We start from the raw sequence: 61,845 nt of genomic DNA, 5'->3' as shown, positions 1-61,845 counted from the left end.
AACACAGGTGGCAGAGCACCACTTTATCAAGCTGAAGTCAATGCCTGGAATTGGATTACCAGTAGTAGCAGTAGAATCAGCTGTTTGGTAGAGTTCAAGCAGCTTTTAGATAGCCACATGAATATAAAGGGAATGGAGCGATATGGATCTTAAAGAGAGGAGCATCAAGATTAACAAAACATCGTGTCAGTGTTGTTACTGTTCTCTGTTCTATGACCTTCTTATTACTCCTACGAGTCATCAAAGAGGAGTTATGAAACTTAGTCATCGTGTACATATGGCCATCAGCTTTCAGCAAGGCTGGCTTCTCCAGGAACTACATTAGGTTTCAGTTCCTTAATGTCCAGCTGGTCTTTAGCCACTGGCAACTGCGACATTTCAAGCAGATGATTTTTCTCAGCAGGCCTCATGATGTCTGCAAGCTGTGGCAGTCCAGCAGTTATTCCTTCTTTGTCAAGAATCCATTGATCCCAGACTCGCTGCAAAGAAATTGAATAACCTTACAGACGTGGCTGACTGCTAAAGTTCAAAATGCAAACCCGTCTGGTCCAGAGCAAAACGACAGCTCATTGCTTGAGGCAGAAGTGTGTTGCAGTGGAGATGTTCTGTCTTCTCCACACTATTGTCCACCAAAGAGGACAACTACTGCAGGATTCAGGCGGTGATGTGGAGGAAATTGTTAATCCAGTATGTGTAGCAGTATCCAAAAGGGATAGAACATCTATCTGCAACTGGACAGAGAGCAAGAACACTTTGTCCTTTCAGTTACTGCATTTCTCCTGCCCTCATTGCCATCTCAAGCCTAATATCAGTGCACGTTATCCATGTTAATCCAACCCTTCTTCAACAAAAAACATGAGCATCTACTGGACAATAATTCATTTACATTTCACAGTTTTAACAGAATCATAATTTTAAAAATCATCAAATATAATGGAGTTGCCGTCTAATTGTTTTAAAATGGTTAAATAAATATTATGAATTCAGATGATATTCCATAGTTTTGATTTATTAGTAGTGGAGAATGAGCGTTTACTACAACCACTACAACTATCTCCCCAAACACATTTTGCTTCAAATCAGTGAGGGTGTGGAAAAAGAAGCAAGTGTCGCTGTCAAGGTCAAGGTCAAGTTATGGCCTGAGTAGCTGCATAATAGAACATTCTGAAATTGTCAGGTTGTTTCCAGGAATGGTAACTGAAATATTAACTGCTGCTGGAAGATGAATTCATTGAAAGGTGCACTTTGGTCTGCCCAATACTTGTTGGTCTGCAGTGTAAGGAGATGTCCACAAATAAATACTGTTAACTGACACTTTCTAGGGTACAGGGGTGCATACTGAGAAGTGCACTTAAGTTAGGTGCATGATTGTAAAAGTTTTGTGGGGGAGGACCAGAGTCTAGGTTGAATCATTTCATAAACTTCTATCAGTTCTCTTCTCAGCTTATGATGACCCAGAGAAAATAAATCAGGCTTGTCCAACCTATCCTTATTGTTCATATCCTCTCATCCAGGAAGCATCTTGGTAAACTTTTACTGCACCCTTTCCAAAGCCTCTATGTACTTCCTGTAATGCGGTGACCAGATATGCACAAAAAAACTCCAAGCACAGCCTAACCAAAATTTTATGCAACAACATCATGATTTAGAGTCATAGTACAGTACAGAAACAGGCCCTTTGGCCCATCTAGTCCATGCCAAACTATTACTCTGCCGAGTCCCAAAGATTTCGGCCATCGCCCTCCGTAACTTTCCTGTCCATGTACTTATCCAAGCTTCTCTTAATTGATGAAATCCAACCAGTATCCACCACACTCACCACCCTCTGAGTGAAGAAGTTCCTCCTCATGTTCCCCTTAAATATTTTACCTTTCGTCCTTAACCCATGACTTCTAGTTCTAGTTTCACCGACTTCAGTGGGAAAAGCCTGCTTGCTCTTACCCTGTCTACTGTATAGCCCTCATAGGTATAGCCCTCATAGTTTTGTATACTTTTATCAAAACTCCCCGTATTCTCTTACATTCCCTCCAGGGAGTAAAGTCCTAACCGATTCAACCTCTCCCTATAATTCAGGTCCTCAAGTCCGGGCAACATCATTGTAAGCTTTCTCTGCACTCTTTCGTTCTTTTTGATATCTTTCCTGTACATAGGTGACCAGAACTGCACACAATACTCCAAATTAGGCTTCACCAAGAGGTAGGTATACAACTTCAACACAGCATCCCAACTTCTGTACTCAATACTTTGATTTACAAAGGTCAATTTCTCAAAAACTCTCTTACAAATTATCTACCTGTGATGCCATTGTCTGTGATTTCCTGACTCTTATAATTTGTGCCCCTAGTGTTGAAGCATGTCATATGCCTTTTTTACCACTCTCTCTACTTTCAGGCTGGAAAGGACTTCAACTCCCTCTGTACTTCAATGCTGTTAGTCTTTCTGCAATGGACTGTATACTTTCCCCTTAAATTTGATATCTCAAAGTGCAACATCTCATACTTGCCAGAATGAACAGATGACCTTGCAAAAGGAGGGCTAGGTCAAGATCAGCAAGTAATGGGCAATGTGGCATGATAGCAGCAGGACAGAAATATATGAGGTTTTACGCGTTGCTTCTTTGTGTAGAAAAAAATTAGGTTAAAATGAACCCCTGCCCCAATCACCTGCAAAATCGAATCAAATGATCCAAATGGCTCAATTTAATATCAGAGAATGAACATAGCATACAACCTGAAATTCTTACTTTTCACAGACATCCTCCCCCAACGCACAAGCAGCAGCAGAAGCTTCGAACTCCCTCCCCCAAGTTGCACCAGCAAAAGCATCAACCAACACCCCCCCCCCCGATCGACCATACAAGCAACAGCAGAAGCCCCCAAAGAGACCTTGATCCAGAGTCCACCAAAAACTACAATCCATAACTCAGCAGTCTGATACCTCAGACAGGCTCATTCTTACCAGTGAGGGAGAGAGAGATCACTCCGTGCAACTATGAGAGTGGGAGACTGGCAGCTCGCTGTTCCAATGTTACAACCTTCTGCATCGCTCTCCGAGCCCCACAGTTCAACAACCGATAGGCTCTCACTCACCATCAAAAGAGAGAGAGAGAGAGAGAGGGAGAGAGGGAGAGATCGCTCGGGTACAGGAGCTTTCTTCTGACAGCAGCACGCGCTGCTTGCTGTCCCAATGTTTCACTCTCCCACGACACTTCAGTCAGCAGTGCCGGTGAGGAACCAGGTCGTCTACAGCAGCGGTCCCCAACCACCAGGCCGCAAAGCATGTGCTACCGGGCCGCAAGGAAACGATATGATTTGGCTATGTGAAACGATATGAGTCAGCTGCATCTTTCCTCATTCCCTGTCACGCACTGTTGAACTTGAACACCCCCCCGCCACCCCGTTGGCCGGTGTGCAAGAGTATTGTCAATATTAAGCTGGTCCATGGTGCAAAAAAGGTTGGGGACCGCTGGTCTATGGGGCCACACCCCAAAGGTGCAAGTCTTCCAGCTGCTTCTGGCGATATTGAAATACCAGGCCACACGGCCGGTGCAAATACCTACTGCTTGCAGAGAACTGTATTTTATACTGCAGCTGTAGATCACGAACTCCAACAGAACCCCGGCCACCTTGAAAAGAAAGACATGAGAAAGGAAGAATAAGCTGTTGTGTGGATAAATGGGAAGAAGTCACCTGGGTCTATAAAAACCTCTGGTGCCACTTTTTCTAACTCATCCCACAAAAGAATGTTTCATATGTTGCTTCCCCTTGATGATTTTCATCTCTTTCCCAACACAGCCATCCAAGGCTTGCATGGGGCCTGACCCATTCTCTGTTTCTGGGAGTTGCCCTTGTCTGAAAATCAGCTTGCCTTTCTATACTAAAACAGTATATCACTGCTCCACAGAATAATCAGTTACATGCTAATTGATTAATGTAAAATCAATGTATTAAAATCACTACAGCACAATTTACAAATTCTAAGATTAGAGCCATTTCATTACCTGCTAAATTAACAAATAATATCATAATTGGAGTATTGGCATTGCCAACTTTGCCCAGGACAATACAGGCAGAATTGTACCTTACACAAACAGGAGAAAATCTGCCGATGCTGGAAATCCAAGCTACACAGACACAATGCTGGAGGAACCCAGCAGGCCAAGCAGTATCTATGGAAAAGAGTACAGTAGACAATATGGGCCAAGACACTTCAGCAGGACCGGAGAAAAAAAGATGAGAGATAGAGTTAAAAAGGTGGGAGGAAGAGAGGAGAGGGAGAAAGACAAGGTAATAGGTGAAAGTGGGAGGGAGAAGGGTGAAATAAAGAGCTGGGAAGTTGATTGGTGAAAGAGGGATTACTGGGAAACGTGGAGTCTGATAAAAGAGGGCTGAAGGCCATAGAACAAATAAAAGGAGGGAGGAGCACCAGAGGGAGGCAATGGGCAGGAAAGGAGATAAGGTGAGAGAGGGGAAAAGGATAAGGGAATGGTGAAGGGGAGGGGATTCATTTACCAGAAGTTCTAGAAATTGATGTTCATGTGGTCAGGTTGGAGGCTACCCAAATGGAATATAAAGTGTTGTTATAAAGTCCAGCCTGAGTATGGCCTCATCACAACAGTGGAGGAGGCCATGGATAGACATATCAGAATGGGAATGAGAAGTGGAATTGAAGTGGAATTAAAGTGGGTGGCCATTGGGAGATCCCACTTGGTCTGGTAGACGGAGCTTAGCAAAGCAGTCTCCCAATCTACGTCGGGTCTCACCAATATACAGGAGGCCACACCAGGAGCACCAGACACAGTATATAACCCCAAAAGACACTAAGGTGATGTGTCACCTCACCTGGAAGGACTGTTTGGGGCCATGAATGGTAGTGAGGGAGGAGGTGTAGGGGCAGGTGAAGTACTCGTTGCGCTTGCAAGGATAAGTGCCAGGAGGGAGATTAGTGGCGAGGGACGAATGAACAATTATGGCATGTAGAGAGCGATCCCTGCATAAAGCAGAAAGTGGGGGGGAGGGAATGATGTGCTTTGTGGTGGGATCCCGATGGAGATGGAGGAAGTTCCAGAGAATTATGTGCTGGACATTATGAAGCTGGTTGGGTGTTAGGTGGTGAAAAGAGGAACCTTATCCCTGATAGAGAGGGTGGGGTTCAGTTGTACCTTAGTTATTTTGAACTTTGGTTTCAGGTACAGATCTCATAAATGTGACTACATTCAAAGTATAGGCAAATTATGCCTGCAGGCATGATTCCATGCCTCCAATGTAACAGTTGTAATTTAATGAACAACTCTTCTACTACCTATAGAACAAAACAACATGTCGTATTTATATACCATCTTCAACATGAAAAGATATTTCAATATATCTCAGACCAAGGATGGAAATAAAAACCAAAAATACTGCAAATGCTGAAAATCTGAAACAAAAATAGCTGAGAACTCCTAGCAGGACAGGCAGCATCTGTGGAAAGAGGAAAAGCGTTGACAAGAAAAACCTCTTTGTCAGAAAGAGAAATAATTAATTAGCTTTCAGTTGCAGAGAAGTTGTGGGAGAGTTTGGTAGAACAAAATGGAATATCTCTTATGACAAGGCCAAATGGATTACTTTGGCAGTTAGATGGAGATTATGCTACTTTGTCATTTTCCTGTGTTGCTAGGAATGTGGTTGTGGAACCTGAGAAACTCCATTTTTAATGTGGTCACACTGCAGTCTTCCAGGCTTAACATAAGATTCTCTAACTACCAGTAACCTGTTCTTTCTTTCTGTCCATAGAAATACCTATCTGTCCATTTCCTGTTTTGATTTTGGCTCGGATTTTCCTCTCATGTTTTACAGTCCTGCCATTGGAAACACAACACAAACATAAAAGGAACAAATGCAATCAAATAGATGGATTTTAAACTCAAGGTGTTGTGAGATTGAAAACTAATTTAGGCCAATGAGCATGTGGGGTATAAATTACTTGAGACATTCTAAAGGAAGAGATAAAATTAGAAGAGCTTTGAAAATCCTGAGTCAGAACTATAGGTGAGAAACTAGCAGATTAGGATTTTGTAAACAGATAGGGTGGAGCAAGGGTGATATTGCTGAGTTTTAAAATTGAGAATGAAGAATAAATTCTGAAGGACTCTGACATCAGTTGAGGGGAGGAAGGAGGAGAGTTGTTATTTCTGGAGTTTCTCTGGACACAATTGAAGAGGCAAGATCCGAATTGACATATAGGGTATGCTGCTAGTGTTGGATATTGTGCAATGAAGTTGAGAACAATGAGGTAGGGTAGTGCATGATGGTCAAAGTTCCAGAGGATTCATGGATTTAGTTAGAGATGTTTCGATATTATGCTTGAGGCAAAATCCTAATTTGAGGGGTTAAACAAAAATCTACGGGAAAAGTTTGACCTTGGAAAAAAGTTTGAAGATGACCTTACAGGAGATAGTAACACACAAAAAATGCCGGAGGAACTCAGCAGGTTAAGCAGTATGTATGGAAGGGCATAAATAGTCAACATTTCAAGATGACACCCTTCATCAGGAGATGAGTATGTTTTTTCAGATGATATACGATGGCAACAATTCTTACAGAATGGGAAGAAAAGAGTTGAAGGTATTCATCTGCATTCCCAAATATTACAATCAGGAAGGAAGTTATATAACCAGCTATTACAATCAGAAACAATTGTAACATGCTCTTGATCCCGAGTTAAACTGCTTCAAAGTGCTTGCCATTGGCTAGAAGGGTTTTCCATAGAAAAAGTCAATCCGGATGTTCCCTAACCAAAAACTATGGATGAACTGAGAAATCCAATCGTTACTGACCTAGGACTGAAATGTTTAAATCATGTGATCCTGATTTTTACAAGAAATCGAGATATGACCTGTGTAAAGTTATTAGAGGTGCCAAGAGACAATACCAGCCCAAAATCAAGCACCAGATCAGCTGTCGGTAGTGGCAGAGCTTACATGCAGTAATGGGTGAGGAACAAAGTAGGGTAGCATCCTCAACCGCAGCACATCCAGCCCCAATAAGTTTAATGCATTCTGTGCATGTTTTGAACAGAAGGGATTGGTATGTCACCACCTACACCAACAACCTCCAGTGCACACGAACCCAAGGTCACCGTTGGAGGCATATGATCAATATTTTGGACCGTGTACCTGTGAAAAACATCTGACCCAGACAGTATCCCTCGCTGTGTGTTTAGACCCTGTGCAGATCAGCTGGTGGGGACGGTTGCACACGTTAACCTCTCCCCTTCCCAGTACCTAAGAAAAAAGGTAACATGACTACCACCCAGTGGCCGCGATATCTACCATCACGAAGTACTTTGAGAGATCAGTCATGGTGGCATTAACTTGAGCCTCCCAGACAAACTTACCCACTGCACTTTGCTTGTGGCCAAAACAGGTCTACAGTGGATGCCTTCACCCTGGCCCTACACTCACCTCTGGTGCATCTGGAGTGTAACCTAAGTCCAGCTATAAGTTTGCAGATGATACCACTGTTCTAGGCCGTATCTCAAATAATGATGAGTCAGAGTACAGGAAAGAGATAGAGAGCTCATAAACAACAGTCTATCCCTCAATGTCATCAAAACAAAAGAACTAGTCATTGACTTCCGGAAGAGTGGCAGTACACATGCTCCTGCCTACATCAATGGCGTTGAGGTTGAGAGGGTTGAGAGCTTCAAGTTCTTAGGAATGAAAAGAAATATAGATTATAAAAGTAAAGTTGCAGAAAATATAAATACAGATAGTAAAAGTTTTTATAATTAGATAAAATGGAAACGGGTAGGTAAAATGAACATAGGTCCTTTAGAAGTTGAGAAGGAGGAATTAATATTGGGTAATGTGGATGTGGATATGGCCAAGGCCATGAATGACAATGTTCACTGTGGAGAACACATCTAACATGCCAAGGAGAGATATAATGAATGCAATGGGCAGGGAGGACTCCAATACAATTGTTGTCACTAAAAAGGTAGTGATTAGCAAACTAGTGCAGCTAAAGATAGACAAGTCCCCTGGTTGTGTTGGGATGCATCACAGGGTACTGAAAGAAATGACAGAAGCTATAACAGACATGCTTGTGATAAGTTACCAAAATTATCTGAGCTCTGGGCAGGTTCTGGCAGATTGGAGTCAGTGAATGCCATGCTAGTGCTTAAAAAAAATGAAGGCAAAAGGGAGTAACAATAAGCCAATTAGCTTAATGTCTGTAGTTAGGAAAATGCTTGAAGCTATCGTTAAGGAAGAAATAGCAGTACAATGTTGGTAAATGTAAGGTCATCTACTTTGGAAGAAATAATAGATAAGATTATTATTTCATTGTGAAATGTAGCAGCATGCTGTTGAGCAGAGAACAGGAGTGTTTGTGAATGAATTACAAAAGGTTGGTTTGTTGGACATGTTATCAAGAAGGCAAATGGAGTATTGGCCTTCATTGCTAAAGGGATTGAATTTACGAGGGAGGTTATGCAACAACTGTACAAGGTACCGAGGAGGCTGCACCTAGAGTACTGTGTGCAGTACAAGGTACCGAGGAGGCTGCACCTAGAGTACTGTGTGCAGTACAAGGTACCGAGGAGGCTGTACCGGGAGCATTGCATGTAGTTCAGGTCTCCTTACTGGAATAAAGATATACTGGCTTTCGAGATGATGTATAGGAGATTAACCAGGCTGATGAGAGGGATAGCCAATATGCCTGGGACTATACTCACTGGAACTCAGAAGAGTAAGAGGGGATATTACAGAAACAAATAAAATTATGAAAGGGAAGATATGATAGACACAGGAAAATTATTTTCATTGGTAAGTGGGACTAGCACAAATGGACATAGCCTCAAGATTTAAAGGAGTACATTTAGGAGAGAGATGACAAGCAACTGCTTTTCCTAGAGCATAATGTATCTGTGGAATTCTCTGCCCAGGGAAGCAGTGAAGGCTGCCTCACTAAATATAATTAAGACACAGTTAAATAGATTTTGCTTAGCAGGTGTGTTAAGGATTGTGGTGAAAAAGCAGGTCAGAGGAGCCGAGTCCCTGGCCAGATCAGCCATGATCTGATTGAATGGCGGACCAGGTTCGGTGCCCTAGATGGCCTGTGCCTGCTCCTATGTGTTCTTATGTTCTTACAGCATCAAAAATAGTCTGTCCCAGTCCAACCACATAGATACAATGGCCAAAAATACTCATCGGGTCTCAACTTCTTCCAGAGACTAAAGGAATTTAGCACGTCCCCATCAACCTTTATACTTTATACTTTATTGTCGCCAAACAATTGGTACTAGAACATACAATCATCACAGCGATATTTGATTCTGTGCTTCCCACTCCCTGGATTACAAATATTAAATAGTAAAAATATGAAAAAGAGGAAAATTAGAAATATTAAAAATTTAAATTATAAATCATAAATAGAAAATAGAAAAATGGGAAGTAAGGTAGTGTAAACAAAACCGAGAGGCAGGTCCGGATATTTGGAGGGTACAGCCCAGATCCGGGTCAGGATCCGTTCAGTAGTCTTATCACAGTTGGAAAGAAGCTGTTCCCAAATCTGGCCGTACGAGTCTTCAAGCTCCTGAACCTTCTCCCGGAGGGAAGAGGGACGAAAAGTGTGTTGGCTGGGTGGGTCATGTCCTTGATTATCCTGGCAGGACTGCTCCGACAGTGTGCTGTGTAAAGTGAGTCCAAGGATGGAAGATTGGTTTGTGTGATGTGCTGCGTCGTGTTCACGATCTTCTGCAGCTTCTTTCGGTCTTGGACAGGACAACTTTCATACCAGGTTGTGATGCACCCTAGAAGGATGCTTTCTATGGTGCATCTATAAAAATTAATGAGGGTTTTAGGGGACAGGCCAAATTTGTTTAGTTTTCTCAGGAAGTAAAGGCGCTGTTGGGCCTTCTTGGCAGTGAACTCTGTTTGGTTGGACCAAGTCAGGTCATTTGTGATATTGACCCCGAGGAACTTAAAGCTTTTGACCTGTTCCACTTGCGCACCACCGATGTAAATTGGGTCCTGCGGTCCGTTACTCCTTCTGAAGTCAGCAACCAATTCCTTCGTCTTGCTGACGTTGAGGGATAGGTTATTGTCTTCGCACCATGCCACCAGGTTCTTAATTTCCTCTCTGTACTCAAACTCATCATTACCCGAGATACGGTCTACAATTGTGGTGTCATCAGCAAACTTATATATTGAGTTTAATGGAAACTTGGCTACACAATCATGGGTGTACAGTGAGTACAGCAGGGGGCTGAGTACACAGCCTTGTGGGGCACTGGTGCTCAGAGTGATTGTAGAGGAGAGCTTGTCTCCTATTTTTACAGCCTGGGTCCTGTCTGTGAGGAAGTTGAAGATCCAGTTGCAGATCTGAGTGCTAAGGCCCAGGTTCTGGAGCTTAGGAATCAGTTTATTTGGAGTGATGGTATTAAAGGCAGAGCTGTAGTCAATGAAAAGGAGACTTACGTATGCGTCTTTATTCTCCAGGTGTTCTAAGGAGGAACGTAGGGCCAGAGAGATGGCATCTGCTGTTGACCTGTTGCTTCAGCAGGTGAATTGCAAAGCGTCGAGGTTACCAGTAGGCTGTGGTTGATGTCTGCCAAAACCAATCTCTCGAAGCACTTCATAGCAATTGATGTCAGAGCCACAGGGCAATGGTCATTCAGGCATGCCAGCTTGCTCTTCTTTGGCACCGGGATTATCGTTGCCTCCTTAAAACACGGGGGGATCTTAGACTGAAGCAAGGAGCAATTGAAGATATCAACAAACACTCCAGCTAGCTCGCTTGCACAGGCCTGGAGAACCCGTCCTGGGACGCCATCTGGGCACTTCGCTTTCCTTGGATTTATCTTCAGGAAGGCCCTTCTAATGTCCTCCTTGGTGACGATGAATCTCGATGCCACCAGGTCCGGTTCATCCAGAGGGAGTGGGACACTCCTCTTCTGTTCGAATCTTGCATAGAATACGTTAAGTTCATCAGGAAAAGAAGCACCACAGTTATTGATATTCCCAGCCTTTTCTTTGCGCCCAGTGATCTCATTTAGACCCTGCCATAGTCTACTGGCATCCCTCTGATTAGCCTAGGCTTCCAACTTGGCTCGATATTGCCTCTTGGCGCCCTTAATTGCTTTCCTTAAGTTCACGCCTGGATTCCGTGTAGCGACTGGTGTCCCCAGACCTAAAAGCCGCAGCTCTAGCCTTTAAAAGGGACTTGACCTCATAATTCATCCAAGGTTTCCGGTTAGAGAATACCCGGATCGTCTTGCGAGACACTCAGTCCTCCGTGCATTTCCAAATAAAGTCCATGACAGATGAGGCATACTCATCGAGGTTAGCTGCCAAGTCCTTGAATACTAACCAGTCCACCGATTCAAAGCAGTCACAGAGGACCTCATCCATTTCCTCCATCCAACGCGACACTACTTTTGACACTGTGACCTCCCGCTTCAGTTTCTGTTTGTAAGCCGGGAGGAAGAATACGGCCTGATGGTCCGATTTTCCGAAGTGAGGTCGTGGGACAGAACGGTAGGCATCCTTGACTGCTGTGTAGCAATGGTCAAGTATATTTGGGCCTCTAGTGGGGCAGGAGACATGTTGGTCTAACTTTGGCAGCACCTTTCTGAGGTTGGCCTGGATAAAGTCCCCGGCTGTAAAGAGCAAAGCCTCCGGATACCTGGTCTCAAGTTCACTGATGTTGAAGATGGCGCGGGTAACTGATTTTTTATTGATGCACCATAGAAAGCATCCTATCCTAGCAATTGCTCTGTCCATGACTGCAAGAAGCTGCATAGAATTGTGGAACAGCTCAACACATCATGGAAAGTAGCCTCCCCTCCACAGACCTTGTCTACATTTCTCATAGCCATGGTAAAGCAACCAACATAATCAATGATCCCACCCTCCCCAGACATTTTCTCTTCTCTCCTCTCCCATCAGGCAGAAAATACAAAGGCCTGAAAACACAGTCCATTAGGCTAAAGGACAGTTTCTACTGTTACGTACCCCGTAACTGGGTTGCCAAACCAGCAGAAATGGACCACTTAGTTGGAGTCTGGTTTAACAGAAGCTAATAAAGTTTTGTTAAAGAAATAAGTAACACAGTACTCTAATCATAAGGATATAAATGCAACAGGTTAGCAATGATAAAACACACATGTACACAGAACTAGGGTAATAGGAATCAACCAAGCTCTATCGCAGTCTAGGGGTAAAATGATCAGTCTCAAGTGACGCAGAGTTCAGTTCAGTTTAGTACAGTTTGCAGTAATCGCTGTTGTGCCGTTGAAGAGAGAGAGAGGGAGAGATAAAGATATGCAAATCTGATTCAGCAGACCTTTGATGTTCTTCGCAGTTAGCTCTCGGGCGGACCCTTTGTTATGTCTTCTGTGGTCACTGACTGTGACCCCTCCGTTCCGGATATGACCATTCTTCCGCGGTGAACCCGGCACCCAGGCAAGGGCGGACACACACACCAGGTTCCCGCCGATCGTACCCTTTCACCCTGTGCGTCTATGGTCAGTTCCCGCGACCAGACTTCCAAACCCCCACCAACTTGTGGGGGCAAACCACTCTTCCAGGGTCTCGTTATCTCGTGATCTCGTGGTGTGTGTCGTGCCTTAGCGAACCTGTTTTTTTTATCCCCCTGCTGGGGTATCGCCTGTCCATCAAACTTCAAATCGTTCAGGTTCAAAGCAGTCGGTCTGTCAATATCTGAAATGTGTTTCTTTCTCGTTAATCTCTCTTCTCTCTTATTAGCGTTTTGAATGTTTCTCCATTGTCTCCCTTATCTCTCTCATCAGCATCAATCTTCTGATAACTTGGTTTTTCATCACACTACCCACCTGTCATGAGACTACTGAATGTTTCCCTAGAACCTGAGATGGACTCTTGACTCACAATCCACCTCATTATGATCTTGCACTTTATAATCTACCTGCACTGCACTTTCTCTGAAGCTGTTGCACTTTATTCCACATTCTGCTTTTGTTTTACCTTGCACTACCCCAATGCACTGTGTAATGAATGATTTGATCTGCGTGAAAGCTTAGATAAGTTTCTCACTGTCCTTGGTGTATGTTAAACCAATTTCAATTCCAATAGCAGATTGCTGAAGCAATCTCTCTTTTTAAATCAGATGAATTATACCCAGTGTTTAAGAAATTCAGTAACCTTTTATAACTTTGTGCTTAAAAGAAGACTGAGAACAGAATATCAAGAACATACCAGCTAAGAAAGAACGTCCTGCATTTTTATCCACATATATTGTTACAGATATTGTGATAACCTCAGCACTGCAGAAGTGGGCTCCGCTTGTCTTTAGTGCAGTATTTTGTCTGTAAGTAGATTATTAAAACATACTTTATTTGTAATTTTACTTTATTTAGAGATACAGCACAGAATAGCCCTTTCCGGCCCTTTGAGCTGCACTGCCCACCATCCCCCAGTCAACCCAATTTAACCCTAACCTAATCACAGGACAATTTACAATGACAATTTAACCTACCTGCCACGTCTTTGGACCGTGGAAGGAAACAGTAAGACCCAGAGAAAACCCATGCATTCCACGGGGAGGACAGACAGAAGCTCCTCACAGAGGATGCTGGGAGTGAACTCCAAACTCTGACGCCCCAAGCTGTAATAGTGTTACAGCTCACTGCTACACTACCGTGGCGCCCATATTGTGGTCATATGTATACCATATTGTGCTTATATGTATACCATATTGTGGTCATATGTATACCATATTGTGCTATTGTACTGGTGATGACCTAGAGCAGAGCTAAAACTTAATCTCAGACTCAGGCTCAGCAGCGATGATTATTATGCTTCATCAGAAGTGTCATTACCACCCGTATGGTATCAAATGGAAATGAATTTCACAGATGAACTTATATCAATGTCTGCTATTCTCCAAAAGCAATTATGATACTTGGTCACAAGGTACAACAGTCATGGAAGACTTCATCAAAACATGTTTTTGTTAGCCTGTGGCATTACTTGTTTGGTGCCTACAAAAGCAAGATCTGATACCCATAGAAAATTTTATTTCACAAGTGAATCATTGTGTTGCATCCTAACCAGAGGGTTCGGATTACCTCGATTGTGAAAGCACTGAAGTTGATGGCATACTCTAAAAAAAGTAACACCTGATTGTTTCCTTATAAGAAACAATTCGTTCTAAATTTGGAGAAGAGCAGTAGTCAACACATTTTTTATAGTATATTGGATCCGTTTGGCAAATAGAACAGGTTAATCTTTTGTTTTTGAAACTGATTAGATAAGAAACAATTGCCAAGGGGATCATATATCCAATAATGACTAGCAGATTTTCTTTCCAAGTTCAAAGAAAGTAAACCAAGCCTATCACAGTGAAATGAGTCAAGGTTGCATTTCCTTTACTAGAACTTATGACTTGATTTAATTTTGTTTCTGTTAGCACTATGGGTTGGACAACATTGGAGACCAATGCGGACATACTTAAAGCAAGAAGGACAGTAGCCATTTTGTGCCCAGCGATCTCCAACAAACGTGATTGAAGTAGGAATAATTAAGGTGGAGGTAGATAAACCTCTGAAATATCAGGGAGCTTAGGACTCCAGGGAAATGACACAGAGCAAGAGTTGAAGCCAATGTAGATCAGCCATGATCACATTGCATTGAGGGGCATGCCTGAAGGTCTAGGTGGTCTACTCCTGTTCTTATTTTCCTGTTTTCTTATGTGTGAAATGATCAGGCAAATCTTCCAACTGAGTGAGGGATAATGACTGTCAGGACTGAAGTTCTTTGCAATTCCTTTTACACCTTCTGGTAGAGTTGCATGAGAGAAAAAAAACAATGTGTGTATTTGAATTTTTGAAAAGCTTTTTGAAAAGTCCTATTTAGCAGGTTGGCGAACATGCTGATGCACACAGAAAAATGGGTTAAGTACTTTCTAGATCAAGAGGTGATAAACAGACATAAGATAGAGTAGGAATAAATATGATTTTCTCAGGATAGCTATTAGAGTATTGAACAATAAAATTTTAAAAATTTCTTAGAGAATTTGGTAGGGTGGATGGAGAGAGAATGCATCCCTTAGCCAAGAAATTTAAATCCAGATGCCACGATTTCTCCTCCTTTCAGTTCTAATTGCTCTGAACCTCAAAATAAGGGATTGAACACTTAGAACTGAAATGAAGAAAAATTTCTTTACTCAGTTGAGGAAAATCTTTGGAATTCTCTATCTTAGAATATTCCCATGAGAACAGGCCCAGAGACATCAAATGTTCCTCACATGTTAACCCTTTCATTCCTAGGATCACTCTCACAAACCTCCTCTGTACCTTCGCCAATGCCAGCACATCCTTTCTTAGATAAAGGCCCCAAAACTTCTTAGATAAAGGTCACAATACTCCATGTGCAGCCTGGCTTACACCTTATAAAGCTTCAACATTACATCCTTGCTTTTATATTCTAGACCTCTTGAAATGAATACTAACATTGCATTTGCATTCCTTATTACTGACAAAGGTTCATGCGTACCTCCTCCAACCTGGTCTGTTACATTCAGTGTTCATGATGTGGCCTCCTTTACATCGGTGAGGTAAAGCGTAGACTGGGCAAACATTTTGCAAAGCACCCGTTCTCTGTTCATAGTAGCCATCTTGAGCTTCCGCTTGCAAAGCATGTTATGTCCCCTTCCCATATCTACACTGGCCTGTTTGCCCTCTGCATTCTCGACTGTCAAAGTGTGGCCAAAGGCAAAGTAGAAGAACAGCACAAACACGAGGAAATCTGCAGTTGCTGGAATTTCAAGCAACACACATAAAAATCGCTGGTGAACGCAGCAGGCCAAGCAGCATCTATTGGAAGAGGTACAGTTGACGTTTCGGGCTGAGACCCTTCGTCAGGACTAACAGCATCTCATATTCCACCTAGGTAGCCTATAACTCAATGGTATAAACACTGAACTTTCCAATAAAGCAAACTTCACTCCTAACTGTATTTCTTTCCAATTTCCACCCATCCACCAGGGTCTCTCGCCCTTTGTTCACCTTTTCCATCCCTCCCGCCCTTGTTAACTAGACTCATTACCTTCCCCAACCTGGTTCAATAATCACTCACATATCTATCTATCTACCTGGATTTCTTCTCCCTTGGCTCACCTTTCCTATCCCCTCCAGCCCTTTGTTCCTACAGCCTATCATTCTGCCCTTTGTTGGTTCTACCAGTCACATACCAGCCTCTCCCTCTACCCTCCTCCATATCCTCCATCCCTAATTTTTGTCGTATGTTCCCACCTATTACCTACCAGCCTCTGTCTCAACACAAATGAAATGCAATTCCTCAGGCCAACATGTATTTAACAGAAACTTTGCTGAGAGTGAAATGTCAATGTGACTTCTCCCAATTAGTAAACAGAGCCTGAATATGTCCTTGTACGAAGTATTATAACAGTGATTTTAAAAAATCATCATTAGTTTCAAACCATCTTACTGACTTCTTTGTTTATGTAAATATTAATTATCTATATTCGGAAAAAAAACATTGAGTGTTATCTTACAGGATGAAACCTGGAACCTGAAAGACAAAATAAATGGATTTGGAGGACTGATTAGACTAGATTAGATTAGATTCAACTTTATTGTCATTGTGCCAAGTACAGATACAAAGCCAATTAAATGCAGTTAGCATCTGACCAGAAATGCAAAGAATAGTGTTATTTACAAAATAACTACGAATAAAAAGTGCTACAGCACACATATTTAAAAGTACTGAGACAGTACAATATGGGTGCAATACTGCTTAGCACTGTGATGTGAGGTTCAGCGGGGTCACAGCCTCAGGGAAGAAGCTCTTCCTGTGCCTGCTGGTGCAGGAGTGGTGGCTCCTGTAACACCTGCTGGATGGGAGGAGAGTAAAAAAGTCCATGGTTAGGGTGAGATGCATCCCTGATAATGCTTTTCATCCTGCCCAGGCAGCGTTTATGGTAGATGTTCTCAATGGTGGGCAATTGGGTGCCAATAATCTGTTGGGCAATTTTCACCACCCGCTGGAGTGCTTTGCGGTCCAATACGGGACAATTGCCATACCACACTGAAACGCAGTTGGTGAGTATGCTCTCAATGGTACAGCGGTAAAAGTCCGTCAGTATCCTGGGACAGAGGTGAGCTTTTTTGATGTTCTGCAGGAAATAAAGGCGCTGTTGCACCTTTTTGATCAGGATGGAGGAGTTCAGGGATCAGGTGAGATCCTCGGAATGTGGACACCAAGGAATTGGAAGCTTGATACACACTCCACTATAGCTCCATTGATGTAGATAGGGACGTGAGTGTGGCTCCTAGCATGCCTGAGGGCCAGGATGTTGTCAGCACACCACGCGGCCACGTGCTGGACCTCGTCCCTGTAGGCCGTCTCTTCATCCCCTCTGATGAGGCCAACCACCGTGGTGTTGTCTGTGAACTTGATTATGGAGTTATAACCATGTACAGGAACGCAGTCATAGGTGAAAAGGGAGTACAGAAGAGGGCTCAGCACACAGCCTCGAGGCACGCCGGTGTTCAGGGTGAGAGTGGAGGAGGAGAGGTTGTCTAATTTAACGGAATTGGGTCTGTTAGTCAGAAAGTCCAAGGTCCAATTGCAGAGGGATGAGCTGATACCAAGCTGGCAAAGTTTGGAGATCAGATTGGAGGGGATCACAGTATTGAATGTCAAACTAAAGTCAATGAAAAGCATTCTGACGTAAGAGTTGGGGCTGTCCAGGTGGGTCAGGGCAGAGTGAAGTGCCGTGGAGATGGCATCCTCTGTTGACCTGTTGGTGCGATAGGCAAATTGATGGGGGTGCAGGGTAGTGGACAGACAGGATTTCAAATGTGATAGAACCATCGCTCAAAGCACTTTGCAATGATGGGGGTGAGTGCAACTGGAAGGAAATCATTCAGGCCCGTGGCAGTGGAATGCTTCGGCACTGGCACTGATGGAGAGACTTTGGGCCTGCAATACTCCTCGGGCTCCACTCTTTAATCACTTCATATAGGATTAAGCACTACAGGTAAGTAAGGCATTGAAGTAAAATGAACTGCCTTGTTTGAACTTCCTGAATCCCACAATTGTAATTATACATGAGAAAATGGCATTCCAGCAGTTTCCAAAGTCTACCTTTGGGTATATTGCAAGGTCTTAGCTTGTCATTTTACAACACAGATGGAGAAGTATTGGTAACAGTGCAGATTTATAAGGATATAAACATGTTTCAACGGAAACTGTCATTAAAAAAACTTGAGCTGTAAAAGCATTTCCTCTGGGAAAAAATGACAAAAAATTAATATGTTCTTAAACTTAATTGTTTCGAGGCCAAGGCCCCACTATCTCCAGTTTCCATCGCAGCCACAGCAACCTGCAGGCCATAACCTCTCACACGACTGCTGAGTCCTTCTAACCTTCTTTCTTTCATCATTGCTCCCCACTCACCCCTCTCTCGCATGCCTTCCCCTATCCCTCATCTCCCTTCCCTCCTCTGAGGCCTTCTTTTGTTCCTACCCCACTTTGCCTGACCCCCTCTAACACGTAACCCTCATCTGACCGCAGCTTCAACTCCTCCTGTGTCTTTACTAATCTCTGACTTCCCCTCTCTAAGGCAAAATTTTCTATCCTCAGCTGAGACCTTACCTCCACGCCAACCTGCCCACAATTCAATTAATTCCATGCCCGCCATGATGCCAAGCTCTTCTTCCATGTCTTCTTTGGGCAAAGATTCCTCACCTTCTCCCTCCCACTCACCAATGAGCCCACCTTCTCCCTAAGCCTTCCTCCTCCTCTTGGACACCCCATTCTGCCTGCTCTGGATATTTTCACCTCTAACTACTGAGGGAACATTAACCATATTGACTTCATCACTCTTCTCACCCATCTGGACGCACTGGCCTCCACTCTGTCTACACCAATCTTAAGTTCATCATCAAACATTCGGACAAGGGCGGTGCTGTTGTAATCTAGTGGACTGACCTTGATCTTGCAGAGGCCTGAGGACAGCTGTCAGACACATTCTTTTACTGACCTGAACCAAGGGGTCACTGAGAAGCATCAGGTCACTGTCTCCTGCAACATCACCTCAACAACTTCCAGTTCCCTGACCCCTTCTGCCTCATTTTCACCATCCAGCCCCTGTACATAACTATTCCCCATCAGGGAAGCCTCAGGGCTCTTTGTTGTTTTTTTGGACAACGGATTCAGCCAGTTCCCCTTCACCATGTCCTCTGTCTGGCTGAACTGTTCCTCACCTTCAACAACTTCTCTTTCAGCTCCTCAAGATCAAAAGTGCAACCACAGGCATTTGAATGGGCCCTCTTACACCTACCCATACACCTTCTCTCTCTCATCACCATTCATGGCACTAAACACTCCTTCCAAAGGAGGCAATCCTTCTCACATGAATCCATCAATGTCACTTTGTGCTCATGGTGCAGCCTCCTCGACTGATGCAGATTGGAAATCACTTCATTTAGCATCTTTCCTCCATCCACCTAACAGCTGAAATTTTCCAGTGGCCAGCCATTGTACTTCCACTTCTCATTCCACACTGACATGTCTGCCCACGGCTTCCTCTACTGCAAGTTGAGGATAGCTACAGATTAAAGGATTAGCATCTCATATTCTGTCCTGATAGTCTGACAGCAGGAACATTGATAACCTGACAGCATAAACACTGATTTCTCTAACTCCTGATAATCACCTGCCTCTGCCCCCTTTTTGTTTTCTCTTATTTCTCTGGACCCATCACCCTCTTGCTTTCCCCTCCCATGCCCTCTTGATCTCCCATCACTGATACATTCATCCCTTTGGTTTTCCTCATCACCTCCTTTCCTTTATTCCATAGACCACTGACCTCATCCATCAGATTCTATCTTCTTCAGCCCTCTGCCACTTTTTTCCTCTCACTTCCCACTCTCTCTCTCCCCCACTTGCCTGCCTTCCACTCTCACTGGATTGACCAATTACTTGCTAGCTCTTGCTACACTGCTTTCCTTCTTCTTCTTCTTAAGCCCATCACCCATACTGGGACATAGGCTGCTGAGAGCAGATCACCAGAGTCTTCTGTCCTGAGCTGACAGAAGATCGAATAGCTCTGTGGCTTCCACTTTGACAACGTGAGTTCTGTTGCTATTTCTGTATCAACATGTTTCACAGGGTGGGACTGTGAGCCGATTCCCTCCTACTTTCACAGCTGATCTTGGCACCATCCACAGTGGAGTACGGTCTTCTCCCCCACCCTTTTATACAGGCTCCTCCCCTCTTTCTTTCCAGTTTTGAAGCAGAGTCTCAACCTAAAATGTCAATTGTCCATTTCCTCCATTGGTGCTGCCCTGGTTTCCTGTAGTATTTTGTGTGTCAACTCTTTAAACTTATGAAAGAGTGAATATAAAAGTTGTTAAATATTGGTCAGACAATGAAATTAAATCTTACAAAACCACATTACCCACAACCTAAACAGGCTGTGGATAGTTAGCTAATCCTATTCAATTTACCATAAGGAAAATGAAATTATGCTGCATATCCTTTTAATTTACAAAGTTCACATGAGGATTGCAGCAAATGGAAGGAAAGGTCAAGGGGTTACATAGCAAGTAGTTTAACGTATGAAGTAAGACTGCCATGCAAACAGCCTCAGTAAAGTTTTAGTGCAAAATATTACCATAACTAACAAAGTTGTTTTTGTTTTATTGAGTGGTGTTTTAAAACATTAGAGGATTTTACCTTAAAGCCATCACTTATAATGTTTTTGGTATGTCAGCGACAGAATTTTCAATATAGTAGTAATTCATTTTCTAGCTCAGGTTCCCTGGAACTGTGAGCATTTTATGGCCGTCCTCTTCCTTGTTACCATAGCAGTGGTATTTTGGCACCTCATCCTGCAAGAGAGAGAGGAGGATGTCCATGAGTGCATTGGGATGTGTCTGTATGCAATTGCTGTAAGGCTGTGTGCAGAGGTGCATAATATTTAAGATATACACATGAGTATGTGTGTGTGCTGAGATATTTGAATGTTAGGTGTGTTCATTTCTAGGTTGCTGTTAGGTGATTGCGAGTGATTAAATATAAAGAACAGCAAGCAGCTGTAGTTTTTCTTTATTTAAACAGACCTCAATTTTACATAAAACTAATAAAGATACCGGCACTGTTTTGTGTGTTTATCTGCTTAGCCACTCTCTCCTTCACCTTTTCAGTTTTGTGCTGGATTGGAATCTGGGATCAAAGGTGCAAATGACCTCTCCTTCTGGTGTCCAATTCCGAATCAGAATCAGGTTTATTATCACCGGCATGTGGTGTGAAATTTGTTAACTTTGCAGCAGCAGTTCAATGCAATACATAATCTAGCAGACAGAGAGCAAAAATAGTAATAATAATAATAAATAAAATAAAATATAATAATAAATAAACAAGTAAATCAGTTATGTGTATTGAATAGATTTTTTAAAATGTGCAAAAAACAGAAATACTGTATATTTAAAAAAAAGTGAGGTAGTGTCCAAAGCTTCAATGTCCATTTAGGACTTGGATGGCAGAGGGGAAGAAGCTGTTCCTGAATTGCTGAATGTGTGTCTTCAGGCTTCTGTACCTCCTACCTGATTGTAACAGTGAGAAAAGGGCATGCCCTGGGTGCTGGACATTCTTAATAATGGGCACTGCCTTTCTGAGACACCGCTCCTTAAAGATGTCCTGGGTACTTTGTAGGCTAGTGCCCAAGATGGAGCTGTCTAGATTTACAACCTTCTACAGCTTCTTTCGGTCCTGTGCAGTAGCCCCTCCATACCAGACAGTGATGCAGCCCGTCAGAATGCTGTCCACAGTACAACTATAGAAGTTTTTGAGTGTATTTGTTGACATGCCAAATCTCCTCAAACTCCTAATAAAGCATAGCTGCTGTCAAGCCTTCTTTATGACTACATCGATATGTTGGGACTAGGTTAGATCCTCAGAGATCTTGACAGCGAGGAGCTTGAAGCTGCTCACTCTCTCCACTTCTGATCCCTCTATGAGGATTGGTATGTGTTCCTTTGTCCTACCCTTCCTGAAGTCCACAATCAATTCTTTCATCATACTGATATTGAGTGCCAGGTTGTTGCTGTGGCACCATTCCACTAGTTGGCATATCTCACTCCTGTACACCCTCTCATCACCACCTGAAATTCTACAAACAATGGTTGTATCATCAACAAATTTGTAGATGGTATTTGAGCTATGCCTAGCCACACAGTCATGTGTAAACAGAGAGTAGAGCAGTGGGCTAAGCACCCACCCCTATGGTGCGCCAGTGTTGATCGTTAGCGAAGAGGATATGTTATCACCAATTCACACAGACTGTGTTCTTCCAGTTAGGAAATTGACAATCCAATTGCAGAGGGAGGTACAGAGGCCCAGGTTCTGCGACTTCTCAATCAGGATTGTGGGAAGGATGGTATTAAATGCTGAGCTATAGTCGATGAACAGTATCCTGACGTAGGTGTTTGTGTTGTCTAGGTGGTCTAAAGCCGTGTGGAGAGCCATTGAGATTCCGTCTGCCGTTGACCTATTGTGGCAATAGGCAAATTGCAATGGGTCCAGGTCCTTGCTGAGGCAGGAGTTCAGTCTAGTCATGACCAACCTCTCAAAGCATTTCATCACTGTCGATGTGAGTGCTACCAGGTGATAGTCATTAAGGCAGCCCACATTGTTCTACTTAGGCACTGGTATAACTGTTGCCTTTTTGAAGCAAGTGGAAACTTCTGCCCGTAGCAGTGAGAGATTGAAAACGTCCTTGAATACTCTCGCTAGTTGATTGGCACAGGTTTTCAGAGCCTTACCAGCTACTCCATCGGGACCTTCTGCCTTACGAGGGTTCACACCTATGTTAGAGAAACAAGTTATTTCAGTGTTGACATTATATTGCAATAATGAAACCAGATTTATATTGTTTTCAGTGCTGGTATAGTAAACGTAAAGATTGTACCACATCACTCACCATAGTCCATGTAGAACACACATATTGCATCTGCTATTAGCACATGGCCTGTCATCTGCAAAAGAAATTCTGTAAGCCATAGATACGTGTCTTCAACTGTTATTCAGAGCCAGAACAGTCAGGACAACATGACAGAACATTAAGGTCTGGTGAGTAAGATTTCATCTCACATGAACAATGTTAAAATGAATTTGTCTTTTAAAACCAATAATCAGAAAAGTTTGAAATAAACTGATACTTAACAGTTTTCTTTAAGGCATTGAGTAAGGAAGAGAATGTCAGTGGAGAAAGTATTGGATCTTTTCAACAGTTGGGAAATAAGTGAAACAAATGATCCTGACAAGACATTGGAAAAATCCTGCACAAACCTCAAACAAAAATCATTGCACACCCAGACATGAGTAGGGAAGTCTGAAGCTAGAAACAGGGAATTTGCAGGGATGTTTCCTTCATTTTGTGGTTTACTGAGATCATTAGTAGTTTTCCTCACTTCTCTGAACCAGGATAACAGGTCCTTCCATACCTGTGGCATTGAACATGAAGTTAACTTCATTTTCTTTCGGTGCCCCTCTAAATTTGGTCAAACCAAGTTGTTGATTTTTTTTTACTACACTGTATGACTTCAGCATGACCCTACTTTTTTGAGGTCATTTTCCTTTGGATTCCCATTTTCTTTCAGTCTTTCACGGAAGGCCCCTTGATAGAATGTGGATGATATTATATTATTTTTCTCACCTACATTCAATTTAAGCTTGAGATTGATGGCTATGTTTCTTTTTCTACTTAGGTGGTGGAATGGATTTCATTTCTCCAGGAACTGCTACATCCAATCACTCAGTGCGGATTTCTAATAAGTAGCATGTTCTCAAACTAGCAATTTCTATGTTTAGGCTCAGAAGAGTACCATCAAATGGCTGGTAAATCGGATTAGGATGGATTGATGCTCCATAGCTGATGTGAGTATTGTGCATCATCTGGCCCATTTCTGTGCTGCAAGACTCCATTTTAGTTTGGAAAAAATAGCTAAAAATCAGTCAGTTTCACCCTAAGTCATGTACAAGAACTTAAATTGTGCACTTCTTGGTACAGATGCCTTCAGAGCTCATAGCTGCCAGTGCATTGCCACACTGGCAAATAGGAACAAAGTCAGGCCAAGAGCATGCTTTCTGCTGTGGACACACCACAGCAGTGTACAAAGCTACCTTGGACAAGAGAGAAATTGAAAGGGTCAATGTGGGTTGAGCTAAGTGAGGATTTGGTTCACTCCAGTTTATCTGACATGCTACCATGTGAGTAGATGGGATAGGAATGCTGGATCCGGAGGTGATAAGAGAGCTTAAGGTTAAGGAACCTTTAGGGAACAGTGATCACAATATGATCGAGTTCACTTTGAAATGTGAGAGGGAAAAAAATAAAATCTAACGTGTCGGAATTTCAGTGGAATAAAGGAAATTACAGCGGCATGAGAGGGGAATTGGCTAAAGTTGATGCGAAAAATGAGGAAAGTGCAAGACAGCTATATTCCAAGTAAGAGGAAGTTTTCAAAGGGAAGAAGGACCATGGCTGACAAGTGAAGTCAGAGTCAAAGTAATAGCGAAAGAGAGGGCATACAAGGAAGCCAGAGCCAGTGGGAAGATAGAGGATTGGAAAGCTTTTAAAAACTTGCAGAAAGAAACTAAGAAGGTCATTTGGAAGGAAAAGATGAATTATAAGAGGGAGCTAGCGACTAATAGCAAAGAAGGTACTAAAAGCTTTTATAAGTATATAAAGGGTAAAAGAGAGTCGATGGTAGATATAGGACCAAAACTAAATGACGCTGGAGGTATTATAATGAAAGATGCAGAGATGGCAGAGGAACTGACTGCATATTTTGCATCAGTCTTCACAGTGGAAGGCATCTGCAGTATACCAAACATTCAAGAGTGTCAGGGAAGTGAGGTTTGTGCATTGAAAATTACGACTGAGAAGGCGCTCAGGAAGCTTAATGGTTTGAGGTTGAATAAATCTCCTGGACCTGATGGAATGCACCCTCAGGTTATGAGGGAAGTAGCTGGAGAGATTGCGGAGGCATTAACGATGATCTTTCATGAATTGATAGATTCTGGCATTGTACCGGATGACTGGAAAATTGCAAATGTTACTCTGCTATTTAAGAAGGGTGGGAGGCAGCAGAAAGGAAACTATAGACCTGTTAGCCTGACATCAGTGGTTGGGAAGTTGGTGGAATTGATTGTTAAGGATGAGATTATGGAATACCTGGAGGCACATGACAAGATAGGCCAAAGCCAGCATGGTTTCCTGAAAGGAATATCCTGCCTGTCAAACCTACTGCAATTCTTTGAGGAAGTTACAAGCAGAGAAAAAAAAGGAGATGTAGTGGACATGGTGTACTTGGATTTTCAGAAGGCCTTTGACAAGGTGCTGCACATGAGGCTGCTTAGCAAGTTAAGAGTCCATGGAATTACAGGGAAGTTACTAGCATGAGTGGAGCATTGGCTAGTCGGCAGAAAACAGAGAGTGAGAATAAAGGGATCCTATTCTGTCTGGCTGCCAGTTACCAGTGGAGTTCCATAGGGGTCGGTGTTGGGACCGTTACTTTTTACGATGTATGTCAATGATTTGGCCTATGGTATTAAGGAATTTGTGGCTAAATTTGCTGATGGTACATAGATAGATGGAGGAGCGGATAGTGTTGAGGAAACGGAGAGCCTGGAGACGGACTTAGATAGTTTAGGGGAATGGGCAAAGAAGTGGCAAATGAAATACAATGTTGGAAAGTGCAGGGTCATGCACTTTGTTGGAAGAAATAAACAGGCAGACTATTATTTAGGTAGGGAGAGAATTCAAAATGCAGAGATGCAAAGAGACTTGGGAGTCCTTGTGCAAGACACCCTAAAGGTTAATCTGCAGGTTGAGTCAGTTTTGAAGAAGGTGAATGCAATATTGGCATTCATTTCTAGATGTATAGAATACAAGAGCAGGGATGTGATGTTGAGGCTCTATAAGGCACTTGAGAGACCACACTTGAAATACTGTGTGCAGTTTTGGGCTCCTTATTTTAGAAAGGATATACTGACATTGGAGAGGGTTCAGAGAAGATTCACGAGAATGATTCCAGGAATCAGAGGGTTATCGTATGAGGAACGTCTGGCACCTCTTAGGCTGTATTCCCTGGAGTTCAGGAGAATGAAGGGGGATCTTATAGAAACATTGCAAATGTTAAAAGGCCTGAACAGATTAGATATGGCAAAGTTATTTCCAATGGTAGGGGAGTCTAGGATGAGAGGGCACAACTTTAGGATTAAAGGACGTCCATTTAGAATAGAGATGCGGAGAAATTACTTTAGTCAGAGGAGGTAAATCTGTGGAACTTGTTGCCATGAGTGGCTGTGGAGGCCAAGTCATTGGGTGTATTTAAGGCAGAGAGAGATAGGTTCTTGATTAGCCAGGCATCAAATGGTATGGGGAGAAGGCAGGGGAGTGGGGATGTCTAGCAGAATAGATCAGCCCATGATTGAATGGCAGAGCAGACTCGATGGGCTGAATGGCCTACTTCTGCTCCTATATCTTATGGTCTTATGGTCTGAGATCAGAAGACAACTTTTTGAGGGGAGGAGTAAGATGCTTAGAGGGGCTCTAAGAAAGAATTCTGCCATACAGACTGGAGACAATGAAACTGGAATACACTGCCTGAGAAGATAATGGAGACAGATACACTTCCAACAATGAAAAAGTATATGGATGAGAACGTAAGTTACAAGGCGTAGTGAGGCTGTGTCTAAGTGCTGGTAAATGGCATTAGCACAGAGTAGTTTTTGGTAGTCATTATAGACGTGGTAGGATAAGGGGCTTAGTTACATGCTGTGTGACTTAAATAACTACATCTGGCACCAACAATCACTGCACAGTCAAAGTCACGTAGATCATATTTCTTTCCCAGTCTGATGTTTGGTGTGAATAATGACTGAACCTCTTGACCATGTCTGCATGCTTTTATGCATTGAGTTGCTGCCACATGATTGGCCGATTAGACATTTGCGTTAAAGTGCAGGTGTACCTAATAAAGTGGCCACTGAGTGCATATTTCCCACTTTTTGCTCCCTGCCAGTCAGCCAATCTTCTATCCATGCTAGTATTTTTCCTGTAATAACATGGGCTCTTATCCCATTTAGCATGTGTGGCACCTTTCAACAGCCTTCTGAAACTCCAAGCAAACAACATCCTTGGTTTATCCTGCCAGGATATTTCCTCAAAGAATTACAACTGATTTGTCAGGCAAGATTTCCCCTCAAGGAAACTATGATTGGTTTATTCATGTAAGTCCAAGCACCATGAAACCTCATCCTTAATAATGGACTCCAACATTTTCCCAACCACTGAAGTCAGGCCAAAAGGCATAAACTTTCCAATCCTCTGTAACAATGCCAGAATCTAGTTACTCTTGAAAGATCACTACTAATGTTTCCACAATCTCTTCTGCCACCTCTTTCCAAGCCCTGTGGAGGAGTCCATCTGGTCCAGCTGACCTATCTACCTTCAGAGCCTTCAGCTTCCCAAGCACCTTCTTAGTAAAAGTGACTACACTCACTTCGCCCCCTGACACTCCCGCATTTCTGGCATACTGCTAGTGTATTCCATGGTGAAGAACCACACAAAATACCTACTGAGTGTGTCCACCATTCCTTTGTCTCTTATTACTACCTCTCCAGAGTAAATTTTCCACCAGTCTGATAACCACACTTGCCTCTCTTGTGAGGGCCCTATATTGGTCAAGGGTGGCCATGGATGTTGTGCCCATACATCTATGTGATGTGCAAGCCAGGGTAGTACAATATGAAGAGCAAGCTGTTGCCAATATGGCAGGCTCCCCTCTCCACGCAGATAATGAGTCCAAAGGGACGGCAAAGACTGATACAGTTTGGCATCAGCGGCACTGCAAGTGTTGCCAGTCAGTGTTGCCCTCAATTTGGGAATGCCTTCGAAACTCCAGCTCCAGATTTTTCCTCAGGATTTACTCCTGAAGTCTTCCCCGTGAGCGGGTATAGATGCAAGGCAGCAGAGTTTGAGCAGAGCTTTCGTTCTCCTAGATGAGCTGCCAACTATGGCTGATGAGCCCCATCTGCTGAAGCAACTGAATTGAAGATGCCAGTAACCTGCCTTTGCCCTTTCTCCTGTCAGTAGAAACAGTTCCACCCAGCTTAGTAGCTAAGCCACACGTGAAGACTGGGAGCTGGACTTGCGTGTCAGAGGCTATTTGAGAGACATACCATTGGGAGCATTTAATAGGTGGTGGGAGCTTATCCACACTACCAATCCAGCTATAACCACCTTTAGGAACCCAAGGACTCTCCTTTATTCTTTATATATCTGAAAAAACATGTCGCATCTGCTTTAATATTTCTGGCTAACCTACCTTCATATTTTTTCTATGCTCTCCTGTTTTCAAGGGTGTCTGCAAAAAGCAAGAATTTCAGGTTGTATACTGTATACATTCTCTGATATTAAATGGAACCGTTGAACTGTTATTGGTTAATTAGCTGCCTTCTGATGGTTTTTAAAAGCTTCCCAATCTTCCAGCTTTCCACAATATTTTGCTTTATTATATGCCCTCTCTTTTGCTTTTAAGCTATCTTTGACTTCCCTCGTCAGTCAAGGTTGCCTCAACCTCCTTTAGAATATTTCTTCTTTGGGATGAATCTATCCTGCGCCGTTTGAATTCATTCCAGAAACTCTGGCATTAGTGCTCTGCCATCAGTTCAGCTAGTGTCCCCTTTCAATCAACTTTGGCCAGCTCCTCATGCGTTATATGCTCACAGTGGCCTAAATGAGATCTTCCTTCTCTTATACCCCATGCCTTCACTCATGAAGGCAATAATCCCATATGACTTCTTCACAACATTATCTGTCTCTGGTGTCACCTTCAGGAAACCTTGGACTTGTCGGCCATGTTCCACAATATGCCCCACAGCACTGCCATTCATGTTTTATGTTGACCAATTTTAGTCCTCCCTCTCAAAATCAATTGCGTCACACTAAACCGGATTAAATTCTATCTGTCATTATTCTGCTCAATTTACCAGAGAGTCAATGTCAATCTGTAGCATACCACTATTGACATTTTTGTGCAATCTGCAAATTTATTCTTCATACCATCTGCAATCATATCAAAGGTATTACTGTCTGTTAAGAATAGTATGGGCCCAAGCACTAATCCTTATCATACACCACTAGTCACAGTCTTCCAATCACAAAAGCAACCCTCTACCAGCACAAACAAGAGAAAATCTGCAGACGCTGGAAACCAAGCAACACACACAACATGCTGGAGGAACTCAGCAGGCCAAGCAGCATCTATAGAAAAAAGTACAGTCAACGTTTTGGGCGGAGACCCTTTGGCAGGACTGGAGAAAAAAAGATGAGTGGTAGATTTAAAAGGTGGGGGAGAGGAGAGAGTAATGCAAGGTGATAGTGAAACCAGGAGGGGGAGGGTTGAAGTAAAGAGCTAGGAGGTTGCTTACTGAAAGAGATACAGGGCTGGAGAAGGAGGAGTCTGAAAGGTAAGGAGAGAAGGCCATGGAAGAAAGAAAAGGGGAGAGGAACACCAGAGGGAGGTGATGGGAAGGAAAGGAGATAAAGTGAGAGAGGGAAAAGGGGATAGGAAATGGTGAAGGAGAGGGCAGGGGGATGGGGGTGGCCATTACCAGATGTTCATTCCATCAAGTTTATGACTACTGAAATGGAATATAAGGAGTTGTCCTCCAACCTAAGTGTGGCCTTATCCCAACAGTGGAGGAAGCCATGTATGGACATAACAGAATGGGAATGGGAAGTAGAATTAAAGTGGGTGGCCCACTTCTTCTGTAGGTGCTCAGCGAAATGTTCTCCCTATCTACGTCGGGTCTCACTGATACACACCGGGAGCACCGAACGCAGTATATGACCCCAAAAGGCTCACAGGTGAAGTGTTGCCTCACCTAGAAAGACTATTTGGGGCCCTGAATGGCCGTGAGGCAAGAGGTGTAGGGGTAGCTGTAGCACTTGTTCCACTTGCAAGGTTAAGTACCAGGAGGGAGATCAGTGGGGAGGGACGAATGGACAAGAGAGTCGGTTAGGGAGCGATCTCTGTGGAAAGCAAAAAAGTGGTGGTGGTGGGGGGGAATCCATTGGAGGTGGTGAAAGTTCCAGAGAATTGTGGACGCAGAGGCTGGTGGGGTGGTAGGTGAGGACAAGGGGAACCATAACCCTGGTTGGGTGCAGGAGGATGGGGGTGAAAGTAGACGTACGTGAGATGGAAGAGATGCGATTGAGGGAGCATTGATGTTGGAGGAAGGGAAGCCCCTTTCTTTGAAAAAGGAGGACATCTCTTCATTCCAGAATGAAAATCCTCATCCTGAGAGCAAATGGGGTGGAGACGGAGGAATTGAGAGAAAGGGATTGCGTTTTACAAGTAACAGGGCGGGAAGAGGTATAGTCCAGGTAGCTGTGAGAGTCTGTGGGTTTATAGTAGACATCAGTAGATAAGTTTGTCTCCAGAGATAGAGACAGTGAGATCAAGAAAGGGGAGAGAGGTGATGGAAGTGGACCAGATAAATTGAGGGCAGGTGGAAGTTAGAGGCAAAGTTGATGAAGTCCACAAGCTCGGCATGGGTGCAGGAAGCAGCAATGCAGTCATCGATGTAGCGTAGAAGAAGTGGGGCCATGGGCACTCACATGACTCCCAACTATATCAGCCTCATATGTTTTTCTCTCCCCTCTCCCATCTTTTAAATCTACTTCACATCTTTTTTCTCCAGTCCTGCCGCAAGTTCTCGGCTCAAAACGTCGACTGTACCTTTTTTCTGTAGATGCTGCCTGGCCTGCTGAGTTTCTCCATCACTTTGTGGATGTTGCTTCTACCATCATTCTATCTTTTGTTACAGGTTCTAACTTTTTGAACCAACTTTCCATGTGACATCTTGTCAAAAGTCTCATCTGAAGTCCGAGTAAATTACATCAACTTCACTGCCCTCATCAATCCATCTACCTCTTCGAAAAGCTCAGTTAAAATAGTCAGACAGTAGTTCCCAGCAACAAATCTGTTCTGACTCCTTCTGATTAATCCCTACCTTTCCAACTGTAAATTAATCCTGTCTCTCAGAATTTTTCTCGTAATTTCCCATTGATGCTACTAATTGGCCTTTAATTCCATGGTTTATCCCTGTTGCTGTCGTTGAATAAAGGTATTATATTTTCTGCTTCCAGTCACATGGCATCTCACTTGTGGCTAGCAAAGATTTAGTTACCTCCCTTAGGGCCCTGCAGTCTCATCCTGTGACTCACCTAGCAGCATGGAATACTGGATCTATCCACCTTCGTGCCTGCTAAGACAATTAATTCCTCCTAATTCCTAACTAATACATGAATTTCTGAGGCAAAGGAGGCTACATACTAGGTACTCATGTGTTTAAGGTGAGAAGATTAAATTATATAAATTAAAATTGGTTAACTTGGTCTTGTGGTGACCCACTTTCTAGCACACACGAACCGGCTCACGAAACAGCGCGCGCAGGCAGAGGGCCGGCCCCAAAAAGGGCGCCAGGCCATCTTCACCAGCAGGGGGAGAATCCCGCGTGCGGAAAGGGTCTGGGAATATGCATTCCCCACAGCAGTCCCGCCCAGGGGGGGCGGGAACGGGAAGGCTTTAAAGTAGGCTGCAAAGTTTGAATAAATCTCTTTCATCGCGACTCCAACTCACCGACTACGTGTGGTTATTTCAGCGCCGTGTGTAGCACACCGCTACAATTGGTGACCCCGACGGCCCAAACTATATTCGGACCAGAGATGACCGACGCCGCATCGGTTCATGCAGTTTCGTTCAGACTGCCAAGCTTTTGGCTGCTGAGACCTCATCTGTGGTTCGAACAAGCAGAAGCGCAATTCCACATTCGGCAGATAACCTCGGAGTCCACTCGTTACTATTACGTGCTGAGCTCCCTCGACCAGGAGACAGCTGCACAAGTTGAGGAGTTTATGCAGTCACCCCGGGAGGACGGCAAATACACAGCATTCAAAGCCCTGCTCATAAGGACTTTCGGACTCTCACGGCGCGAACGAGCACACCGCTTAATGCACCTGGATGGTTTGGGAGACAGGCCGCCGTCAGCATTAATGAATGAGATGCTGGCCCTGGCTGAAGGACACAAACCTTGCCTCATGTTTGAGCAGGCGTTCCTAGAGCAACTGCCCGAGGACATATGCCTGCTGCTGTCCGACGCAGATTTCAGCAACCCGGGCAGATGTGCTGTGGAATGTTGTGGAATGTGGCAGCCCAGGCAGATGTGCTGTGGAATGCCAGGAAAGAGAGAGGGGCGTCCGTCGCACAGATCACCAAGCCACGTGCCCAGCGGCAAACCAGACCAGGCCCGACAGCAGAGCCCACAAAACCCGGCGACGAGAGTGAGGAGCCCAACAAATAATGGTGCTTCTATCACCAGCGGTGGGGCACAGAGGCCCGCCGCTGCAAACCACCCTGCAAATTCCCGGGAAACGCCAGGGCCAGCCACCGCTGATGGCTACGGCGGCTGGCCATCAGGACAGCCTCCTGTATGTCTGGGACAAGCAGTCGGGATGCCGCTTTTTGGTCGACACCAGAGCGGAGATCAGCGTCTTACCTCCAACGAGTTACGACACCCGCAACAGAGAACCGGGGCCCACCCTGAGTGCCGCAAATGGCAGCACAATACGAACCTACGGCACCCGCACGGTGCGGCTACAGTTCAGCTCCAGCCGGTTCATGTGGGACTTCACACTGGCCGCTGTGGCCCAACCACTCCTGGGGGCAGATTTTCTACGAGCCCACAGCCTGCTGGTCGACCTGCAAGGGAAGCGATTAGTCCACGCCAAGACTTTTCAAACGTTCTCCCTGGGTGAAGCATAGTTGCCAGCACCACACTTGGACTCCATCACACTGTCCGACAACGAATTCACCAGGGTCCTGGTGGATTTCCCATCAGTACTGACACCGCAGTTCACGGCAGCCATGCTCAGACACAGACTACAGCACCACATCCCGACCCAGGGACCACCCCTCCATGCCCGTGCTCGAAGGCTTCCCCCAGACAAGCTCCGACTAGCGAAGGAGGAGTTCAAGAAGATGAAGGAATTGGGGATCATATGACGGTCCGACAGCCCATGGGCCTCCCCACTGCACATGGTGCCCAAGGCAACAGGGGGCTGGAGACCATGCGGTGACTACCGCAGGCTGAACGAGGCTACAACGCCATACCGCTACCCTGTGCCGCACATTCAAGACTTCGCAGCAAACCTACACTGTGCAAGGATCTTTTCCAAGGTAGACCTCATCCGGGGATACCATCAAATCCCGGTACATCCGGACGACATCCCCAAAACAGCACTCATCACCCCGTTCGGACTTTTCAAATTCCTCCGAATGCCGTTTGGTCTAAAGAATGCTGCACAGACGTTCCAGCAGCTAATGGACACGGTGGGACGCGACCTGGACCTTGCATTCATCTAGTTGGACGACATCCTCATAGCCAGCAGTAGTCATTAGGAGCATCTGTCCCACCTCCGCCAGCTCTACTCTCGCCTGAGCAAATTCGGTCTTACCATCAGCCCGGCCAAATGCCAGTTCGAACTCGATACCATTGACTTCCTGGGCCACAGGATTACTAAAGGTGGGGCAACCCCGCTGCCCGCCAAGGTAGACGCAGTCCGCCACTTTCCCCGACCCAACACAATCAAAGGCCTGCAGGAATTCGTGGGTATGGTGAATTTCTGCCACCGTTTCCTCCCCTCAGCAGCCCGAGTCATGCGCCCCCCTGTTCACTCTAATGTCGGGTCAGGGCAAGGACATTACCTGGGACGAAGAGGTCGCAGCCGCTTTCGTTAAAACCAAAGAGGCCTTGGCAAACGCCGCGATGCTAGTGCATCCCAGAACGGACGTTCCTACTGCCCTCACAGTGGACGTATCCAACACAGCAGTCAGTGGAGTGCTGGAACAACTCATCGAGGGTCGCTGGCAACCCCTGGCGTTCTTCAGCAAACACCTACGACCACCTGAACTCAAATACAGTGCTTTCGACCGGGAGTTATTGGCACTATACCTGGCAATCCGGCATTTCAGATACTTCTTAGAAGGTAGGCCCTTCACCGCGTTTACAGACCACAAACCGCTTACCTTTGCGTTCATGAAGGTGTCCGACCCCTGGTCGTCCCACCAGCAGCGACATCTGTCCTACATCTCCGAGTACACGACGGACATCCGGCATGTCTCGGGAAAGGACAACGTCATGGCAGACGCACTATCCAGACCTACCATACAGGCCCTGTCCCAGGGGGTGGACTATGCAGCGCTGGCAGAGACACAGCAGGCAGACGATGAGATCCCTAGTTACAGAGCTGTGGTCTCCGGTTTGCAGCTCCAAGACCTCCCCGTAGGCCCAGGTGAGAGGACCCTACTGTGTGATGTAGCTACCGGCCAACCCCGCCCCCTCGTCCCAGCAGCCTGGCGCCAGCAGGTTTTCGAATCCATTCACAACTTAGCACACCCCTCCATCAGGACAACCGTCCGGCTGGTCTCCAACAGGTTCGTGTGGCATGGGCTTCATAAACAGGTCAGTGAATGGGCCAAAACGTGCACGCAGTGCCAAACAGCCAAGGTGCAGCGGCACACCAAAGCTCCGCCGCAGCAGTTCGAACCCACCCGCCGGAGGTTCGACCACATTCATGTGGATATCGTGGGGCCCCTGTCAGTGTCGCGAGGAGCGCGGTACCTCCTAACTATAATAGACCGCTTCACCAGATGGCCAGAGGCAGTCCCTCTCACTGACACCACCTCTGAATCCTGCGCCCGAGCACTGATCACAACCTGGGTAGCCCGCTTCGGGGTACCGGCCCACATTACCTCCGACAGGGGCGCCCAGTTCACCTCCAGCCTGTGGTCAGCTATGGCCAGCCTTTTAGGATCGCAGCTACACCACACAACTGCCTACCACCCACAGTCGAACAGACGAGTGGAGCGTTTCCACTGTCACTTGAAGTCGGCTCTCATGGCCCGCCTGGAAGGGCCTAATTGGGTGGACGAACTTCCCTGGATCCTGCTCGGAATCCGCACGGCGCCCAAAGAGGATCTGCACACCTCGTCGGCCGAGTTGGTGTACAGTGCATCCCTGGTCGTCCCAGGAGAGTTCATATCAGCCCCAAGGGGGCAAGAGGAAGAACCCACAGCAGTCCTGGGCAGACTACGTGAGAGGCTCGGTAACCTGGCCCCCATCCACACTTCACAACACGGACAGAGCCCGACCTGCGTACCCAAAGACCTGCAGAACTGTAAGTTTCTTTTTGTACGATGGGGCGGACACCGGGCACCGCTACAGCGGCCCTGCAAGGGGCCGTTTAAGGTGATCAGGAACAACGGGTCCACGTTCGTGCTGGACATTGGGGGGCGGGAGGAGGTTTTCATGGTGGACCGACTGAAACCGGCCCATGTGGACTTGGCGCAGCCAGTCCAGGCTCAGGCACCACGGCGCAGGGGCAGACCTCCGAAACAGAGGCTGATCCAGACTGTGGACATTGGGGGAGGTATCGCCGGTTCTGTGGGGTGGGATTATGTGGCGACCTATTTTCTAGCACACATGAACCAGCTCACAACAACGTGCGCAGGCAGAGGGCCGGCCCCAAAAAGGGCGCCAGGCCATCTTCACCAGCAGGAGGAAAATCCTGCGCGCGGAACGGTTCTGGGAATATGCATTCCTCACAGCAATCCCGCCCAGGGAGGGCGGGAACGGGAAGGCTTTAAAGCAGGCCGCGAAGTCTGAATAAATCTCTTTCATCGCAACTCCAACTCACCGACTACGTGTGGTTATTTTAGCGCTGTGTGTAGCACACCGCTACAATCTATTATTACCACAGGTACAGAAACAGAATCAGAATCAGAATCAGGTTTGTTATCACCAGCACATTTTGTATGCTGTTCAAACAGAGCAATTCAAGACAATGCATTGAGGTTAGTACAGAGGAAAACAATAAGAGTGCAAATAAGCTGTTACGGTTACAGAGAAATTGCCATGCATGTAGACAATAAGGTACAAGGACATAATGAGGTCAGGAGTCCATTTTAACATACTAGGGAACAATCCAATAGTTTTATAGCAGTGGAGTGGAAGCTGCCCTTGTGTCTGATAGTATGCGATTTCAGGCTTTTGTACCTTCTGTCCTATGGGAGTGGAGAGAAGAGAGAATGACTAAGGTGGGTGGGCTCTTTGCTTGTTCTGGCTGCAACCCAGGGCAGCAAGGAGCGTAGACAGAGTTCATGAAGGAGAGGTTGGTTTCTGTGATGTGCTGAGCTGTATTCACAACTCTCTGCAGTTTTTTACGGTCACGGGCAGAACAGTTGCCGTACCAAGCTGTGATGCATCCAGATAGGATGCATTCTGTGGTGCTTTAGTGAAAATTGGTGAGCATTGATGGAGTAAAAGCAAATTTCTTCAGACTACTGAGGAAGTTGAGGTGATGGTGAACTTTCACGGCCCTGGCGGCAATATGGTTGGACCAGGACAGGCTCTTGGTAATATCCACTTCTGGAAACTTGAAGTTCCCAATCCTCTCAATGTCAGCACTGTTGATGTAAACAGGAGCTTGTGTGCTGTCTCCTTTGTGAAGTCAATTGTTATGTTTTATAACTTCAAAATATTAAATTAATTCAAAGGAAGATGCAGGGAGTCTGATAAAGCAGGTGTAACTTAGTTTTTACTTTAGCCAAGGCACACATATATCACATGGTAGCATGATGACGTATGCAATGAATGCATTTTAAATATAACACATAATTAATTACTTAAACAAGCAAAAATGCTTAATCAAACAATATATATACAAGATTACTCAAATATTATTGAAATATTAAATACATAACAGTCCTCCCTGATTAACTCCAACTCAATATAGAATGTATCTCAGCTATATACACAGTATACAATATAATTCAACTGCATCCACAGCATAGTAAAATTTAAGCTGTACAATTCAGGCTGAAAGATTTAATTACTGTGGAGGCTTTCTTACTCTTGAGGGATAATGCCTTTCCTGACAAGGGAGAGTCAATCTTCTTGGCAAGTGAGACTGGAGGCTGTGAAACAATTTCAGTTCCTGATGCCTCCTCCATATTGGTTGCTGGAGTTGACTGTGAAACTGTAGGAAGTGGTTCTAACAGCTCTGGGCACTTTTCTTCTCCTTTCTCTCTCTGGATCTACTTTGATCCTTTTTTTTATTTCTTTCTCACATTCCTTCTCTCCATCTCCTCCTTCCTTTTTCTTCTAGCTTGTGCATCTTTACCTTTGGAAGCTGTATTTAGTTCACTGAAGTATTTTCTTATTAATTCTTTGATTGCTCTCCTTACAATCTAATCTCTCCTCCCCACAACACCATCTGACAAATCTTCTGTTTTTGTATCTCGATCGACTCCCTTCTTTTTGGCCTTCCATTCATCCAGCTTGGCTTTGGCCTTTGCATCTACTTATAAAAGCAGATTTTTGTCTCTCACTTGAAGTTCATACAATAACCATAATGTACGCAGAGTAGATTCTGGTTCTTTATACTCAAAAGCCGAATGCTTGCAACTTTCCTGAAAGTGAGTTTATGGGTTGTGGAACCAACCACTCTGATTTTTTTAAACTCTTCTGTTTACTGCCTTAAAAAAATCTTGATTGTGTCTTCCCTTCTGAAGAACATGTGTTGGCTGCTTTTGACTCCAAGGCAGAGTACAAAGTAAATGGCAGGATACTTAGTAGTGTGGAGGAGCAGAGGGATCTCGGGGTACATGTCCACAGATCCCTGAAAGTTGCCTCACAGGTGGATAGGGTAGTTAAGAAAGCTTATGGGGTGTTAGCTTTCATAAGTCGAGGGATAGAGTTTAAGAGTCACGATGTAATGATGCAGCTCTATAAAACTCTGGTTAGGCCACACTTGGAGTACTGTGTCCAGTTCTGGTCACCTCACTATAGGAAGGATGTGGAAGCATTGGAAAGGGTGCAGAGGAGATTCACCAGGATGCTGCCTGGTTTAGAAAGTATGCATTATGATCAGAGATCAAGGGAGCTAGGGCTTTACTCTTTGGAGAGAAGGAGGATGAGAGGAGACATGATAGAGGTGTACAAGATAATAAGAGGAATGGATAGAGTGGATAGCCAGCGCCTCTTCCCCAGGGCACCACTGCTCAATACAAGAGGACATGGCTTTAAGGTAAGGGGTGGGAAGTTCAAGGGGGATATTAGAGGAAGGTTTTTTACTCAGAGAGTAGTTGGTGCGTGGAATGCACTGCCTGAGTCAGTGGTGGAGGCAGATACACTAGTGAAGTTTAAGAGACTACTAGACAGGTATATGGAGGAATTTAAGGTGGGGGCTTATATGGGAGGCAGGGTTTGAGGGTCGGCACAACATTGTGGGCCGAAGGGCCTGTACTGTGCTGTACCATTCTATGTTCTATGTTCTATGTTCTATGTTTAAAACTCGACTGTCTCTCCACATGCTAGGATGCCATTTCATTCGCCAATGCTCCCGCTGTGTTTTATTTATTTCCAACATCCTTGAAAGGGATGTGAAACCAGTTCAAAGACGGGGCAAGTGAAGTTATCTCCTCTGGTTCAAGAGCCTGATGTTTGAGGGGAAATACCGTTCCTAAACCTTGTGATGCGGGACCTGAGGCTCCTGTCTCTCCTTCCTGATGGCAGCAGTGAGAAGAGAGCAAGAATGGTGGGGTCCTTGATGATAGATGTTGCTTTCTTGTGACACCACACCTTGTAGAGTGCTCAGTGTTGGGGAGGGCTTTACTCATGATGGACTGGGCTGTATTCACTACTTTTTGTAGACATTTTCATTCAAGGGCCTTGGTGTTTCCATTCCAGGCTGCGATGCAACCGATCAATATACTCTCCACCGCACATCTATAGAAGTTTGTCAAAGTTTTAGATGACATGCCAAATCTTCACAAACCTAAGGAAGTAGAGGTGCTGCAGTGCCTCCTTTGAAATGGCAGTTATGTGGTGGACCCAATACAAATCCCCTCAAATGATAACGACGAGGAATTTAAAGTTATGACCCTCTCCACATTGCTCCCCTGATGAGGACTGTCTTGTGGACCTCCAGTTTCCTCCCCCTGTAGTCAATAATCAGCTCTTTGGTTTTGCTGACATTGGGTGAGAGGTTGTTGTTGTGACACCATTCAGACAGATTTTCAATCTCCTTCCTATACGCTGATTCATCAGCACCTTTGATTCGGCCAACAACGGTGGTGTCATCAGTAATTTATTCCCACATGCTGATCAATTCTCTGTTCATCTACCTTAGAAGTCCTTGTATTAAAATAGATGCAATTTGGTCTTCCAGTCCTCCATAAGCCTTGTCACATCCATGTCTGCTCAGCCTACTGGACGTATCGTTAATCTGTCTCCCAAATCATGTTAGAGAGATTCACCCCTTTGTTTACCCATATCATTGATAGAGATTTATACCATAGCCACTGGTCAGTTGCCTTCTCCCTTCAGAACATCCTGCAGCAACTCTAAGATATTTAAGAGTCACGTTCACAGGTTTAGAAACATGTCTGCTCCCTTTGCAATAGTGTTTCCTGTCACTATAGGTCTCCTAGACTTTTTGCTTTGTAGCAGGCCCAACCACGGTACCACAAAACTGACTCTTGATGCTTTCCCCTGAGAGACCAAACCACCCACCCCACCGTCAAAAAAAAACTGTACTTCTGTTTGAAATCGGGTCAGCCACAGGATGTCCTGCACAATTAGCCTATGCCTCCTATTTATCATGGCGATTAAATGTCATTAAACGAGATGTGACATTACTTTTATATCTTTCAGCAATCACCTTTAAATCTGCATCTTCTGGTTCTCTACCCTCCCATCACTGGGAGTCAACCTTACCCCTAAGATTAACTGAATAATTGACTTTTGATTTATCCAGGACAGACTCTCTGTACATATTTACAAGCTAACACAAACATTGGGCCAGATTTTCTGGTTGGCACTAAAATGACTGAATTTCATAGAAACACACCCACGTGAAGATTAAGCAGGCTTTAAAGCCTGGATTTCCCCTTTTTATAACATGCAATTAGTTGATTTTTGCTTTAAAGAATTTGAGACAAAGTAATATCATTCTGAACTTTCTGTGTTTAACTCTTGTGTAGACAATGTTTCAATCAGTTCTGCTAATGATTCTTTCCCTATCTCTACAACAACAGCTTGTGGACTTTTGTCTTTTGAAGCCAATGAAACAAAATGATCATGATTGTCCATCAGCAGCTATGACTGATGTATCCAGTTCATAAGGTATCTAGCTTGCAATGCAACCCAGCTGGAGAAAAGTAAATTAGCAACAGCTCGGTGCTGGAACTATGTCACTGAGGCATCGAAAACACGGCACAGCAGACAAGTTGGTCATGATATACTGAGCAGGAATTAAGGGAGTTGACAAGGGCGACAAGTTTAGTTTTGTTTCCTCCAATATTTCACATGTCAGCATTTATACTCCAACCTCAACCCAAAGCCTTTAGCCCCAGTTTCAGTTCAGCCAGGAACTCTAGAGTGGGCTGAGCAGGATTGGTTGCAAACTCTACAACAGCTCCAAATACAGCAACCCACAATTACAAAGCAATTGTAAGCTGGTGGGCTAGCAGTGCTTGTAATAATGTTACAGAGAGACAGTTCCAGAGTAGAGGAGGAATTTCAGTTCCACAAATGCTATTTTTGAATCTAAGAGAAATCTTGTAAACCACAGAAGAATTATCAAATTGAAACTTCTCCCATGAGTTCAGAGCACATCAATAAATTGATGTTGACTCCCTAAGTAGATGCTAACCACTGCAGACCTATTTAGTACCAAATATGAATTTTATCATTACAGAAACCCACTGAAATAAAATTTATGAAATCGAGAACAAAGGATCATCAATGTGATTGCCAATAACTACAAATTAAACAATTCACTGAGTTATTTGGCATTCTTACTTACTAGTACAGCTCATTTATTTTAAAGAACTTTGTACATTACCAAATGGTTCACTTAATGAAAAAGAACAACATTCACTCATTATTTTCTACACACAATATATCATCAAATAAAATTGACAGCTGCAGTAATTTCAAATTGTCTTGAGTCTGTGGGGAATCAATGAGAGTTCTACTGAAACAGCACTTGTTCATTTGATGTGATAATTGACGTATAAAGAACAGAAAAGCAGTTGATCTATCAAATCTAATTCTTTCACAAAGTCAGTACAATATTCTCTATAATAGATTTCTGTTAGTTACTTTGTCTGAAATTTTCTACATAAATATTCTCTGAGGTTAAATTCACAATTAACTGACTTAAATAAAATATTCAATCTTTATTCTATATTACCTAGCTGTTTGTGCAGACGATAGTCTTAAACACAAATAACAATTATAAATGATTTTTGGCTGCATTAATTCTGTAATTTGAATCGATTTTTCGTAATTTTGGCATTTGTTCCACATACGTACGTCTGTATGAGAACAATGTATGAGAAAAGAGGGCGATTTTTGTCAGGTCAGCACATGCAGGTACCTCCCAATCTCCCCGCCCCCCCCCCCCCCACCGCTAACAGGAGTCACCTGCCACTCATTTCCAGCTCATCGCCTGCAACCTATTTAAACCCAGCTCTTACACACTCCTGCTGCTCTGCTTTTGGACATTCTACACTTCCTGAAATACTTCAATACTTCTTTGGGGAAAATTGTCATGTTTCTGAAATTCAGGATTTTGGGGCACTGTAAATTCATCAGTGCACAACCCTTTCATCTTTACGACTGTAAAGTATGACATTTCATTTAAGCTAGAAAACCTAGAGATAGTATTATGATTAAAATGATACAGCAAGATGGTGCAAAGTAGTGGTACTATGTAGAGGTGGTATGACAGGAAGATATCACAAGTGCCCTGCTAATGCCCCAGATTTGTGCAAAATTTGTACTCCATGTATCAGGCACAAGGTGAAAGCTGTAAAGCAGCCTTGGATGAGAAAACTTGGAGTAGGTGGAGGAGAAGGTGGCAGCGCGACGCAGCACGTGCGGCCACTCCGGTGAATGATATCTGTTATGTGTCAAGTAGGGTACCGTGCACAATTCTGATTTGATGGAGACAGACATGAGAGTACGGAGGAACATCTGGTGAAACTTCTGAAATGCCTGCTTCGCTGCCGCTGCTACTGTGTGGTCTGGAATCTCCGGAGGAGAAGGTCCCGAATCCTCGGCTTTGCTTGTTTCAGCGGCCGGGGCGAGATCGGAGGCGCTCGGCAGAGGATGGCGCTCAGGAGGCTGTATCGGAGGGGCTGGTCAGAGGCTCGAAGTTTTTGGATGGATGGACTCAGTGTCGGCTGTGGTTCGGTGCTTCCAATGCATCGGTGGTTGTCGGTGCCTGGAGGTTTATGGCAGGGAGTTTCTTCCTTTTGCCGCCTGCTATCGGGGACTATCAGGAATCGATCGGGACTTTGAGACTTTTTTTTACCGTGCCCATGGTCTGCTCTTTATCAAATTATGGTATTGCTTTGCACTGCTGTAACTATATGTTATAATTATGTGGTTCTGTCAGTGTTAGTTTTTGGCTTATCCTGTTTTTCTGTGATATTATTCTGGAGGAACGTTGTATCATTTCTTAATGCATACATTTCTAAATGACAATAAACGAGGACTGAGTGTCCTCATAATCTAAAAACAAGCCTCATGCCTGCATACTCTCTGCTTTATAAATAATGGATCTCACAAAGTTAATTTTAGTTGCAGTTTGCCACGTAGGAATTGGGAGAAGGCCTCAGAGGTGTTGTGGAGGAGGGAAGGGAAAGAGGGAGAGACAGAGAGACATGATTACAGGGGGAGAGTGTGGGTTTAGAGACAAATGACAGTTGAAATCAAAGATACATTTGCATGATTTTGAAAGAGGAGAGCCAAATGAATTCGCCATCTACAGTCCAGAAAATGTCAGGCCTCCTTTACAAAATGCTGAATTGGCCCCAACTCTCCAGCTAAGGTCAACTTCACTGTACATTGCCTAAGCTGTTTGCCGACCTAATCCCAGCAGTAAAATTTACACTATTGATGGCAATGTGATGCACTGAACACTTTTTAATGTCATTGTATTTGACTCATGTTTTTATGTGTCTATCAGAATAATGTCCTTCCAAGTACCTGCAGCAAGAGCATGAAATGCACCAAGTATTTTGTACAATGGAAGCTGCGCAACATGGTAGAATTTCTAGCTCAACTTGCCTGAAAACTCTGTTAATATTCTGAGATTTTTTAAATCTTTAATTGTCTGTGTTTGGAAATGTTTGAAAATGCTTAAAGTGTTATAATTGTTTAAAAGTCTTGAGCTTTGTGTGTGTTCTTTTGCTTTGAAAAGCTTTTTATCACATATATAAACATCTCAGTAACCTGCTGCATTTTTGAGTTTAACCATTCCAATCACCTTTACTTCTTGCTTCACCCATTCCTTTGTGATGGTAATGGGTTCCCTGTCCTCAAAGCCCAAACTCAAGATTTGAAGTCCTATCCAATATAGATTTCTAAGGGCAGCCTCACTATGAGAAGGTTGTACTGTATCAACTGACTCTTCAAGGACTAGTTCACTTCCCTGTCTAATCACCGTGGTGAGGTCTAGCTGCCCATACTCACTGCTTGAGTGGTGGTCCCCTCCCCCTACTAAGTAGGAAGTATCCATGTAGTTTAAACACAGTTTATTTTATATTTAACGGTACATGTAGATACAACTAGATCTTAATGCACAGTTAATACTCAGAAGATTTCTGATTTATAAAAGGTTTATGAATTATAAAAGACTTACACACTACAAAGATTTCCAAGCACAAGTGCAATTCTTATGAACTAAAAGAACTTCTCATGAGATGCAGATGAAAAATTTGTGCATCACAGAAACCAGAGGCTGAGGAATGAATTCTAGTTCTTCTTGTCACACCATCTTTCTGTCATTCTCCTTTTCATTCCTAAAAATCCTCAATGAGTTCTACTTTTTATTTTCTACTACATTACATCATCTGCATGTGATGTTTTTTAGATACCTTTGCTGTGACAAAGTGATTCACACAGATGGTCTCAAAGCTTCTGGGGACCCAGATCCCCAAAACCCACTACTAATGTTGTGAATGTCACCTCTCTGAGTACATGAATAAGTCAAGATGTAATCATGTTTGACATGCTATGTGGCATGACTCCATTGTCTTGTGTTTGGCTAAAGCAGACACAAAGTCTCTTGGTCACATCACTTCGCAAACCACATCTCTTAGCAGCCAGCTCCCTGGTGAGGATTAGCTGTGCTTTTAACTCCAAATTGCGAGATGAAGTCTGGTTTTTGTTTACAACAAAAAAAAGAAAGAATATTTGTTAGGAGTTTAACTTTGTCACCAACAACTCTGATCCTTTGGTAAGGTCATGCTGGTATGCCAGAAAGTTGAGGTTAGCAATATGTCTCTTGGGCCCTAGAAAGTAAACATCCATCACAACACTATACCAAAGATGTATAGTGAGTTTTGTCACAGTGACTCAATACAGAGCCTCACATCAGCAAACTTCACAATGCTTTACTAAGTTCCACAATGAGCCAGCAGTGCTGTCATTGCCACATAATTGTTCACTACCTTTCCTGGGAAAATCCTATATATTACTAGGAAAATTCAGTATAAATATATGAAGAGTGGTATGTTTAGTTTTTTTTAACTGTGTTGACCAAAGAGGAGAGGAAAGAATGGAAAGGCTATTGTGAAATAGAAGTGGCAGTTGGTTAATGAGGTGGGGGTGTAAGAGGGTGTGGGTTTTGAGTGCAAAATAAAAAGGATAAGAAGCTCCCAATGTGGCCTGCTTTACACTGATCAGACCCGATGTAGATGGTGGGGGAGGGGGTTGCTTTCTGTGCACCTTCACTCCATCCGCAAAAAGCAGAATTTCCCGGTGGCCAAACATTTTAATTTCCAATCCCCATTCCCATTCTAACATGTCAGTCTTTGGACACCTCTGCTGCCATGATGAGTCCACTCTCATTCTGGAGAGCAGCACCTTATATTCTGCCTGGGTAGCCTCCAACCTGATGGCGTGAATATTGATTTCTCCAATTTGCAGTAATTCTCCTCATTCCCCTTCCTTTTGTCTACTCTCCTCTCCTATCAGATTCCTTCTTCTCCAACCCTTTACCTTTTCCACCTATCATCTCCTAGCTTCTTATTTCACCACCTCCCCCACCCGTATGGCTTCACAGATCACCTTCTTGCTTATATTCCTCCTCTTTCTCTCATCTTCTTGTTCTGGCTGCTTTTGGCTTCATTTCCAGTCCTGATGAATGGTCTCAGCCCAAAACATCAACAGTTCATTTGTTTCCATAGATACTACCTGACCTGCTGAGTTCCTCTAGCACCTTATGTGTGTTGCTCTGGATTTCCAGCATCTACGGGATCTTTTGTGCTAAGGATGAGTAGCTGTATGTAAAATTTCAGGCAAGGACAATTTTTCTCTGTATTTTGATTGTGATCCCACGTCAATATAGTCCACTTTATATTTGCAATGTCATTGCCAAAGAAGAAGTTTTAAAGAAGCGTTCAGGTAGACACACGCCAGTTTTGTGCAGGCAGACTTGCCATCTATATTTTATCATGCGCAAAGTCCAAATCAGCATTCTTGATAGAACAAGTCGTCGTGGCTATCCCTCGAGGTCAAGGATGATGGTCTTCGTTCCATTGATCTATTTATGGGCTCTCAAATGGCTTATGAGTCCAATCTTGGTGTTGAAGGTTCTTCCACATTCAGGACAGGTAGTTCCAGAAATCAAATCGACTACATAACAATCAATAACAGATTCAAAAACTCAATAACTCAATCTAAAAGCTACCCTGGAGCAGACTGTGGAAGCGACCACATACCAGTCATTTGCAAAATGAAAATAAAGGTGAGAAAATTAAAGAAACCAAAAAGATCAGAACCACTGGATTATCAACAAGTACAAAACCCTCATCTGAAAACAGAATACACAATCAAGGTGAAAAACTGTTTTCAATTGCTGCAGGATGAAGGAAGCAAATCTTCCTGGGACATACTGAAGGAATCGATGTTTGTAGCTGCAAAAGAAACCATCCCATGAAAAGAACAGAAAAGTAAGAAGAAATGGATAACTGAAGATATAATACAATTGATGCAACAAAAACAGACCATCAAACCAAGAGACAGCAAAGAATACAAACAACTTGATAAGACAATAAAAAGAAAATGTAGAGAAGCTAAAGACAGATGGCTAAAAGAGAAATGCTCAGAGATAGAAATGCTACAAACCCATAACCCTGGAAATAAGTTGATCCACAGTAAGATTAAAGAACTAACGGGGAAATTACCCTGCTCAGCAAGTGGATGCATCAAGGCAAAAGATGGCAGCTTAATTATGAACAAAGAGGAAATCCTAAACAGGTGGACAGAATATATAAAAGAACTTTTTGAAGACCAAAGAGGAGAAAAACTGAACAAAAAGAAGAATCTTGAAGGACCTAGCATTCTAAAATCAGAAATTAGAGCAGCCATAAATAAAACAAAACATAACAGAGCAACTAGTCCAGACAACATCGCTGTTGAAATGATACTGGCCTTAGAAGATTTTGGAACAGAGAAAATAACAGAAATAGCAAATGAAATCTATGATCATGGAGAGATACTTGATGATTTAAGTAAATCAGTATCATCACACTTCCAAAGAAAGAGGGAGTAACAGAATGTGAGTTACATCATACAATAAGCCTGATGAGCCACGTGGCAAAAATTATTCTCAGAGTAATCATGATGAGAGCAAGACGCTGTATAAAACCAGAAATCAGTAAAGAACAATGCAGCTTTGTGGAAAACACTGGAACCAGAAATGCAATTTTCATGCTACGGATGATTTGTGAATGAGCCATCCAGGTACAGTGTTTTTTTGCCAGACTTAACCTGTATAGTGAAAATATCTTGAGAAGTATCAAAGACATCAAATGATTCACAATTGGAGGCCATAATATAAATAACATCAGATATACTGATGACGTTGTACCAATAGCTGACTCAGAAACAAAACTTCAAGAACTACTCACTATAGTGGCAGCAGAAAGTAATCGCAGAGGCCTCTCAATCAACACCAAGAAGACAGAAAGCATGGTCATCTCCAGAAAGACAAACATCCCACAATGTGTGATCAAGATCGGAAATACAAACATCAAACAAGTCAACAAATTCAGATATCTTGGCAGCCTAATAATAAGTAATGGCAGGTGCGACACAAATATCAAATACAAAATAGCCATGGTGAAAGAAGCTTTCCAAAAAATGAAGACCATATTAACAGACAGAAAGATGAGCATGTACACTAAAAACAGAATACTGCAGTGGTACATTTATTCTATCCTGACTTATGGAAGTGAATGCTGGACCATTTCCCCAGCAATGGAAAAGAGACGAGAAGCAGCTGAATTATGGTTCTACAGGAGAATGTTAAAAATATCATGGACCACACACACATCAAATGAAGAAGTTCTCAGAAGAGCCCAAGCAGTTTGATCACTCATACCAACAATAAAAGAAAGACAACTCAGATTCCTAGGACACATCATGCGGAAAGATGAACTACAAAGTAGAAAATCTCATACTCTCTGGAAAGATTGAGGGGAGCAAACCTAGAGGAAGACCTCAGCTTATGTACATCAAAAGCATAGCCAGGTGGCTATACATCGAGGAACTGGAAGTCATCCAAAAAACGAAGGATAGATCTATATGGAAAACCATGGTCACCAAAGTCCTCATCCGATATGGTACCTAGTCAGACAGACAGTTCCAGATGGCAGATTAGGCTTTGGTTGTTGCTGCCTCTCCTCCCATTTTCTTCTCTCTTCTTCTAATTCTGCACATCTGTTGGCTTCAAAAGTTGCTGTTCCTTCTCGGATGATGGCTTGCCAGAGTTTCCTGTCCTTGGCATTGGTTTCCCAATTGTTGATGTCAATGTTACATTTCTTCATGTTGGCTTTTAAGATGTCTCTGTAGTCTGCCTCTTTTATATTTGCCTTCTTTAAGCTGGGAGTAGAAGATTTTTTTTGGCAGATGTTTGTCTTTCATCCGAACAACATGACTGCTCCATCTTAGTTGGTTCTTGATGATGCAGGCTTCAATGCTTGTTGTTTTTGCTTCATTTAGCACACTGACATTTGTTCTTCTATCTTCCCAGCTGATATTTAAGATGTTTCAAAGACAGCATTGATGGAACTTTTCAAGTGCCTTCAGATGTCATCGGTATGTTGTCCAGGTTTCTGATGCATACAGGACCGTTGGGATTACCACTGCTTTGTACACTAACATTTTGGTGTCTGTTTGGATGTCACGATCATGAAAGACTCTTGTTTGGAGACATCCAAAAGCTGTTCCAGCGCATTTAAGACGATGTTGAATCTCGTCATTAAGGTTGACATTGGAGGAGAGGTGACTTCCAAGATACGGAAAGTGGTCCATGTTTTCCAGCATTGTTTCGCCAAATTGAATTGATGGTTCTATCCGATTTGTCTCAGTTGGTGACAGTTGGTAGATGATCTGCATTCCTGATACCATTTCCTTTTGGTAGCTGATTTTTGGTCATTTTGTAAGGTGATGAAACCTTTTCTCTTTTTGTCGATGAGTTGTTGGAGTACTTTGTCATTATCATCGAACCAATCCTGATGTTTTTTTGTCTTGAACCCAGCTATTTCTTTGCAGGAGGTGATGATAGCGTTCTTCAGTTGATTCCAGTGTTCTTCTACAGATGGTGGGATTTGTTGAGGCAGTTGTTCTTGAAGATTTTGTTGGAACTTCTTTACATGGTTGATGTCTTGAAGGATGTCGACATTGAATTTCTTAATAGTGTTCTGATTTTGGTGCTTCCTTTTGGGCCAAATCTTCATTCTCATGGTGGACGAGATGAGTCGATGGTCTGTCCAGCGCTCGTCGGCACCAGTAACAGCCCTTGTTATCAGTACATCTTGTTGGTCCCGAGATCATATGATGATGTAGTCGATGAGGTGCCAGTGTTTGGAGTGTGGTTGCTGCCAGGAGACTTTGTGCCTGTTTTTCTGGCAAAGTAGGGTGTTTGTAATCACCAGGTTGTGTTCAGCACATTTGGTGAGGAGGAGTGTTCCATTGGCATTGACCTTGCCAACTCCTTCCTTGCTTATTATTCCAGTCCACAGCCTATGATCTTTTCTGACTCTGGCACTGAAGTCTCCCAAGAGAATGATCCTGTCGTTATTGGGAACAGAAGAAAGGACGTTGTCAAGTTGGGTGTAGAAGTTCATCTTTACTTCATCTTCAGCATCCAGAGTTGGAGCATAGGCGCTGATGATGGTGGCGTGTTGGTTCTTGGCAAGCTGGATTTGCAGAGTCATGAGATGTTCGTTGATTCTCAGTGGTTACTCTGTCAGTTTCTGAAGTAAGCTGTTTCGGATGGCAAAACCTATTCCATGGATCCTCGGTTTTTCAGGATCAAGTCGTTTCCAGAAAGAAGCGTATTGACCTTGCTCTTCCTTTAGTTGCCCTTCTCCAGCTCTGCGGGTCTCACTCAGAGAAACAATGTCAAAGTTGAATTTTTGAAGTTCCCGGGCAACAAAGGCAGTTCTCCTCTCTGGTCGGTCTGAGTTTGGGTTATCCATCAGAGTTCGTATATTCCAGGTTCCAAATTTCATAGTTTCACTTCTCGATGTTTTTCGACCACATGATGGTGATCCCTCTGGACGCAACTTTCCAGACAGGATGGGGTGAAGCAGACTATTTTTAGGGGACCTTTTCTAGCCCCTTCCCAGTTCAGGGTGAGCAGAGTGGATCTTAAATGGGACTGCTCAGACGTGAATACTGCTACTGGACAACTTTCCTGCTTCTGTCCAAAAGTTGAGTGACTGAATCGAGTATTCACCACTTTCGTGCTGGTTCTTGACTAGGAGCTTCCAGCCATCACATTGCCTGCTTCCGTCGCCCTCCCCCGATCGCTGAAAGACTTGAAGAAGTGGCCCACAGAGCGAAGACGCCTTTGCGTGTATTTGTTTAATGCGTACTTGATGTAGCACTCCAATACTTAACAAATCAACCAAATGATTCCAATGGCATGGAAACCACAACGATTGGAGCTGATGGATTTCTTCTCCGTGGATTGTCACCTTGTCGTGGTGGAGAAGCTTGTGTGGTCCTGAGATCCCGAGAGTGATGCCGTCTGGAGCTATGCTCCTGGGAGGGTCACCTAAGGCGGTAAGGTCGAGGGTGAGGTCCCTGACAAAGAACAATCCAACCAAGACCTCAACGGTACAGGTGGACGAAGTTACTTCGAACTCAATGGCTATGAAGGTGGATGAAGATAGAACAAGTACTACTTGTGCAAATGAACTTGGTCGTTTTCTCCAAAAGTGCCAACCTAGTGGAGGAAGTCTGGCAATCCTTGCATCAACCCTGAAGAGGAGTTGAGATTGTTGAGAAAGGACTAGGCTGCAGGGTGAGGTGGAAAACATCAAGAATTAGGAATGTCAGGGATTTGAGCAGAAGGAGAGTCATAGACAAAGACTAATATCAAGAAAAAGAGGCAGAAGTGAGAAGGAAAAAACTGAATAGGGACGGAGGAAGCATCAAGAGAAAGACGGGAAAGGGGAAGGAGGCAGGATTTGGAAAACGGCCAGCAATGAAGAAGAGGGTAATGTGAAGTAAAGGCACATTAAGGGGTTGGGAAAGTGAGATTAGATATTACGCAAGATATCATCAGAACTTATGATTAGACCAGGAGTTAGGGAGGGTCAACCATGCAGTTTTAAACACTACACAATACTAATATCTAGTTAAGAGTTAAAACTTTGGAGGTAACAGCAGTAAAAGTGCCTAAACTGGAGAGAACCTACCTGCCAGATGTATGGCATCTTAATACCCTGGCAACAGACCAGGCAAGCCTATGTTTCTAACTCCAAAGCAGTCATAATTTGGAGAAGAAAGTGATGGTAGTTAAAGGCCAATCAGTGTCTCCAGCTATTCATGGGCCTTAAACATGCAATTTTTTTATATATAGGTGGTAGCAAGGCATGGCATACTTGTCATTCCATGACACTGCACATGGTGCAGTGGCCTCCTAGAGTATGCATATCAAATGCCTGGAGAATTCCGCACAGTTTTGCAGAAGTGTGTAATGTGCACCAATCAATGAGTACTTGGAAATACGATTAAATTTCTGCACATGGCACAATGCATGAAGGAATTTCTGGTCTTTCCCTTGCACCTCTCTTTGAAGAACTTAGATCATGCTTTCCAAATCTTTTCTACCTGAACTACGCAATATTGTTCCCCGGTGAAAGGGTGCAGTAAATTGGTGATGTATGGGAGGATAGTGAATGTTTTGTGCATTATTTGCTACAAAGACTTGTGCACAACAGATCGGACCTCACACAACAGAACACCCACAAAGTCTTTTCCTTTGCTGGCTTCTCCACTCCAGAGCTAATGGAGAAATTCATGGAAATGATGGCAAGGGCAACAATGAAGAGAGGCTGGGAAAGGATTGCTTGAACTTGAAGGAATTCTTCAGCATCCTGCATTCCCTCTGCCTTCCCTGCCCTACATTGCAGACATATACTGAGGGCATATACAGTATATTCCCACTATCCTTCAAGACCTTGCCAATTTCTTGCAGGAAATAAAACAGAATTGTTAAGATGCTGCACCTGGCTTATTTGCTAACTTTCAGATGTGCCACTTGCTCTGTACTTCACTCATACTGGTGCAAATATGTGCTACATAATCGGGAAGATAGTTATCAAAGAGTCTTAGAAATTAAAATACGTCAGTAATTCACAAATAAGCAGTTTCCTTTTAGTCTGTATTTGTTTTTAATTTGAAATATTCACTTTCCAAGCTATGCAGGCTGCATTATTTTGAGGTAAAAAATTCAGATGTGTCCAATCAAGAACTTCAGACTTGTGCCAAAACCTCTGTTTCTTTTCCATAGATACTCCTTGGGAAAACATGCAATAGCGTCATTGGCAGCTGTCTGCTTCTAAGTATTTGTTAAATATTATTGCTTGTGGTTTGGTGAGTAATATATTACAGTAACTATTGTTCGAACTGTTTCTGTATTTACTGGTATTCATGCACTGTTAATATCATGGGTGTAGCTTTTTCATCACTGGGTCCTTGTTACTTAATCTCCAGAGTCATTAACTAATTATTTCTCTGCTGGGATGTTATTATGCTAACATGAGCTGAGTGGAGTTGGCACTCCATCAAAAACAATGACAAAATAAACAGATTATCTGCATTTATTGTTGCTGAGGGATAGACATTTGCCAGAATGATCAGAGGCACCATTTTGCTCTATCGCATTGTAGGCTTTTACAGTTTCCTTGAGAGTGCAGGGTTAATGTCTTAACTTAAAGAATTACAAAGCCACTCTTATAGAGAGTCATGGAGCACTACAGTACAGAAGCAGGCTCCTTGGCCCATCTAGTCACTGCCACACTATTAGTCTACCTAGTCCCATCGACCTGCACCTGCACCATAGTCCTCCACACTCCTCCCATTCATGTACTTAACCAAACTTCTCTTAAGTGTTGAAATCAAACCTGCATCCCCCACTTCTACTGGCAGCTCGTTCCACAGTGGCACCACCTTCTGAATGTAGAAGGTCCCACTCAGGTTCCCCTTAAATATTTCACTTTTCACAGTGAGAGCATCCTGACTGGCTGCATCACTGCCTGGTATGGGAACTCCCTTAATCACAGTACTCTGCAGAGAGTGGTGCAGACAGCCAGTGCATCTGTAGTTGTGAACTTCCCATGATTCAGGACATTTACAAGGACAGGTGTGTACAAGGGGCCTGTAGGATCACTGGGGACGCAAACCATCCCAACCACAATCTATTCCAGTTGCTACCATCCGGGAAGAGGTACCACAGCATAAAACCCAGGACCAACAGGCTCTAGGACAGTTTCTTCCACCAGGCCATCAGACTGATGAACTCATGCTGATTTGAGTGTACTCTATATTACATTGACTGTTCTATTTATTATAAATTACTATGACTGTACATTGCACATTTAGAAGGAGATGTAACGTAAAGATTTTTACCCTTCATCTATGTGAAGGATGTGAAACAATAAAGTCAATTCAATTCAACATCATTCTAGTCTTCCCTCAACATCTGCGGAAAAAGCCTGCTTCAATTAACCCTATATATACCCCACATAATTTTGTATACCTCTATCAAATCTCCCCTTATTCCCTTACATTTCAGGGAATAAAGTCCAAACTAATTCAACATTTCCCTATAACTGAGGCCTTCAAGTCCCAGCAACATCCTTGCAAGGTTTCTCAGCACCCTTCCAATCTGATTGATATAATTCCTGTAGGCAGGTGACTCCAAATTAGGCCTCACCAAGGTCTTACATAACTTCAACATAACATTCTGACTCCTGCGCTCAATATTTTGATTTATGAAGGCCAATGTGCCAAAAGATCTCTTTATGACTGTAACACCACTATCAAACAACTATGGCTCTGCGTTCCCAGATCCCTCTGTTCTACTGTATTCCTCAGTGCCCTTCTGTTCACTGTGTAAGTCCTGCTCAGTTTCATCCTCCCCTGTTTTGTCCTTCCAAAGTGCAACATCTTGCACATGCCTGCATTAAATTCCATCTGCCATTTTACAGCCCATTTTTCTAGCTGGTCCAGATCCTGCTGCAAGCTCTGATAGTCTTCCTTGCTGTCCACTACACCCCCAATCCTGGCGTCATTCACAAGTTTGCTGATTCAGTTTATCACATGAACATCCAGATAACTGATATAGATGACAAACAGTAGTTGTCCCAACAGTGTTCCCTGTGTTACAACACTAGACATAGGCTTCCAGTCAGAGAGACAACCATCCAACACCACTCTCTGGCTTCTCCCACAAAGCCAATGTCAAACTCAATGTACTGCCTCATCCTGAATGCCAAGTGACCAAATCTTCTGGACCAACCGCTATTTGGAACCTTGTCAAAGACCTTGTTAAAGCTTGTGCAGACAATGTCTACTGCCATTTTTACAAGCAACACACATAAAAGTTCTGACGAAGGGTCTCGGCCTGAAACATCAACTGCACCTCTTCCTAGAGATGCTGCCTGGCCTGCTGCGTTCACCAGCAACTTTTCTGTGTGTTGCTTGAATTTCCAGCATCTGCAGAATTCCTGTTGTTTGCCATTTTTACATCAACTTTCCTGGTAACCTCATCAAAATACTCTATAAAATTGCTTAAAGATAATCTACCATGCACAAAGCCATGTTAACCATCCGTAATCAGGCCTTATCTATCAAAATACTGATACATCTGATCCCTTCGAATGCCTTTCGATAACTTACCCACCACTGATGACAGACTCAACAGGCTATAATTTTGTTTCTTACTTCTGGAGCCTTTTTTAAACAATGGAACAACTCTAACTATTTTCCAGTCCTCTGGCACCTCACCAATGACATAGGATGTTTTAAATACCTCTGCTTGGGAAGTTTCTGTACTAGCCTACTGCAAGGTCTGAGGGGACACCATTTCAGGTCTTGGGAATCATTCACTCTAATTTGCACCAAGACTGCAAATAGCACTTCCTCTGTAATCCATATAGGTTCATGATCTCACAATTGTTTTACCTTAGTTCTATAGACTTGTCATCCATCTCCTGAGTAAAAACACATGCAAAAAAATCCATTTAAGATCTCCCCCATCTCCTTTGGCTCCATACCGTAGGTGACCATGCTGATCTCCAAGAGCGCAAACATGAGGAAATCTGTAGATGCTGGAATTTCAAGCAACACACATGAAAGTTGCTGGTGAACGCAGCAGGCCAGGCAGCATCTCTAGGAAGAGGTACAGTCGACGTTTCAGGCTGAGACCCTTCATCAGGACTAACTGAAAGAAGAGCTAGTAAGAGATTTGAAAGTGGGAGGGGGAGGGGGAGATCAGAAATGATAGGAGAAGACAGGAGGGGGAGGGATGGAGCCAAGAGCTGGACAGTTGATTGGCAAAAGGGATATGAGAGGATCATGGGACAGGAGGCCCTGGGAGCAAGAAAAGGGGGAGGGGGAAAGCCCAGAGGATGGGCAAGGGGTGGGCTTTACCCCCTCCCCCTTTTCTTTCTTGCTGGGCCTCCTGTCCAATGATCCTCTCATATCCCTTTTACCAATCAACTGTCCAGCTCTTGGCTCCATCCATCCCCCTCCTGTCTTCTCCTATCATAGAAACATAGAAACATAGAAAATAGGTGCAGGAGTAGGCCATTCGGCCCTTCGAGCCTGCACCGCCATTCAGTTTGATCATGGCTGATCATCCAACTCAGAACCCTGTACCTGCATTCTCTCCATACCCCCGATCCCTTTAGCCACAAGGGCCATACCTAACTCCCTCTTAAATATAATTCCACAGATTCACCACTCTCTGTGTGAAGTTTTTCCTCATCTCGGTCCTAAAAGGTTTCCCCTTTATCCTTAAACTGTGGCTCCTCGTTCTGGACTTCCCCAATATCGGGAATAATCTTCCTGCATCTAGCCTGTCTAATCCCTTTAGAATTTTATACGTTTCAATAAGAATCCCCGCTCAATCTTCTAAATTCCAGCGAGTATAAACCTAGTCGATCCAGTCTTCCATCATATGAAAGTAATGCCCTCCCAGGAATCAATCAGATCATTTCAGATCTCCCACTCCCCCTCCCACTTTCAAATCTCTTACTAGCTCTTCTTTCAGTTAGTCCTGACGAAGGGTCTCGGCCAGAAACGTCGACTGTACCTCGTCCTAGAGATGCTGCCTGGCCTGCTGCGTACACCAGCAACTTTTATGTGTGTTGCTTGATCTTCAAGAGGATCAATTTTGTCCCTTGCTATCCTTTTGCTCTTAACATATCAGTAGAAGCCCTTGAGATTCTCCTTCACCTTGTCTGCTAGATTAATCTCATGCCTTCTTTTAGCCTTCTGATTTCTGTCAAGTGTTCTCTTGCAATTCTGATACTCCCTATGTAGCTCATTTGTTCCTTGCTGCCTGTACCTGCTACACACCTCCTTTTTCTTAATCCAGGTTCAATTATCTCTTGAAAACCAAGAGTCCCTAAATATGTTAGCCTTGCCTTTTATTCTGACAGGAATATACAAACTCTGCACTCTCAAAATTTTATTTTTGAAGGCTTCCCATTTACTAAACCCACCTTTGCCAAGAAAACAACCCATCCCAATCCAGATCCTTTCTGAGGCCAGCAAAGTTGGCTTTTCTCCAATTTAGAATCTCAACCTGAGGACATGACCTATTCTTCTCCATAATTATCTTGAAATTATGATCGTGAGATCAAAAGTGTTCCCCTACACACACATCTGTCACCTGCCTTGTATCATTCCCTAATAGGAGATCCAGTATTGCCAGCTCTCTAGTTGGGATCTCTATATATTGATTAAGGAAATTTTCCCAAAAAACATTTAACAAGCTCTCTCCCATTAAGCCTTTCTACAGTATGGGAATCCCTGTCAATATGTGGAAAGTTAAAATCATCTGTATCACTCCCTTATTTTACATATACAAGAGAAATTCTGCAGATGCTGGGAATCTAAAGCAACACAAACAAAATTCTGGAGCAAATCAGCAGGTCAGGCAGCATCTATGGAAATGAATAAACAGTTGACATTTTGGGCTGAATTTCTTCCGCAGGACTGGAAAGGAAGGGGAAAGATGCCAGAATAGAAAGGTGGTGGGAATGGAAGGAGGACTAGCTAGAAGGTGAAAGGTGAAGCCAGGTGGGTAGGAAAGATAAAGGGCTGGAGAGGAAGGAATCTGATAGAAGAGGAGAGTGGATCATAGGGGAAAGGGAAGGAGGAGGGGACCCAGGAGAAATGATATGCAGGTGAGAAGAGGTAAGAAGCCACAGTGGGGAATACAAGAAGAGGGGAGGGGAAAGGGGAGGGAAAAATATTTTACTGGAAGGAGAAATCAATATTCGTGCCATCAGGGTGGAGACTAACCAGATAAGGCATTGCTCTTCCACCCTGAGGATGGCCTCATCGTGGCACACGATGAGGCCATGGACTGATATATTGGAACGGATATGAGAATTGGAATTAAGATGTTTGGCCACCAGGAAATTCCACTTTTGGCAGATGGAGCGGAGATGCTCAAGAAACCTGTCCCCCAATTTACTACGGGTCTCATCAATGTAGAGGAGGCTGCATCGAGTGAACTGGACACAATAGACAACCCCATCAGATTTGCAGGTGAAGTTTTGCCTCACCTGGAAGGACTGTTTGTGGCCCCAAATGAAGGTGCTAGAAGTGTAACACATTGGCCACTTGTGGGAGGGAGCTTAGTGGAGAAGGACAAATGGACAAGGAATCACAGAGGGAGCAATCCCTGTGGAAAGCAAAGAGAGGAGGGGAGGTAAAGATATATTTGGTGATAGGAGCCCTTTGGAGATGGCGGAAGCTGTGGAGAATGATGTGTTGGATGCAGAGGTTTGTGGAGAAAGATGTGCTGTCTGCTATCTCTCTACAAATTTACTCCTGTAAATCCCATTAACTATTTGGTGGTCTATAAGGTAATCTCATTAATGTGGTCATCCTTTCTTATTCCTCGATTCCACTCATATAGCCTGAGTAGATGAGCCCTCCAGTTTGCCCTGTCTGAGCACTGCCATAACATTTCCTCAGACTAGTAATGCCACCCCTCCCCATTTAATCGCTCCTGGTTGATCAACAAAGCCCCAGATCATTGGGCAGTCACTCCTGCCCCTCCTGCAACCGAGTCTCACTAATGGGTACAATGTTATAATTTCACATGCTGATCAATGCTCTCGAGTCATTTGCCTTTACCACAATGCTCCCTCCTTTGAAATAGACACAGCTCAGAACAGTATTCCCACCATTCTTAACCTTTCCATTCTTGTCTTTGTATGTAGGTTTAACAATATTTTCCCCACACCACCCCACTATCTGCCCTGGCACTCTGTTTCCCATCCCCCTGCAATTCTAGTTTAAACCCTGCTGCCCACTGCCCCCCAGAGCAGCACAAACAAGCCTTCCCTTAAGGATATTAGTGCCCCTTCAGGTCAGATGCACAATGTTAAATCTGCACAAGTCCCTCTTTCCATGAATTATCTTCTACTTACATTAGAGATTGGAGCACAAGGATACCAAACATGTGCTCTTTCACAGATGAATATGTGGAAGTCACAATCTAGCTCTAAAAATTTTTCTTTGGCCCATGCTCTAAATGACTGAGTGAGAATAAAATTTAGACTGAGTGCTAATTTTTATTAGATGCTCCCCTCATTTGGACTTTATATAAATGGATGGTTATAAGATTAGCAAGTAAGTTTAAGCTTTTTAGGCATATTTGAGAAATGAAGAACAATGTAAGTGGCTGGCATATCGTTTACAGATTCCAATTGACATGAAACCTAGTTCTGCTATGAGTTCAGGGAAAGTTTAGTCCAATTCACCTCCCTGTTTATCTATCACGGTTCTTTTTATTGAAACCTTCTGAAATTATTACTGAACATTTTCCATCACCACAGCGGGGATCTGCTTGTTAACAAGGCTTTCAGGCTGTAAAACCAGCTGAACAAAACACTTTCCTGGCCTAGCCATATGTCTAAAGTGTCAAAAACATATAATATTCTTGAACAATCTTACATTAAAACTGCCAGAACAGTTAAGGACTATCAAAAGCTAATCATTGTTAATGATACTAAAATAATAAAATCAAACATTTCTGAAACATACAGTATAAAGACATTTATGTACAGTTAAAATTATTTAAACATACTCAAACAATTTGAAAGTCTGAATGAACTATCACTTACCTCAGTTGCCTCTTGCTTCTGTTTCTCTCTACTGAAAGCAACAGAGACATTTCCAAGGCAAGTTTCAGCATGGTAAGACATGTTTCTGCAGAGTTTCCCACTGCAAGATGTGTTTCTTGCTGCACCTTTGCGCTCTCTTGTTGGACTGTGATTCCAGCTATGAAGCACAGCCTGGAAAACTCCTCTGAACAGTAAGGGCTGCTTGGAACTTCAGATGGAAGCGCAAAGGCTGTTTTTGGATACATGGGGTCATGTTGGCAAATGCTAGGAGATTTGTCAAGAATTTTCCCGCAAAATCCAGGCCACAGTCCCTACATCTCAGCTGGTACAGATTCACCTTGGCGTTTATCATCAGTGGAACCCAGTTTCTGACAAAATGCCTGCTGCAACTGCAGTAGGTTGCAAGGCTTTGCTGAAGACATGGCAGAGAACAAGGGAAAAGCTGATGAGATCTGTCACTGCAGTTGGGCAATGTAAATATCTGTTCAAGAATCCTCCAGGAATCTTTGTGAAAAAGGAAACAAAAATGAAAATTATATTGCTAACAAATGAATTCAGTCTGAGAGTTGTTATGATGATACAAACATTATGAACTTGTCCTTGTGGGATTTTAGAAGCACAAATATGATAAAAATAAAAATTGTGCATGGGTGGAACATTATTTCCCTCTTGCGACAGTTATAGCCTGATTGCTTCAGTCCTAAAAATAACACACCATAGTCCAGGCAATCTAGACTTTAATAGGTGCACTCAGCTATGGACTCTCTAACACAAATTTCAATAAAGGGCATTGCACTTCACCTCTGACTAACGTGAAGCACCCAGGAGAGTGGCCAAAGAGAAGGAGGGTAGTGGGGAGAACATTTGAGGTTGTAGGCGAAGACAGGCCCAAGTGCTCAGAGTTCTGAGTAAGACTGGTAAACTAGATGAGAATCTGTAGGGAGGGTGTGGAGTTAGGTAAGTGCCTTTGGGGGTGGTAAATAAGTGGCTGGGGACTGAGACAGGAGAGAAGTCAGGAATATTGCCGGGGGGATCATTTTGAGGAGACTTACCCTGTAAAAATTAAACCTCTGTCCTGGGACTCTGGTTGCCTGAATTCAGGCATGCAGGGTTCTAGGTGAGGGAAAGTTTAGATATTTATTGGTCAGTTGATGGAAAGGTGTGTTGGAGGGAGATTGGTTGGTTGGGAAAATTTGCTTATGCCACTTGGACTTGAGGGTAGGTGCTTGAGGAATTCCTGGGCGACGAGAGATTGATATTATGAAGATGAGGACAAAAATATACAGGCCTATATTAATGAGTCCCAGTTCCTTACTAGTTGCCTAAGGAGTGTCTGACGACTAATCATTGTTCAGACAATTTGGATTAGTCCCTCTTGCAATGCTCTGAAAGGAATTTTGCACAGTTAACAAATTAATTTGATATGTTTGACCCAGAAATCAGGTGTGTAAACAGAAAGTGATCAGCTAAATTTTCAGAGCACCTCAAAATAACCCAGGAATGGCCATTATCATGGCACTCCTGTTTAAACATGTTTGTGGTCACAGGGCGTTGAAGTAAACAACACTAGCAATCTCATTTGTTGATCAACTGACTAAATATGACTAAGATCCACTTAGAGGATTCTATCTAGATAATTGCTGCAAAGAAACATATATAAACATGAGAAACTCTGCAGACACTGGAAATCCAAAGCAACAGACACACACAAAGTGCTGGAAAAACTCAGCAGGCCAGGCAACATCTATGGAAATGAATAAACAGTTGACATTTTAGGCTGAGATGCTTCTTTAGGATGGAGGACCTACTGTGTTCCTCCAGAATTTTGTGTGTGTTGCAATTAAACATATTGTTACAATATCTTATTACCATGACCTTTGGTTGTCGGCTAATTCAATATGTCAGAGAAGCTATAAGAGGCGGTTCCATGGATTTTTTTATAATGCTTTCCTGCTGAGGTTTAACAGGATTGAATGGAGAGATGTTGGCATGGAGCTATTTGTTTTGAACTTGAATCCTCCTTGATGGAACCATTGTCTATAATTTAATTAGTAAACCAGTAACTCTCACAAAACAAATGCTCAAGGCTCGAGAGACTCCAGTCAGGACTAGGAGCTTTTGCTTTGTAAAAGCTCAAGAAGTTGGTGCTTATTATACACCAGGGGAACATAGGATCTGATTATAGATGTTAGCTGATGCATATGGCATTTATTTGCTCTCTACTTGCACACAGGAATATTTTCCATAGAATTAATAATTTGCTTTATAAAATATTGGTACTCAGCATGAATGTGCATATTTTCATTCTTCATATTGTTCTCAATTTTTATGGTATTTGCAATAGAATCAGGAACCAAGATCGACAGTAGTGCTTTGACAATCTAAATCAGACACCCAGGGCAGACTTACTCATTCCAGGATTCTTCTATGTGCTCGTGTACTCCTCCCACAGGAGCCAAGTAGTCAAATGTATGTATTAGCTTGATAAAATATGTATTTGACCATATATAATAGTTGTGTCAAATATATGTGAATGTATACCTAAATATGTAGTGGCTGCAGGAAATATATATGTCAATATATTTTTTCTGAGAAGTCAATAAAAATACCACAGAATTTTTTTTTATTCAACTTGAACTGTTGCCAAAGCACTTCTGTGTGGGTAGAAGTTGCACTTTGCACTATCAGATATAATCATGATGAAATCTGGATTGATATTCATCTAAACTAGCAAGTTCCTGTTTAAGAGAATTCTAATAGTCTTTTCATACGTCAAGAATGAAGCCTGAAACATTTATACTAGTCTTTGCATAAGGATGCGGACAAAATGGTGGTCAACTAGTCAAGCGAATGATGTCTTCAGATGATAAACAGAGCTACTTACTGCTAAATGATGTGAGAACTGAAAGAACCCTGTGAAAGAAGACAACTTCCACCTTTAAAATAGTGAAAAATAGATGATGCTTTTTCACA

General features: G+C 43.5%; 1 long non-coding RNA gene across 2 annotated transcripts; it reads right to left on the bottom strand.

Annotated features, from left to right (window-relative positions):
- Window positions 1-2,864: 2,864 nt before the first annotated feature.
- On the bottom strand, window positions 2,865-59,417 carry LOC140186154 (uncharacterized). Of its 2 annotated transcripts, XR_011882797.1 has the most exons (4): window positions 58,873-59,417; window positions 22,974-23,028; window positions 22,816-22,857; window positions 21,215-21,345 (listed from the first exon to the last, which is right to left on the bottom strand). It is a non-coding gene; the product is annotated as an uncharacterized lncRNA (long non-coding RNA). The 2 variants fall into 2 exon arrangements; XR_011882796.1 differs by lacking the exons at window positions 21,215-21,345; window positions 22,816-22,857; window positions 22,974-23,028 and adding exons at window positions 2,865-3,625; window positions 20,729-20,883.
- Between the last annotated feature and the right edge of the window lie 2,428 nt (window positions 59,418-61,845).

Source organism: Mobula birostris, chromosome 2 (assembly GCF_030028105.1).
Source record: "Mobula birostris isolate sMobBir1 chromosome 2, sMobBir1.hap1, whole genome shotgun sequence".
In the NCBI taxonomy this organism is placed as follows: Eukaryota; Metazoa; Chordata; class Chondrichthyes; order Myliobatiformes; family Myliobatidae; genus Mobula; species Mobula birostris.
This window is presented reverse-complemented; position numbering and strand designations above follow the sequence as displayed.